Source organism: Stegostoma tigrinum, chromosome 8 (genome assembly GCF_030684315.1).
Source record: "Stegostoma tigrinum isolate sSteTig4 chromosome 8, sSteTig4.hap1, whole genome shotgun sequence".
NCBI classification, from domain to species: domain Eukaryota; kingdom Metazoa; phylum Chordata; class Chondrichthyes; order Orectolobiformes; family Stegostomatidae; genus Stegostoma; species Stegostoma tigrinum.
Genome location: NC_081361.1, coordinates 5,764,443 through 5,836,531, shown reverse-complemented (window position 1 = coordinate 5,836,531; position 72,089 = coordinate 5,764,443). Strand labels below are relative to the sequence as shown.

The 72,089-nt window shown below is 46.3% G+C and overlaps 2 gene segments (V, D, J or C); one reads left to right on the top strand and one right to left on the bottom strand.

Annotated features, from left to right (window-relative positions):
• Positions 1-15,855: 15,855 nt before the first annotated feature.
• On the bottom strand, positions 15,856-25,341 carry LOC125456581 (Ig kappa chain V region Mem5-like). The segment is given in 4 exon segments: positions 15,856-16,821; positions 24,105-24,136; positions 24,724-25,021; positions 25,208-25,341. Coding segments are annotated over 4 exon segments (708 nt in total).
• Positions 23,747-69,140, top strand: LOC125456582 (immunoglobulin kappa constant-like). The segment is given in 2 exon segments: positions 23,747-23,892; positions 68,234-69,140. Coding segments are annotated over 2 exon segments (351 nt in total).
• Positions 69,141-72,089: the final 2,949 nt, after the last annotated feature.

The following is a 72,089-nucleotide window of genomic DNA, read 5'->3' as shown; positions in this document are numbered from 1 at the left end:
ACAGAATGTGGGATACAGTGTTACAACTAAAGAAAAGGTGCAGAGAAAGATCAACTCTAATATATGAGACATCTGCTTATAAGTCAGATAACAGCAAGGAAGGAGTTGTTCTCAATCAGTTGGTACATATTTTCAAATTTTTGTGTCTTCTGTCAAAAGAAAGAGGGTGGAAGAGAGTATAACTGGGGTGGGGGATGGGTTTTGATAATGTTGGCCGCTTTTCTGAGGCAGTGGGAAAGGCAGACAGAGTCAATGGAAGGAAGACTGGTTTTCAAGATGGAGAGGGGTGTGTTCACACTTCTCCATAATTTCTTCCTGATATCTATGGTGAGATGGGCATCGGGGTGCGATGTAGATGTTGCATATACACCAAAGATGTAGCCTGGAGTGAGCATGAGAGTTATGATGTACTGTGCAACTGATGAACCATGTTCTTGCTAAAGAAGTCAAAACACTGACACTTACCATGGACATTAGTGTGGTTTTGGATCTATGTCAGGCAGAGACTTCATGAGGTATTGGTGGCCTTTTGCTCTGACTTAGCAGGCACTCACAGCTCATAGTATGATCTCAATGCCAGTGTCAATACCTGGGCAATACACTCAAATCTCCTTCAATACCTCTCATGTCATCTACGCCCATGCATGAGTGATGTGGATGTTGGAGAATATCAGGTTGTGAGGATTCTGATACAATGACCTGCTGTTCTTTGGAAATGTCTCTGTAGCAGATGCTGAGCTCACTCTGAAGAGGTCTATGTTGTCTCTCATGTCCATGTTCTTTGCTGAATTGAATCAGACCATTGCGATACACCCCCGTACTATGTTCCTACTGTGTGGAATCTTCTGTTACATTTCCCTGGAGCTGCCTGTATCCGTGTTATACAAAGTGTGCCAGGTCAATTCGGACACCATTTCAAGTTTAATATCAGTGAGCTCTACTTCCATCTCCAGCAGTGTATCTTCTGTTTTCACTGGGTCAGGTAGGCTGTGAAAATATCTGACGTGACCACCAGGCCACTCGGCTTGGATCTAAGCTCACACTCACAGCCTTGGGTCTATGTAAACTTGAGGGAGTACTGCTAAATGGTTTGTGCCAAACACCTCCAGTGGCTGCGGTTAACATGTGCCACAAATCTTCATTGAATAGATCAGTATGAATACACAAGGATCCAAACCAAAATCTAAAGATGGTTACTTCCTCAGAGCTGGACTGCATGACAGAAAGATTTTTGGAAGCAAATTCGGTGTGTTTGCCTTTGTAGATTGCATGCTGCCAGAGCCTTCTGGGAGGCATCAAACTCTAGCGTAGCCCTCTCTCTCTGGGGTCATAAAATTACATGTTTAATGTTTCCAGTTGTGACTGTTTCACTGCGACAAAAAGCTGACAGTAAACCTCAATTCAAAGGAGGGAGAACACATTTCTCAGGAATTCTCTCAATGATGAGACTCTTGAGCAAAATTGAAGTATGTGCCAATATGAAATTGATGAGACTGAGGCATTTTTGAAGATTGTCCTTGTGTTGAGGAGTTTGCATGGCTTTTATGTTCAATATTTTCTACAGATCATTGATACAACATTTCTGACTGTTGAATATCAATCCTTTATTTTGTATCACTCCTTTAGCATTTGGCTGTTCATCCCTACATGTCAAGAGTGCGTAGTCCTTTGTTCCCAATTGCGAGGCAAATCTTAATAGTTCACTTTCCTACACCAAATTGGAGAACTGTTAGATCAACAGAACGAACAGCCTCTGGTTATTTTAATAGTCATGATGTGCAAGAAGCAGAATAACTCTGGAGCAGAAGGAAACCTTCAGCCTATCATGTCTCAGCTGTATCTCTGCAAGACACAGCTCAATTCGGACAGCTCCAGATGAAATTTTCTGCAGAAGATGCTGAGAGTCAAAATGTTGAGCATGTGGAGAGGGCATTTCCCCCCTCTGGAAGATTCTAAAACTGGAAACCAGGAGAACCCCATTGTCAACATAAATTTCTTTCAAAGGATTGTGAGTGTGTGGAACTCTGCTTCCCGCATATTTTCAGCAAGAGAGTCGTTGGCCATTTTTACAACAGGTTGTTGTCAAACAAAGGGGTGGAAATTGGAGGGGTCTATGGGTTTGAGATTACAATCAGATCCGCCAGAAGCTTACTGAATAGCAGAACAGGATGGTGGACTGAATGGCCTTCTCCTGTTCCTAATTCTCATATGTACATGTACACCTGAGCAGGGAAAAAAAAACACAGGCATTGTGAGCGGTGGGGGTGGAAAGAGAGAGGGAGAGGGAGAGAGTGAGAGAGAGAGAGAGAGAGAGAGAGCAGTAAATATAGGCTGAGAGAGACAGTGAGAAAGAGAGGGAAAGAAAGAAAGGAATTAGAAGAAGAGTTAGACAGTGATAAATAGAGAACTTAAACTCAGAGAAGGATAGCGAGAGAGGCAGGGAGAGTCAGACAAAGAGAGAATGGGGCTCTGTCACTGATGCATATGGAAAGGTGGAAAGATTGACAGAGATGGTCAATGATAGGAGGAAGGCAGATGGCAGAGAAGTGTGGCTGGCTGACAGAGTTATGGAGATTAACATCACAGAACATTACCCTTCAGCCCATTGCATCTGCACCAGCCAACAACAACCATCTCACTTTTTGAATCCCATTGCCCAGCACTTGGCATATAGCCTTTTATATCTTGGCATTACAGGCGCACATCAAAACACCTCTTCAATGTTCTGTGGGTTTCTGTCTCTCCCACCCTTATAGGCCGTGAGTTCCAGATTCCCACCACTGCCTGAGTGAAAACGACTTTTTCTCACATCTCCTCTAAGCCTCCTTCCCCTTACTTTAAATCTATGCCCCCAGTCACAGATCTGGAATTAACTCCACAGAGGCTGGTATCCTGTCACATAGCCTCCCTTTATTTACATCTGAACCGTCCTTGACAGTAATGCCTCAAACAGGGTGAGTCACCAAAAAGTCAGAATCCCCGATACGCAACCTGTTTGTGTCAGTGAATGCTCTCTCAATTATATCCTTGTACAGTTGAACTTCTGTTTTGAAAGTCAGTTGGGATCTTTTTTAATTGCACTGTATAATCCATACAGTCTCACCTCTCTTGATCTTCATGCATGTCTCGTTACCTCTTCCCATTTCCTTCCCTTCTTTCAGTTCATTTCATTTCAGTAAAGTCTGTGATACTTCCGTGGAAGATGTGTACTTTGATTTGATTTATTGTGGTCTCTTGTACCGAGGAACAGTGAAAAGCGGTGTTTTGTGAGCAGTACAGGCAGATCAGAGCGAACAAAGTCAGATAAATCAGAGGGTGTTTAGACAGAGAGAGGAATATAAGATTACAGTTGCACAGGAGGTGCTCAAAGCAAGATCACCTTTAGCAAGATCAATATTATGTATAGTTAAAGAGGCCCATTCAGCAGTCTAATAAAACAGAGAAGAAGCTGTTCTTGAATCTGTTGGTGCATGTGTTCGAGCTTTGTATGTTCTGCCTGACAAAAGAGATTGAAAGAGAACATTACGGGTTGGGAGGAAAGCTTTTCCATGGCAACAATAAGTGCAAATGGAGTCTGTAAATGGAACTGTCTTCCATACAGCAATGATATCATCAGTGCAGCTTCCTTCTTTCATCTGGATTTGGAAAACTTCATCAATTTCACCTCCAATTTGTACACTGCCCTCACTTTAACTGGTCTATCTCTGATTTCTGTTTTCCCTTCCTCGACATTTCTGTTTCCATTTCTGGGGATAGACTGGCCACTAATATCCATTACAAACCCACTAACTCCCACAGCTACCTGGACTATACACCCTTACACCCCACTTCCTGTAAACACTCCATCCCATTCTCTCAGTTCCACTGTCTCTGTTTCATCTGTTCAGATGAGGCCAAATTTGACAAGGGAGCCTCTGAAGTATCCACCTTCTTCCCCAACTGTGGATTCCCCAGCTCGACTGTTGACAGGGCGCTCAACTAGGTCTGACCCATCTCCTGCACTTTTGCCCTCACCCCTTCTTTTCCCGCCCACAACAGTGATAGGGTTCCCCTTATCCTCAGCTACCATCCCACCAGCATCTTGATCCAGAAAATCCTCAGACTCCGTTTCCACCACCTCAAACAAGATACCACCACCACGCACATATTTCCCTCCCCTCCCTTGTCTGCCTTCTGCAGGGTCTGTTCCCACTGGGACAACATGGCCCACACTTCCTTCACCCCCAAAACCTCCCCACAGCCCTACGGCACCTTACCCTGTAACTGGTGAAGGTGCAACACCCGCCCATTTACCTTCTCCCTCCCCAGTATCCAAGGGGCCAAAAATACCTTCCAGGTGAAGCAACACTTCCCAGTATCTAGTATACTGCATTTGCTGCTCACAATTTGGCCACCTCTACATTGGTGAAACAAAGCATAGACTTGGCGACCACTTCGCAGAACACCTACATTCTGCTTGCAAAAAAGACCCTGGACTACCTCCCTGCCACTTCAATGCAACACCCTGCTCCCTGGACAACATCTCTGTCTCTGGCTTGCTGCAGTGTTCCAGTGAAACCCAACGCCTCATATTCCGCTTGGGAACCATACAGCGCTCCAGACTCAATATTGAGTTGAATAATTTTATGGCTCAAACTCTCCCATGTCCCAGACCCCACCCCACACACCAAGCCTTGTTACCACATACCCTGCCATTACACAGCCCCTGTTGTTAGTCACTAACAGTGCCAATCAGCAATTATCCATCCTCCCAGTCTGATCGTCAGCAATTCCTTTTCCTGCCCAACTGTTTTTCTCTCTCTTTTGGCTCTATCCTATTATTTACTCCCTATCCCACCCACCTCCCTGTTTTTTGCTTATAAACTGAAGTTTTCCCAGCCACTATCAGTTCTGAGGAAGGAACTGGTCCAGAAATGTTAACTCTGTTTTCTCCTTCATAGATGCTGCCAGATGTGCTGAGCTTTTCTAGCAACTTTGTTTTTCTTTGTGTAAATGGGTCATTGGCTTCTGTTATGGTCTGGGCTGTGTGCAAACCTTTCTGTTGCTCCTTACAGTGCTGTGCAGAGCCGTTGCCATTCCAAGCCATTGTGCACCAGATAGTATGCTTTCAATGGTATATCTGTAGATGTTGATGATGGTCCTTCTTGGCCTACTGAATTTCCTAAGCTACCTGATGAAATTGTTTTGCCTTCTTTGCCATTGCATATGCATGGGACATCCAGGACAGATTGTCATTTATCATCAGTCCCAGGAATTTGACATTCCAGACCCTGTCCACCATAGCTGCATTGATGTAGATGGGGGCGTGTTCTCCTTTCTTCCTGAAGTCAACGATCAGTTGTTTTGTTTTGTTGACCTTGAGAAAGAGCTGTTATTATTGCACCATGATAACAAGCTGTCCATCTCCTTCCTGAATTCTGGTTCATCCTGCTTGATATCTGACATACCATGGTGGTGTCGTCAGCAAACGTCTGGATGGCATTCATTACCCATACTCCTCAGTGGCTAGGCAAGCACTATATAGCTATTAGAGGGCAGCTCTTTCATTGTCCGTGAACCGATCAAACTGCAGGTCTGCAAGGATCTAACGGGCTCAATCAAAGAGAGAGAGAAGAGAGAGAGAGAGAGAGAACCGCTTTAGAAGCAGGATATTTATCGGACCACAATGAAAATGTCCCCCAGCTTTCCAACAAGCACCAGGATATTGCTCGGCTGGTGGTGAGAAGGGGTCTGCCTGTAAGATCCTTCATGCATGCCCAGTCTCTCTACACCATCACACACTGCCCTCGAGCTGCTGCAGGGCAGGCGATGAGACTGTCAGATACCTCCATAGGGTGTGTGGATGTGCAAAGGAAGTTTGGAAAGAAATGCACTGGTTTTTGATCAGGTTTGTTTCTGTGCTGTGAACTCTGTGCTCAAAGCTGTCTTCCCATGGACGCACACTGAGACAGACATCAACTGCACTCTCACTCATGATAACACAGTTTTCACTGTTTCTCAATGTTGATTTATTGCATCCATTCCACCTGATAAGGTCTCTTCTATGTTGGGGAGACCAAACGCAGACTTGGGGATTTGGCAGAGCATTTGTGGTCTGCATTCATCAACCAACCCGACCTTCCAGTTGCCATGCGTTTTAATTGCCCCTCCCACTGCCCAGTGACATGCCCATCCTTAGCTTCCCCCACTGTCGGAGTGAGGCCAAATGTTAACTGGAGGAACAACACCTCATATTTCACCTTGACAGCCCAAGGATGTCAACATTGACTTTGCCAACTTCAAACTCCCTACACCCACATCCTTATCCCATGTCCCACCCCTGTGACCTGAGTTAACCAGTGTCCACCTTCCTACTCACTCAGAGATGGTTGCAACTGCTGATGCTGGAGTCTGAGATAACAAGATGTGAACCTGGAGGAAGACAATAGACCATGCAAAATCAGAGGAGCAGGAAAGCTGACGTTTTGGTTCGGGACCCTTCTTCAGAAATGTGGGAGGGGAGGAAGCTACTAAGTAAGAAGTGGGGGTGGAGATTGGTCAGTGAGGCAGGAGGTACAGATCGGTGGGATAGAAGATGGACAGGTCAAGGAGGCAGGGTTGATAGGAGGTGCTGCTCTTGAAATGAGGTCAGGAGTGGAGAAATTTTGAAGCTAGTAAAGGGAGTGGGAGGGGAAGTTGAAGTGGCCACGACTGGTGTTGTCGTTTGTCACAAACAGAGCATAGGTGCTCCGCAAAGCAATCTCCAAGCCTCCACTTGGTCTCCCCGATGAAGTGGAGGCCACATTGGGAATCGGGAGACCACATTAATGGCTGTGCAGGTGAACATTTGTTTAATGTGGAAGGTTGTTTTGGGGCCTGGGATTGAGGTCGGGTGAGGTGTAGTATCTCCTAGGGTTGCAGGGAAAGATGCCAGGGTTGGTGGAGCTAGTGAGGACTGTGGAGTGGACGAGGGAGTTGCGTTGAGAGTGGTCCCTCCAGAAGCCAGATAAGAGTGGGGAGGGAAATATATCCTTGGGAGTGGGGTCAGGTTTCAGGTGGCAGAAGTGGCGGAGAATGATGCATTGAATCCGGAGTTTAATGGGATGATAAGTGAGGGCAAGGGAAATTCTGTCTTTGATTTTATTGCAGGAGGGGTATGAGGGCTGAGGTTTGGGAAACTCAAGGGATGCAGTTGAAGGTGTTTGTGACCACTGAGGGTGGCGGGGGAGGGGAGGGCGTAGTTGTGCTCCTTGAAAAACGAGGACATCTGGGACATGGTCTACTGTGTCCGCTGTTCCTGGTGTGGCCTCCTCTACATCAAGGAGGCCAGTGGAGGCTTGGATACCACTTTGTGGAGCACCTACACATAGTTTGCAACAAAATACAACACCTCCCAGTCACGAGCCACTTCAACTCCCCTCCCACCCCCTGGACAACATGCCCATCCTGGGGCTCTACCAGTGTCACAACAACACCACACGGATACTGGAGGCATAGCACCTCATATTCTGCCTTGGAAGACTGCAACCCAATGCTCTCAATGTGGCCTTTACAACCTTCAAAATCTCGTCACCCTTGACCTCATCCCAAGACCAGCCCAACCTCTCATCCCCACCTCCTTGACCTGTCTATCTTCTCTCCCACCTGCCTGCTCCTCCCACCTCACTGACAAATCCCCACCCCACCTCTTACCTACACTCACCCTCATTAGCTTCATCTCCACCTCCTTGACCTGTCCAGCTTCTCTCCTACCTATCTGCTCCATTATCTACCTGCTGTCACCACAACCCCCCGACACTCTACTTACTTCAGTGCCCTCTTCCCATCTCCTATTTCTGAAGAAGGTTCCTGACCCGAAACGTCAGCTTTCCTGCTCCTCTGATCCTGCCTGGCCTGCTGTGTTCCTCCAGGTCTAAACCTTGTTATCTCATCTTCCTACTCACCTATCTGCTCCACCTTTCCCACAGACCAGTCACAATAACCCCTTACCTTCATCAACCTATCACCATCCCACCTACCTTGCCCCAGCCCCCATTGCCATCTAATTATTTATTCCTGGGCTCCTCTCTCCATCCACAGTCCTGATGAAGCGTTTCACCCTGAAACATTGACTTTCCTGCTCCTCTGATGCTGTCTGACCTACTGCGTTATCCAGCTCCACATTTATTGACTTCGGTGTTTCTTTTGCCATGCATGTTATGAAGAGATTTGCAAATGTGTCTCATTGAAGGCAGTGTGTCTTCAATGCTGTGTGATGGAGTGGATGGGTGTTTGAATTCTCATCCCACTATCATGTCGCTTTCAAAGAAAATGCAGTAGCCTTTGCAGCTACATTTGAAATTAGGTGTAACCCAGGTTTTATAAAAATTATTATGATTTCCCGTCACAGATGCTGCCAGGCCAGGTGAGCTTTTCCAGCAATTTTTGTTATTTTTTTCAGATTTACAGCATCCACAGTATAGAATCAAAAAGATATACAGTACAATCAGATCTTTTGGTTCAACTCATCCATGTTGACTGGACATCACAAACCTAATCCCATTTGCCAGCATTTGGCCCATTTCGCTCTCAACCCTTCCTATTCATATGCACATCCAGATGCCCTTTAAATGTTGTAATTCTATGAGCCTCCACCATTTCCTCTGGCAGCTTTTTCTACACTTGCACCACACTCTGGGAGAAAAAGTTGCCTCTCAGGACCTTTTTAAACCTTTTGCTTCTCACCTTAAATCTATGCAATCTAGTTTTGGACTTCCGTACTCCTGTGAAAAGACCATGTCTATTTACTCTATCCATGCCCGTCATGATTTTATAAACCTGTATAAGGTCACTGCTCAGCATCTGAGGAGGGTCAATGTTCCTGTCTCTTCTCACTGAGTGGTTTTGATATCTTGTTCCCTCCATCTCTGTGTGTACCATTTTTACCATCCTTTTCTGTTTGAGGATGTTACTGTTCACCCACCCAGTTTGTCAATTCCATTTTCACTCTTGTGAAATGGGTAATCCCTGCCTCACTATACAGACCCATATGTTAAAGCCTGGCACAGCTCACCCTTCATCTCAATCAGATTTCAGTATCCAAGGTTGGCCAGTACTGTCTGTGCCCAGAACAATAACACTGACTGACTGGAGACAACCCAGATCAAGTCACAATGAGACTGTTATTGACCTTCACACTCAAAGCCCACCAAGGAGCTCGTCATTATTTGTATCACAGAGTCAATTCTCCAAGAGATTCAAGATTCATTCTGGATTTTCAACAAGGGAGTGGTGTTGTGAAGAGAAAAAGAGGGAAGGCGTGGAGAGGAAACAAAAAGGAGAGAGAATTGTATTTTTGTTACACCGTTCATGATCTCAGGATGTTTGAAGATGTTTTACAGCCAATGGAATATTCCAAAGTCTAGCAGTTGTTGTAATGTGGGAACTGGGACAGTCCATTTACTCTCAGCAGGCTCCCACAGGAACTGCGAACTATTCACCAGGACATTGAGGGTAGGACATCGGAGCGAAGAATGGGACAGGCTGGCAAATTAAACCCAAATAGCCAGTGAGGTCGGAGTATAGAGCTGGGTGGGAGGGAGATGCGAAAGGAATTCATTCACAGGATGTGGGGCACTAGCTGTACCAGCATTTATTACCCATCCCTCGTGGACCTGGTGAAGTTGGTGGTGAGCTGCCTTCTTGAACTGCTGCAGGTCATGTCCTATAGGCAAACCCACAATACCAAGAGGAAGGGAATTCCAGCATCTTGACCCACCGACAATGAAGGAAAGGTGATATATTTCCAAGTCAGGATGGTGAGTGGCCTAGAGAGGAACTTGCAGGGAGTGGTATTCCCATGTATCTGCTGCCCTTGTCCTTCTAGATGGAAGTGGTGGTGGGTTTGGAAGGTGCTATCTTAAGGAAGCTTGGTGAGTGGGTAGTGATGGTGCAGCAGGCTGAAAATGATCATCTCTCCACAGCCAGTGGTCACTCCCTTTCCTTTTATATCAGTGAGACCAGTCAATAAATAACTCCCGGTCAGTCATATCAACAACAACAACTTGTATTGATGGAGCATCTTTAATGCTGTAACCATCCAAAAGGAGGGCACATATGGTGTTTGGGTTGAGGACCAAAAGGGGTCAAAGAGCTATTTCTAAGCAGTGAGAGGGGTTTGTGGAGGAAATTCCCGTGTTGAGGGCCTGGGTGACTGAAGGCACAGCTGCCAGCCATGAGGTGGGAGGCCAGATTGGAGAGTTTGAGAGATGAGGTAGGTATTGAAGATAAAGCTGTGCTCCTGCTGCATCACGTCCACCTGCTGCAGCAGGAGACTGGGGAGAGGAATTGGGAAGCTGGCCAAGACAGATCATTTGGCAACATGACCCAGAGACTGGAGGCTGTTACTGCAGGCAGGCCCCAAATCAGTTCAGATGTGAGGAAATGACCCTGGAGCACACAAGGACAAGAGAAATAGAAGCTGGAGGAGGCTCCCCATGCCAGTCCATCCTTTCTTAAAAACAGAAACTCAAATTGTATACAGTACTCTCAGTGCAGGCTCGCTAACTCCCTGCACAGTTATAACAAGATTTCTCTATTTTTAAATCGCAACCAGCAATAAACGTTAAATTTCCGTTTGCTCCATGACTGAGAGGTGAAGGTGACGTCCAGGGAAGAAATTCAGGAAAAGTGGCCGAGTGTCCTATCGTATTGTCTGGAAGATTGGAAGGAGACCTGCTGTCTGACCCTCACACTGTGTCCACCTTCCCCACTTCGATAGGCTGAAGACAAGGCGGATGTCCTCAACAAGGAACTCCTCCAAACCAAACAGAGGCTGTTGGAGACTGGAGATGGGAAAAGGAGACGGGAGGAGGAGTCAGCACAGGGACTGAGAGGACGGGAGAGGTAGGGGGTGTAGGCAGTAGGGGGTGAGGGAGACACCTGACGCAAAAGGCGGGGTAGAAGTCTCATCCATGTGATTAATGTTTGATGCTGATTGAGACTCTCATTCAGGTCTTTGCTTTCCCGATGTTGCAGATTAAGGAGGTTTCTCGCAGCGAGTTAGAGAATGCTGAATGTGAGGTCTACAAGACAAATGGCATCATTTCAGAATGAACAGGTCCGGACACCGTGACCTGCCGCATATTTCCTGGGATATGAACACTGAACAGATTATCTTGAAACGAACGGTGCATCGGATGGCTTGGTGTTTCTGGGTCTGAGTGTAGGGTTTGTCTCTCATTCCTTTCCTAAAGTCAGTGTGGGGTGTCCATCCTTGAGCAACTTCCTACTGCTGGGGCATGACTTTCCGGTTTCTTTTGACTGATGACACACTCTGAGGTTTCATCATCAGTTTAATCTTGATGTGAAACTCTGTTGCAGCTTTAAGACATTCAGTTGAAAATTCCAGGTCTACCTTAGCTGTTGTGACCACACTACCTGCAGACTGCTCTTTTCTAAAAGTCGTTTCTGAGCAGAGGCATTTTACGGTCACTTCCTCTTGAGGTTGTACCTGTTCCTGAATTTGCAGAGCGCAAATCCTTCAGTTATCGCAACCACCTATTGACATGTGGCTCACTGGAAAGTGCCGGCTGCATTCTCTGAACCTTCTCTCCCAGCAAGTACTCCCTTTAGTAAGTGTTCTTTTATCAAGTCCAACCCCCTCACTAGCACGAAGATCCAGAGGAAGCATTCTATACTTCTCCCCTTTCTGCAGACAGGCACAGAGGGATCTGGGTGTCCTGGTACATGAATCACAAAGTTAGTAGACAGTGCGAGCAAATGATGAGGAAGGTAGATGGATTGTTGGTGTTTATTGCAAAGGGCTGTTGATGAGGTCTCATCTGGAGAGCTGTGTATAGTTCTGGTCTCATTGAAGAAAGGAGATCAAATGTTGTGGGGAAAAGGCAGGAAAATGGAGTTAAAGATTATCAGATCAAACGCAATGTCATTGAATCATGGAGCAGAATTGATGGGCTGTCCGGCTTACTTCAGCTTTGAGAAATTATGCTAATATTGTGTTGCAAACAATTCAGAGACAATTCACTCAATTCATTCCTGGGATGACGGTGTTATCCTCTGAGGAAAAGTTGGACATACTGTACACACTGGACTTTAGAGAACAAGCAGTGATCCATTTGAAACAGATAGGATCCAGAAAGATAAAAACTAGAGACTGTGGATGCTGGAAATCTGTACCAAAAAACAGAGAATGCTGGACAAACTCAAGACGTCTAGCAGAATCTGTGGAGAGGAGAATTGAGTTAAGATTTCTGAAGAAGTCGTACTGGTCCAGAAATGTGAACTGTGTGTCAATTTCCACAGATAAACAACAAGTGATAGACAGAGCTGGGAGTTCCCCTAACCAATAGATCAGATCTAAGCTCTGCAGTCCTGTCACTTCATGTCGTGAATGGTGGGCGACCATTAAACAACTCACTGAAGCAGGAGGCTCCACAAATAACCCAATCCTTAATGATGAAAAAAAAGCACATTTGCGCAAAAGTTAGATAAAGCTGAAGCTTTCTTGGCAATCTTCTGCCAGACATGCTTAGTGGATGACGCATCTAGGCCTCCCCCAGTGTGGGACATTACAGATACCTGTCTTCAGCCAATTAGATTCACTCGATATGATATCAGTAAATGGTTGGAGACACTGGTCACTGCCGAAGCTATGGGCCTTGACAACATTCTGGCAATTTTACTTCAGACTCATGCTGCAGAGCCAACCTACTGAAGTACGGTTACGCACACGCATGAATCCCACAATATGGAAAATTGTAAGTATGCACTGTACATGAAAAGCAGGGCAAATCCAACTCATCCAATTACCGCCCCACCAGTCTCCTCTCAATCTTCAAGAAAGTGATGGAAGGTGTTGTCAACAGTGCTATCAAACAGCATCTGCTCAGCAATAACCTGCTCGGTGATGCCTAGTTTGGGTTCCACCAGGGCCATTCAGCCCCGACCTTATTCCAGCCTTGGTCCAAACGTGGACGAAAGAGCTAAATTCCAGAGGCTGACCAGTGGCAAATAACATTCATGTCACACAGATGCCAGGTGATGACCATCACCAATAAGAGACAATCTAACCACCACCCCTTGACATTCAATGCTGTTACTGTCACTGAATCACCCACTATCAACATCCTGAGGGTTATCATTGACCAGAAACTCAATTGGACTCATTACATAAATGCGGTGGCTACAAGAGCAGGTCCGTGGCTTGGAATACTGTGATGAGTAACTCACAGTATGAGATTCTCAAAGCCTGCTCACCATCTCCAAGGCACAAGTCAGGAGTGTGAAGGATTCCTACACAATTTCCTGGATGAGTGCAGTTCTAATAACACTCAAGAAGCTTGACACTATCCAGGACAAAGGAGACCACTTGATTGGCTCTATATCCACAAGCATCCACTCTGTCCACCAACAATGCTCACCAGCAGCAGTGTACTATCTGCAAGATGCAGAAATTCACCAAAGATCCTCAGTCAACACCTTCCAAATTGATGGCCCCTTCCATCGAGAAAGACAAGGGCAGCAGATAGATGGGCACATCACCCTCAAGTTCCCCTCCCAGTCACTCACCATCCTGACTTGGAAATACATTGTTGTTCCTTTGCTGTCACTGGGCCAGATTCCTGGAATTCCCTCTCTAAGGGCATCATGTGTCAACCTACAGCAGGTGGACTGCTGCGGTGCAAGAAAGCAGCTCAACCCCACCTTCTCAATGTAACCAGGGACAGACAGTAAAGGCTGGCCCAGCGAATGGCACCCACTTCCCACAAATGAATAAACTTATTTCAAAAATTTGCTGGGCCAACCAAGGCCCTGAGAGATGGATACCAAGGGGATGAATCCTTATGGAGGGGTATCCAGACAGTTTAAGAGAGACAGTTCAGTTTGGAACAACAAAGTCCCATGAATCCCTAATAATTAAGGCCTTCCCACTAAACTTATGGACAGTGCAGTCTGATGACTTGAGCCTTAATAATTGTGCACATGCATCAGGGAGGTGACAGGAGCAGCAATGTATCTCCTCTTGTTCTGTTCAGGTTTGTTCACAGTGGAGTAAATGGTAGGAGAGACAGCAGGCGGTGAGTAAGGAGGAACTGGGGCTAGTGAATGTAGGATTCAGCTGATGATCAGCCTTTGAATACCCCACTCCTGCACTTGTTGTTGTGCAGCCTTCATATTGGGTCACCTGTTGTGCGTTGTGTGGTCACAGAGTCTTTACAGTATGGAAAGAGGTGCTAAGGCCCATTGTGTCCAAACTGACTGTCAAACATGCTCCAATCCCATTTCCAATGACTTGGCCCACAGCCTTGTATGCTGAGGGGTTTTACTAACTCAGCTAAATGCTTCTGAAATGTCTTTAGATTTCCTTCTCCTCCAGCCTCCTGATTGTGGAAAGTCTGTTCACAATGAGCTAAATACCCAACAATCAGCATCTTCTATCCATGCATGGGATGTGGGTATTGCTGCCTGGGCCAGCATTGTTTCGCCATCCCCAGTTGCAGCTCACCCTCTTTCTCCGGAACAACTGGGTGTGGGCAATAAATGCTGGGCCCGGACACTGATGTCCATATCCCATGAATGAATCCCAGAAACACAGCCTCATATCCCTCTCTCAGTGACATGAGTATACAGAGGGCAGGATCACTGCAGTCTAACTCATTAACCAGCACAGCACACACCCATATGGAGCTGAATGGGAACAGTCATAATCTGCAGAGAGAATGAGCGAAGAGGTCTCTCTCATGTTCTGCCCTAAAGTGTATTGTTTTAGAGTCATTGACAAACACTGGGTGACCCTCCTGTCCCCTCACTCTGATCTCAAACAGCATTTGTTGTTAATTGTGGCATTGAGGTCTCACAGGGTGATCACCAGCTCTGCATAAAGTACTTCCTCATAATGCAATCTCACCTTACCGATTGTTGGTCTGTACCTTGTCTAACAAGAAAGATTAGATTTTATAATCAGCACCTTCTTGTCATTTTCATTGGCAGCTGTTGTTGTTTGGGAATCTGATTGGTTTAAAATGGTGATTGGGTTTATCCTCCAGACACTGGGAAGGATGAGGGGCAGTCAGACAGACCAGTGTAAATATACAGGAAGACCCCAATTCATTCCCTTTCACTTCAAACTATTCGATTGGTGTTAAAGTGGCCACATTCTGGTCAGAAGTTGGATCAACAGTAAGTGACTGAACTCTGCCCTGTCAATCTCAGTGATAGGCATATCGATCATAACATCCCGTTATTCCAGGTTTTTTATGTAATATGGGAATGGGGGCCAGGAAATGATCACAACTTGTTCTGACACACCACACTCCCTCCATTCCCCTCCTCAAAACAAATCTGAAATCACCAACAGGGTTTTACACTGATATCAGACTCAAGGAGCGATGACGTGCTGTAAAGCTGAGATACACACCCACAGACAGCAGCACGTAACAGACACACTCACATGGTGTCGTGTTTACTGTGGGATCCTGACTGATCCTGTCTCTGAACTTAGACCTCACTCAGTTCAGTTTTGAGCTGTCACTGTGAGGAAAAGGCATATGTGGAAGAAAGTAATGTTACGATTTCAGCCTCCGGAGTCTGTGATTGGCCAAAGCTTATTTCAGGTGTTTGATAGCAGACACTGCACAGTGCAATCCCAGCTGGTGGGTCTTCACCAACACAGTGAAGAGTTAATATCTCAGATTGCAATGATTGAGTCCCAGCAGCTTTCAGATTGTGATCAGTTTGGAATCTTGTAAACTCAACAGATTCCAGATCAAAGGCTCTCAATCCAGACTACAGTGAAGTGTCATTGTTTGAAAGTTCACCCAGCCAATCAGCTAAGAGAGGGATAGCTCATTTCCAAACCCTACACCAGACAGAGACTGAATCTTCTTCATCTTTATTCCATTTTCCAGATTGACATTGACAAAAAAAGACTGCAATTAACAGCCCAGACAGAGGAAGTGCACAAATTCACAGCCATAATGGAGCTTGAGGAAAACACTTGAGGAGATTTTCTCAATAACATTAGAGTTGTGTCATTTTAAGCTGTGACAAAACTTTAAATTGGAACTGGCAGCTGAGCAGGAAGGAGTTCTGGCTTACTGAAGCACAGACTTCTGAGGTTCAAGATAACAAAGTGTGAAGCTAGATGAACACAGCAGTCCAAGCAGCATCTCAGGAGCACAAAAGCTGACGTTTCGGACCTAGACCCTTCATCAGAGATTTTTGTACAGCTGGCAGTCTTCAGCAACTTTGAGAGATTTTACTTGGCATCACACCTCAACACTGTCTCCATCAAACACTTCCAGGACAGGGACAGCATGGGGTGAGAAACAGAGTAAAGCACCCTCTACACTGCCCCAATGACCTGTCTTAACCCCTGAACCTCAGAAGGGTCTCCAAACCAGTCGCGAGAAGGAAGAGAGTTGAAATTCTGTACTGACAATGACCTTTGTCCTGCCAGCTCAGCCCTGTTCTATTTAAAGTTGTGTCCCCTCTGTGGACTGTCTCAAACACACTACACACATTCTGATCTCCTGATGGTCTTGCTGAGGGGAGAGGGGAGGGTGACGTGGGTCAGGGCACAGGAGAAGCGAGCGTTGGACTCCCAGTCAGAGCCAGAGAGGGTCAGCAGGCTGCTGACACTGTAGGTGCTGTCCGAAGCTAGCAAGTAGTTGCTGGTCTGAACCCCGTCTGAAATGATTGCACCATCCTTCTTCCACTGCACCACCAGCTCATCAGGATAGAAGTGATTGGCGAGGCACACCAGGGTGGCAGTGCCCTTGGTCTGAACCTGCTCCGGGGAGGGGGGCAGCAGGGTCAGCTTGGGCTGAGACCTGTCACGGCCTGAAAGACAACAGAAGCAATTTTAATCCCTACCATTCAAAAGATTTTAACTTTCCAAACATTCAGTTGCACAACAATCTGTTTGAACATTTGCAGCCAATACTGAACAAACCTAACAAAAGAATTAATGTTTATTAAAATTCCTTGTTGATGGAGGACATTGAAATTCCCCACCCAGAGTGCATTCTGTGCCCTCACCACTCTCAGTGCTTCCTCCAAGTGCTGTTCAACCTGGAGGAGATTCTGATTTTTCATCCAAGGGCGGGCAGTACGTGCTAATCAGTGGGAGTTTTCACAGAATCATACTGTACTGAAGAGGCCATTCGCCCTATCAAGTCTGCACCATGAATGCTGCACTAAGTCTGCTCTCTGCCCCCTTTCTTGAACTGGGCCCATAACATTGAATGTTGGGATATTTCAGGGGCTCATCCAAGTACATTCGAATGCCTGTGAAATTACCCACCTGCTCCCCTCCCAGGCAGTGTATTCCACTTCCCCAGCACTGGGTGAAACAGCCTCAACCTTCTCTGCTCCAAAGAAAACAACGTGAGCTTATCTAGTCCCCCTTCGTCACTGAAACGCTCCATCGTGGGCAACATCCTGGTGAATCTCCGCTGCACCCCCTCCAGTACATTCACATCCTTCCTATAGTGTGGTGACCAGAACTGCACACAGTGCCCAGCTGTGGCCTAACCAATGTCCTGTACAACTCCACCATATCCTTCCCATACCTTCAGATAATCTATATCTGAAATGATAAAGACAGGTGTCCAGTATGCCTTCATAACTGCCTGATTGACTTCCTCTGGCACTTTCAGGGATCTGTGGACAAACATCCCAAGATCCTGCTGTTCCTCTGAGATTCCCAGTTTCCTGCCATTCATTGAGTAGTAATAAAATGGGAGGCTGGATGAACACAGCAGGCCAAGCAGCATCTCAGGAGCACAAAAGCTGACGTTTCGGGCCTAGACCCTTCATGAAGGGTCTAGGCCCGAAACGTCAGCTTTTGTGCTCCTGAGATGCTGCTTGGCCTGCTGTGTTCATCCAGCCTCCCATTTTATTATCTTGGAATCTCCAGCATCTGCAGTTCCCATTATCTCTGATTCATTGAGTAGTCCCTTGTCTTGTTACTTCCTCCAAAGTGCATCACCTCACATTTATCAGGCTTACATTCCAGCTGCCTCTGACCTGCCCATCTGACAAATCTGGTTATATCCTGGAACATAAAACCTTCTTCCTCACAATCGACCTTCCAGCCAATCTTCATGTCATCCACAAACTCATTGATCCTCACCTCACCTGTTCTCATCAACATTGTTCCTGTATATCACAGTGAGGGAGTCAGCACTGATCACTGAGCTATCCCACTGCCCAGTCACACACGCAGCCTTCTCCCATCATTCTCTGTTACCTGACTCAAAGTCAGTTTTAGAACATAGAACATAGGACAATACAACGCAGAACACGCCCTTCGGCCCTCGATGTTGCACCGACCTGTGAACTAATCTAAGCCCCACCCCCGAAACTATCCAAATTGCCAAGTTACCCTGGATCCCATGGGCCATTCTCTCCTTCATCCACCTCCCATGTGGGAACTTGTCAAAGGTCTTCCTGAAATCCATTTAACTACACCAACTGCGCCACCCTCACCTGCACACCTATTCACCTCCTCAACAAAATCTCACCAGATTTGTTGGCCATGGCCTCCCTCTGACAAAGCCGTGCTGACTACCCCTGAAATGGAGATTCATTCTAACTTCAAAATTTTCTCCCATCAACTTCTGAACACTGATGTGAGACTCGCTGGTTTCCTTGCACATGTTTGACCTGATGCCATGAGGCTTCCTGAGGTCCAGAGCCAATGTCGATGACTCCAAGGTCACTTCTTCCTGACTGTATACCACTGTGCGCTGCCCTTTCTGGGTCTGTCCAACTGGTGTAAGAGGACATACCCAGGGGTGGTGATGGTGGTGTCTAGGACATTGCCTGCAAAGCCCACTACTGTGAGTATGACTGTGTCAGGCTGTAACTTGACTCATCTGTGAGACATCTCTCCCAAACTTGGGACCAGATCCCATATGTCTGTAAGAAGGATGGAGCAGGGTAAACAGGGCTCTGTTTGATGGTGTTCCTGATGCTAAGGATGACTTCTGTACCTCAATGCTGATTGTGCACAGCATGATCCCAGTGAACAGACTGATAATGAGCAGAGAATCAGATTTTTAGTGATGTTTATTTGGTGATAAATATTAACCAGGATACCAGGGGGAACTTATCTGCTCTTCTTCTAATAGTTCCACGGTATTTTTTACCGCTCCCTGTGAGAGCAGACATTAAGTTATCTGAAAGACCATTCCTCAGTACTGCACTGCACTCTCAGCCTGGATGATGTGGTCAAGTCATATAATTGCAGTATCGCAGGATCTGTAAAACGCCCAACCTGTGAATGCTGACACTCTGAAGACCATTCCATCCAGACACACCTGCCCCCACCCTATCTCTGTAACCCAACATTTCCCATGGCTAATCCACCGAGCCTGCATTTGCTGGAGTGCGACATGAGGACATAATATTGTGATTCTGATGTGACAGTGCTCCCTGCTGATGTCTTGCTGACACCTCCTGGTCCAATAGCCTGCCATGCACCCCCAACTCCTGGCTCACACTTGGAGGAATGAGGCCACTTGTGGAGGCTGGAGCTGTTTCCCAGCCGGAGACAGTGCCTTCAGGAGAGAGATGATAAGCAGATGATGGGGAGTCGACGGGGTGGGGACCCGGGGTTGGAGGGGAAGTTATCCAAAAGTAGGAAAGACTTGGATTACAACTAAGCATTTCACACCTCAGACTGTCCCAAAGACTTTTACAGACAGTCAGGGACTTGGTTGAAAACCAGTCTCCCTTGTAATGGCAGGAATTTGGCAGCTACTTTGTACAAAGTAAGATCCCACAAGCTGCAATGGGACCAAGACGCCTTCTTTGGGGATGTTGGATCAGGGATAAATATTGGCCCGAACTCGACCCAAAGAGAAAACAAATGGGAGTTTCCCAAAAAACCCTGGAACACTGAAAGCACTGGATTGTGAGCCCTGCTGTAGCTGTCTGTCAGCAAAACTTTGCCAAGAGATAACCAGGAGGTGGAGAGAGTCTGCATCCTGTTACATGTGGGAATTTCAGGATGTTTCCCAGCTCCTGGAATACGATGAATAAAGGAAGTGTGGTCAGTGACAGCAGTTGGAATCCTGTTGGGAATGATGGTTCATCTGGGGAGTGGAGCCAGAGCCAAGCCCCGGACACCACAGGTGGTTCAGCTGTATGGGAGTGGCGGGGACACAAGGAAGACTGGAAGAGCAATAGTGAGAGGAGATTCGAGAGCAAGAGCAATCGATAGGTATTTCTGTCGCTGCAGATGTGAATCCAGGATGGTGTGTTGTCTCCCTGGTGCCAGGGTCAAGGATGTCACTGAGCAGCTGCAGAGCACCCTGAGGGAGAGGTGGCACAGTCAGCAGTTGTGATCTACATCGGTGCCAGTGACAGAGGGAGAAAAGGGATGTGGTCCTTCAGTCAGAATTTGCAGAGCTTGGCAGGGAATTAGCAGCAGGAGCTCAAAAGGAAGAATCACTGGGTTGCACAGCTGAAGTCTTCAATTAATCCCAGTGCCGCGCACAAGTGAGGATAGGAAGAAGAGAGTAAGAGAGTTGAATGTGGGGCTGGAAAGAGGGCCCAGGATGGAGGGCTTTGGATTATTTGGGTATTGGGGCAGGCTCTGGGGGAGATAGGAGCTGGACAGACCAGACAAATTGCTCCTGAACAGAGCTGGGGTTGATTTCCTTCTGCGGTGGTTTACTAGTGCTATTTGAGAGGATTTAAACTTGGTAGAGCTGTGGGAACCAGGAGGGAATATTAGAGAGGAACGCCAAGGTCCACTGATTCCTGGGAGAGACAGATAGCACCAGAGTTAAAATTGTAACCAATTAGGAAATGTCAGAGCAATGGCAAGAGTAATAAAGTTTAAATCATGGTCACTGTGCATGTATATGACAGCATGGAGTCTGGAGAATTAGATTGGAGAGATACAGACTCAGATGTCCAAGTGCGGATCTGATGTTGTGGCTCTAAGAGATGGGTCTCAAAGAAGGGCAGGACAGGGTGTTAAATATTCTTGCATACAAAGGGTTCAGGAAAGATGGGAAAAAAGGAAAAGGGAGAGGGCAGTTTTGGGATTGGTTAAGGAAATCCATGTAAAGTGGAGAAAGAGGATGCCCCAGAGGGTTCAAGGATTAGAATTGATTTGGCTTGAGATAAGGAAGAAAAAATGTGCAATCAGATTGCTCAGTGCAGTCTATAAGTCACCGAACAATGAGAAGGAACAAATCTGCAAGGAATTTACAGAGAGGTGCAAACATTGTAGGAGCTTTTTAATATGCGGCTTTAATTCACTGAATATACTCAGGGATAGCAGCAGTTTGAGGGGCAGAGAGGGGCCAGAGTTGTGAGTGTGTGTTCAGGTGAATTTTCTCCGGTCGTGTATTTACTGTCCAATGTAAAAGGAGGCTCTGCGAGACCTGGATCTTAGGAATGAGGAGGCCCAATTAAATCAGGAGTCAGTGAGAGGACATTTAGGGAAGAGTGATCATTGTATCACGAGGCTTGGGAGACAATGGAAAAGGGCAAAGGAAAATCTAGAGTGAAGTCATGAACATGGATCAAATCCCTTGGATCATCTCCAAATATCTTACAGTTGGAAATTTTCACATTTTTTTAAACAGGAGATGGATTGGTGACTAAACACATATTTTACATCAGTATTCACTGTTGGGAGAGACATGAAAGCTTAGGAAATTCAGGACATAAATGATGATATCTTCAAACAGTCTACATTATCGAAAAGGTGCTATAATGTGGTCTTAGAAGGAACAAACAAAGATAAATCCCCAGGACCTGAACTGGTCTATTCCAGGACTTTTTGGGAAGCTGGGAAAGAGATTACAGGGCCCTTTGCAATGATCATCAACAGCCATCGGTGAGGTGTCAAAAGACTGGAAGGTGGCAAATGTTGTGCCATTATTGAAGAAAGGATGCAAAGAAAACCCAGTGAAATTTAGGCAGGTGAGAATGACATCAGTCGTGGGTGGAGGGGTTTTGTGAGATAGGAAAGGCAAGGATTGAGTAAGGATACTCCAGATGGCTTTGTGCATGGGAAATCGTGTCTCACGAATTTGATTGAGTATTTGAAAAGATGACCAAGAAGATAGATGAAAGCAGAGTGATAGATGTGGTCTATATGGACCTTATCAAGGCTTTCAACAACGTCCTGCCTGTTAAATCACACGGATCAAGGTGAGCTGGCCAATTGGATATAAAGTTGGCTTGACAGTAGGAGCCAGAGGGTGGTGGTAGAAGTGTGCTGTTCAGATTGGAAGCCTGTGCCCAGCAGAGGGCTGCAATGATCATTTCTGGGTCCACTGTTTTTCATCATTTGTATGAATGATTTGGATGAGAATATAGGAGGTATGGTTAGTAAGTTTGTGGATGGCAACAAACTTGGTGGCAGAGTAAACAGTGAAGAAGTTTTCTGAGAGTGCAATGGGATCTTGATCAGCAGGGCCAGTGGGCCGAGGGATGGCAGATCAAGTTTGGTTCAGATAAATGCAAGGTTTGCTTTGACAAACCAGGGTAGGACTTACACAATTAATGGTGTAGTCCCGGGGAGTGTTGTTGAACTGGGACACCTAGGGATGCAGGTACATAGTTGCCTTAAAGTGGCATCACAGGTGGATGTAGTGGTGAAGAAGGCTTTGGGCACATTGCCAACATCGGTCAGAGCATTGAGTACAGGAGTTGGTACTGTAACTGTACAAGACATAGGTGAGACCACATTTGGCGTACTGTCTACAATTCCGGGTGCCCTACAACAGTAATGTTATTTATCTGGGAATGGCACAACAAGGATTTACAAGGTTGTTTCCAAGACTGTGTAATTAGGAGAAACTGGACATTTAACACTGGAGCATAGGAGGCTGAGGAGAGACCTGAAAGAGGCCTATAAAATCATGAGGGGTATAGATAGGTGAATAGCCAAGGTCTTTTCTCATGAGACAGGGAGTTCAAACTGGAGATCATAGATTTAAAGTGAGAGGGGTCAGACTGAAAAATGACCTGTGGGGGAATATTTACACACAGTGGGTGGTTGGTAAATGGAACAAGAATTTGAAGGAAGTTTTGAGGTGCCTACAACGACAAAAGTCATTTGGATGGGGGAATATGAAAGGATTAGAGGATTATGGACCAAGTGGAAACAAATGGAACTCGGGGGCGTAGATAAGATGAATATTTCAGGAAGGATGTGATTATTTTCCAGAGATGGAAAAGGATAATCCCAATAAAGTTTTGAGGATGAATAATGTGAATTGTGAAGATAGACTGAAGATATTAGGAATGCCATCTTTGAAAAAGGCAAGGCTGAGGGGAGTTTGAGTGAAAAATTAACAATCAGGAGAGTTTTGGAAACACGAAGTTGGGAGAAAATGTTCCTAATCACGACAGGATTGACAACCAAATGCCACAGGTTGAAAGGATTTGGTAAAGTAAGCAGAAGCGAGATGAGGAAAAACATTTTCACCCAGCGAGTGGTTAAGGTGTGGGATGCACTGCCTGAGAGTGTGGTGGAGGCAGCTTCAATTCAAATGTTCCAAAGGGAATGAGACTGTTATTTGAAAAGGAACAATGTGCAGAGTGTCAGGGAGAAGGCAGGAGAATGACACTCAGTGAATTGTTCATTCAGAGAGCCGGTCCAGACAGGATGGGCAGAATGGCCTCCCTGTGCACTGTAACAATTCAGTGAGTGTGTGATTAAGCAGAGGTGAAGCTTGGGGAGGTGGGAGGTTGGTGCCTCACAGTGCTGCTGCAGCTGCTGGGGTCAGTGAGATCAGAAACTGGGACAGGGAGCCAGAGCTCACATCAAAATCTGTCCGTGTCCGTCACACTGAGCCTGGCAGGAGGCTACTCACTGATTTCACTCCACGCTGCAGGAATGTGACCACAGACTGAAAATGGACACAGCTCCTCCACAGGGTGAGTAAAACCTACTGACTTATATCTTGCTGATTAAAGGGGGCAATGGAACTAAAGAAATACAGCCTGGTCCCTTGTTAGACACAGTGCTCTGCAATCAACCATTTCCTTCACTGCAGCTCCCCACAAGCACGTTCAACAATTCAGCATTTTTGTTTTAGAAAGTTTCAGTATTCAAAAGGATTAATATTGGAGTATTGTGGTTTACTTACTCAGTCTGAGCTTGGTTCCTTTACCGAACGTAAGCCACAGTGAGAGCTCCCAGTACATATGCTGTACATAAACCTCTGCTCTCTTTTCCCTCTGTCACTCTCACCCTCTCCCTGTCTCTCACTCAATCTTCCTGTCTTTCTCTCTCTCATGCACACTCCTCCTCTCCCGCTCCCTGTCTCCTTCTCTCTCCCTTCCTCTCTCACTCTCTCTCTCTCTCTCTCATTCTGCCCATCTCCCTCATCCTGTCTCTCTCTCTCTCTCTTTCTCTGTCTCTGTCTCTCATTCACTTGTGTCTTTTTCACTCTTTGTTTTTCTCATTCTGTTTCTCTCTCTGTCTCTATCTTCACCCCCTCCCTCTCTGGCTTGTGCCCAGCTGGGATCGGGTGAGTTTTGAACATTATTTCCGATGTTAAATCTCACAGCTGCTCTTCACATGTGGCCAAGGAGTGTAAGAGGGAAATGTGAGGCCTTGAGTGAGCGGTGGACACTACAGTGGGCAGTGTCAATTCTGGAATGGGGTCATTTGTTCAGTTTCATTTTTATGCAAATGTGGGATATGTCAGTGCAGGGAGTGGTGCTGTGTAGATTGAGGTTTCTGTGCAGCTCTGTATCACTGTGTAGGCATAGCTCTGATACTGCTGACAGTAATAGTCAGTGACATCCTCATTCTGAACATTGCTGATTGTCAGGGTGAAACTAGTCCCTGATCCACTGCCACTGAATCGCTCGGAGATTCCTGTGAATCGATCTGTTGCTTCATAGATCAGGAGAGAGGGTTTCTGTCCTTCTCGCTGCTGGTACCAAGCAATGTTATTGCCAATGCTTTGGCTGGCCGTACAGGTGATGGTTGCGGTCTGACCCAGTCCCACTGACAGCACTGGGGGAGACTGGCTCATGGTGATGTCCCCACTGATACCTGAGGGGTCAGAGAGAAACACAGTGAAGTCAGTACTGTCACAGAAAGAGCCTGTCAAATGAGAGGTTGTTGGAGACACTGTGCATTCCTCTGGTTTCAGCATTTTCCCTTCAATCACAAGTCAGCGGAATTGGAGTGAAATGGAGAGCAACTAAAGATTCAAGGTGGGAGGAGAGAGATTTGTACCTGCGACGCAGAATGCCAGAGGCCAGATCAGTTGTATGTGTGAAATCATGGTGTATGCTCCTGTCCCAGTGCCTGGTTCCTGATAAACTCTTTCTTCACTTTGCCCTGCTTTATAAAGATGCAGCCTGTGAGAATCTCACTGGCTGTTCCTCAGTATGTAAATGGCATCAAGCAGAGAGAGAGCCACGTCAGCCCTTCACGCTTCCTCTTCTCTCTCTCTCTCTCTCTCGCTGTCTCTCTCTCTCTCACACACACAAACACACACACACACACACACACACACACACTCTCTCTCTCTCTCTCTCTCTCACTCACTGCCTCTCTTATTGATTTTTAAAACTTTTTCTTATCTTCAGCTTTTGGCATTACTAGCTGAACTAGGATTCATTGCCCAATCTTGGTTGCTCAAAGGCAGTAAAGAGCCAACCACATTACTGTGTGTGTGCAGACACATGTAGCCCAGACCAGATAAGAAAGGCATTTTCCCTCCCAAAACGGCATTTGTGAATTGATGATTTTTGTGATGATTTATGTTCAGCATGAGACTCTTAATTCCAGATTTGTTTTATGTGAATTTCAAATTCCACCATCTACTGTGACAGAATATGTTCCTGACAACGTTCCTGGTATACTCGATTAATGGTCTCACAATTAAGTGCCATCACCTCTCCAAATCCCTCATAATCACCGTTCTGACACAAATTCTGCTTTCATGCTCACTTCTACTCTCTGACTTTCTTCTCTCTCTGTCTCTTTCTCTCTCTCTCTTTCTCTGTCTCCATGGAAATTTGACAAATTGGATGCAGAATTTGCTGAGTTCAGGGAAGCAGTGGATGATTGTTGAGGTGTATTTTTCTCACTGGAAATCTGCATCCAGTGGGGGTACCACAGGAGTCAATATTTGGGCTCTTGTTGGCCAGTAGCTAACGTCAAAGATTTAGTTTTGAATGTATAAAGGGTGATCAGTAGGATCATAGATGGCACAAAATTGGTGAGTGGTAAATCATGAAGAGAGGGACTCGGATTACTGTAGTATAGAGATGGACTGGATTGATGGGCTGATCAGGGGCAAAAGGAATTCAATCTGGATAAATGTGAGGTCTTGCATTTGGGCAGGACCAATAAGGCAAGGGCATACATGGTGGACGGTAGGAATCTGGGAAGCACCGAGGGTCAGGTGTGCAGGTACACCAGCCCCTCAGAGTGTCAGGGTAGGCAAGTAAAATGGTTAAGAAGGTGTTTTGGATGCTTACCTTGATTAGCCGAGGTATGGAATTTGAGAACAGACAGGTTATGCTGGATCTGTTTAATCAGTCAATTAGGCCATAGCGAGAGTATTGTGTGCAGTTCAAGAATCCACATTACAGGAGAGGTGTGGTATCACTGCAGACGATGCAGAGGAGATTTACCAGGATGTTGCCTGGGCTGGAGAGTTTCAGTTCTAGAGTCATAGAGTCACACAGCACAGAAGCAGACCCTTCGGTCCAACCAATCCACACTGACCACATTCCCAAACTAAACTAATCCAACCTGACTGTGATTGGCCCATATCCATCCAAACATTTCTTTTTCATGAACTTACCCAAATGCCTATTAATCCTTATATCCACAACCACCACTTCCTCTGAAAAGTTCATCACACACACAAACCACTCTATGTGGAAATAAAACTTGCCCCTGGTGTCTTTTATAAGCCATTCTCCTCTCACCTTAAAAATATGCCCCCAGTTGAGAAATGTCCCACCCGAGGGAAAAGACATGTGCCATTCACCTTATCTATACCACCCTTTTGTAATCCTCTATAAGGTCACCTCTCAACCTCCTACACTTCAGTGAAAAATGTCCCAGCCTATCCAACATCTCCTTATAACTCAAACTCAGTTATGGAGAGTGGATGTTGTCAGAATTGGTTAAAGTGATGATGGCTGCTGCAGTTGAATGTCCTGCTGACAGTTGCATACACAGAACAGGGAAGTGAGAAATATAGGAACATCCTGTCAGAGTCCATGGAACTATCCCTCAGGAGGAGAGAGAGAATGTTCAGGGTCCTGAGCTCCATTTCCCAGCCCAGGTAGTTTGTCTCCCAATAAATGAATGAATGAGATGCCAGTTTGGAGCCCAGGTTAGGGGCAGTCTTGCTCTGTGGACTCAGGTCTACAAGAGGGAATTGGAGATTGAGCTGAAAAGGAAAGATTTGTTGTGTTGTGGTAAGGGAGAGGGCAGTGGGACTAATTGGGTCACGCACAAACACAATGGGCTGTATAGCCTCCTCCTGTGCTATACGATTGTGCAGACGGTTCACAGTTTTCTCGCATCTCAGTAACAAACATCAGCTGCTCTGAGCTCCTGCTTTCACTTCCTCTGTTGGTGAAGTTTCAACCGTGCGATCTGACAAGCTATGCAGTTATTTTTTACACTGGGACTTTCTGCTGTGGTCAGAATCTCTAAGAATAAGTGTCCAATCAGTGACAATCACAGCAGCTAAGAGCAGTCAGAACTGGGGGGCCAGGCTCACTGGGAAACTCATTGGTAAGACCAAAGCCTTCCTCTTCAGCTCTATCCCTCTCCTTGAGCATTGTCTGCTGCTTCCCTAGATTCTTGTGTTTAACCTGCCTTCTTCTGTTAGAATTTTACCAGTGTCAATGTGATTCTCCTCAATCTTCTAAACTCCAGCCAATATAGTCCTAACCGATACAGTTTACCATCAGATGTAAGTGCTGTCATCCCAGGAATCGGTCTGGTAAACCTTCGTTGCCCTCCCTCCACAGTCAGAACATCCTTCCTCAGGTAAGAAGACCGAAACTGTACACTATAGAATCATAAAATCACACAGCACAGAAGAGGCCCTTCGGCCCATTGCATCTGTGCTAGGCAAACTGCACTAAACCTACGCTCATCCCACTTTCTGTCACAAGGCTCATAGCTTTGAATATTATGACATTTTAAGTATTCATCCAAGTACTTTTTGATGGCTGAGATAACAAAGTGAAGAGCTGGAGGAACACAGCTGGCCAAGCAGCATCATAGGAGCAGGAAAAGCTGACGTTTCGGGTCTAGACCCTTCTTCAAAAATGGGGGAGGGGAATGAGGTTCTGAAATAAATAGCGAGAGGGGGGAGGCAGATAGAAGGTGGATAGAGGAGAAGATAAGTGGAAAGGATTTAGACAGGTCCAAGATGCAGGGATGGAGCCAGTAAAGGTGGGTGTAGGTAACTCCCCATCTTCTCCTCTATCCATCTTCTATCCCCCTCCCCCTCTCTCCCTATTTGTTTCAGAAATCCCCTTCCCCTCCCCCATTTCTGAAGAAGGGTCTGGGCCCGATACGTCAGCTTTCCAGCTCCTCTGATGCTGCTTGGCCTGCTGTGTTCATTCAGCTCTACACCTTGTTGTCTCAGATTCTCCAGCATCTGCAGTTCCTACTGTTGCTGAAACTTTTTTAGAGATGTGAGGTTTCTAACCTCAACTACTCTCCCAGGCAATGCATTCCAAACCCAACCTCCCTCTGGGTGAAACCCTGCTCCTCAACTCCCCTCTAAAGCTCCTGCCTTCCACATTGAATGTGTGCCAACTTGTTACTGACTCTCTGACGAAGGGGAACAGCTGCTTTCTATCCACCCTGTCCATTCCCCTCATAACCATATACCCCTTGATCAGCACCCCCCTCCATCTTCCCTGCTCCAAACGAATCAACTTGACCTTACCCAGCCTCACTTTACATCTGAAATGCTCCATGTCAGGCAACATTCTGGTGAATTTCCTCTGCACCTCCTCCACTACAGCCACATCCTTCATATAGTGTGGTGCACGCAGTGCTCCAGCTATGGCCTCACCAAAGTTCTGTACAGCTCCACCATAACCTCCCTGCTCTTGTAGTCCAAACCTGAAATGGTGAAGGTAAGTGTCCCATTTCCCCTTCATAATGATCCTAAAAACCTGTTATACCTTCAAAAGTGCATCACCTCACATTTATCAAGATTAAATTCCATCCGCATCTGATCTGCCCATCTGACCGATCCGGTTATACCCTCCTGGAACTGAAAACCTTCTTCCTCACTGTCAACCATCCACAAATCGTTGTGTAATCTATAAGCCTGGTTATCAGAACCTCACCCCTCACCTCTCACATTCTCATCTACATTGTTTGTATATATCACAAACAATTAGGGACCCAGCACTGATCCCTGGGGTATGCTGCGGCACACTGGATCCAGTCACTCAAACAGTTTTGTGCACCCACCCTGTGTCTCCTGTCCCTGAGCCAGTTTGGGATTGAATGCTCCAGGTGTGATCTCACGAAAGCCCTGTACATTTGCAGCAAGACATCCCTGCTCCTAAAATCCAGTCCTCTCAGAATGAAGACCAACATACCATTTACCTTCTTCACCACCTTCTGCACCTGCATGCTTACAGTGACTGCTGTATGTTGACACCCATGTCCGCATTGCACCTCCCCATTCCCAATCTATCACCATTCTGATAATAATCTGCCTTCCTGTTTTTGTAACTAAACTGGATAATCTCGCATGTATCCATATTGCACTTCTTCTGCCCCTCACTCACCTTGTCCAAGTCACACTGAAGCATCTCTGCATTGTCCTCACAGCTCACCCACCACCCAGCTTTGTGTTATCTGCAATCATGGGGCTATTATTCTTAAGTTCCCTCATCTGAATCATGAACATATATTGTGAATAGCTGCGGCACCCTTTCAGAAAAAGGCCCATTTATTTCTGCTCTTTGTTTCCTGTCTGCCAATCTGTTTTCAAGCCCTGTCAGTACATTGTCCCCAGTCCCTTGAATCCTAATTTCATGCACTAATCTGTTCTGTGGAGTTTGTCAAAAGCCTTCTGAAAGTACAAATAAACCACATCTACTGCCTTCCCCGGTCAAATTCACTTATTACATTGATATTGAGGGAAAGGAGAGTGAGAGGTAGACCAAGTGAGAGTCAAAGAAAGGGAGAGGCAGACAGAGAGTGATAGAGAAAGGGAGACAGTAGGGAGTGATGGATAAGAAGAGCTGTGAAGAGGGACACAGAGAGGCAGACAGAAGGATATGGAGAGGGAGAGGCAGTGAGAGGGAAAAGGTGTGAGAAAGTGAGAGAGAAACAAAGAGAAAAGGAGTGAAAAAAAAGGAGCGATGGAGAAAGAGGGAGAGGGAACGAGTGACTGACAGCTATCTGCTGGTCATGTCCAAGGGAAGGAGACTTATTCTAATTATATAGAACCTTAGTGAGGCTACACCAGGAGCACTTGTCCTGTTTCAGTTTATCTCCAGGATAGATTGACCTTTGAAGGAGTGCAAAGATTCACGAGGCTCATTCCTGGGATGAGGGGATTTGCGATGAGGAGAGTTTAAGTGGCCTCAGACATTATTCCCTGAAGTTTATTGGAGCAGGTTGAAAGGGCTGAATGGCCTCCTGCTGTCCCTGTTCCTTCTGTTCTGATGATGGTGTGAGTGTGTGTTGACGAGAAATGGAGTCCCTTTGTTGAAACTGCTCCTGATTTAATGATGGAGCTGGAAACATTGAGAAGCTGCAGAAGCTTCAGTTTCTAACCAGAAACTGCCCATTCGGCTTCTTGGGCAACATGAGCTGGTTTACTGTTCCCCCAGCACTGACACCCGTTGCCTCACTCCCTCCTGGACTAGTCTCCATCTGATTGGATTCTCATTGTTCCATTTTTCCGATTCTGGAAGAGATTCCCCTCTCAGACCCAACATTCTGGCTCATTCCGAAAACCAGACCTGAGATCCCCAAAGATCTGGAGTGAGCCTGTTCCTATCTGATATCGGGTCCAATGATGATGTTTACTGTAGGGAAAGGATCAGCCAGGGCACAGTGTTTGCTGTCGAGGGTTCACTCGTCCAGAGCAGTCTCCAGCCAGAGCACCATTCATCTCAGATACAAACCTCCTTGAACACCATCACTGTATCTCTAAGCTTCTTTCTCTCCCTCTCTCTCTGTCTCTCATGTCCATCCCTCCCTGCATTTGTTTTGCTGGGAGTCTGATCTGAGCCAGTTCCAGTGAATCCCATGAAGAATAATGTCAGGATATTTAGAGTGTAAGTTTGTCGAAGTAAGTAATAGACGAGAGACAATAGGTGCTGGAGTAGTCCATTCGGCCCTTCGAGCCAGCACCACTGTCATGTTCGTTTTCCGAGACCCTCATGGACTTGCTGCAATAACAAGACACTGACCTGTTTCGAAAAACACAAATTCTTTTATTACCAAGCAAGTACAAGCTGTGGAGAATCATTGTACTTAACCCGGCACAGAGTGCAGAGCCTCGCAAGTAATTCTTCCCGAGCAGCGGCCAATCTCCGCTTTTTATACTTTACAAAAGACATGATATATAAAACAATTTCACAATTTACAATGACATGATACATAAAACAATTACTACAACAGACAAAGACAGGATACCAAACAATTATTACATCAAGAACATAAAAGACCAGGATATAGTATACCACCCCCTTGATCATGATCCCATCCCCGAGCACCAAACCATCATCTCCAACACCATTCATGACCTCATCACCTCAGAGGACATCCTACCCACAGCCTCCATCCTCATTGTTCCCCAACCCCGCACGACCCGTTTCTATCTCCTTCCCAAAATCCACAAACCTGCCTGCCCTGGTCGACACATTGTCTCAGCCTGTTCCTGCCCCACTGAACTCATCTCCACCTATCTGGACTCCATTTTCTCTCCTTTGGTCCAGGAACTCCCTACCTATGTCCGTGACACCACCCACGCCCTCCACCTCCTCCAGAACTTCCAATTCCCTGGCCCCCAACACCTCATTTTCACCATGAACATCCAGTCCCTACACACCTGTATTCCGCATGCAGATGGCCTCAAGGCCCTCTGCTTCTTCCTGTCCCACAGGCCTGACCAGTCCCCCTCCACCGACACCTCATCCGCCTAGCTGAACTTGTCCTCACCCTCAACAACTTCTCTTTCGATTCCTCCCACTTCCTACAGAACAAACGGAGTGGCCATGGGCACCCGCATGGGCCCCAGCCATGCCTGCCTCTTTGTAGGTTACGTGGAACAGTCCCTCTTCTGCACCTACACAGGCCCCAAACCCCACCTCTTCCTCCGTTACATTGATGACTGTATCAGCGCCACCTCTTGCTCCCCAGAGGAGCTCGAATAGTTCGTCCACTTCACCAACAATTTCCACCCCAACCTTCAGTTCACCTGGGCCATCTCCAGCACATCCCCTATTCCCAATTCCTCCGCCTCTGCCACATCTGCTCCCAGGATGAGGCATTCCACTCCCACACATCCCAGATGTCCAAGTTCTTCAAGGACTGCAACTTTTCCCCCAGTGGTCGAGAATGCCCTTGACCGCGTCTCCCGCATTTCCCGCAACACATCCCTCACACCCCACCCCTGCCACAACCATATTAATTGCTAGTGGAGTGGCTGCTCATGGCAGGAGGCGATTTCAAGTTGTTATTGGGCCAGATTGTGATTTCAAGTTGCTAGTGTGTCTGGCTAGAACAAAGTCAGTGCCCTGGCCCCTTTGTCAACGACAGAAGTTACACGCTTTAGGGGTCTCACACCTTTACAAATGTTCCCCACCTAACCCTATTTGAAACAGTTTAATTCTAATTTTATTCAGTCAGGAAGCTTAAGACAGTGTCTGCTTACCAATGTGTGGGAGGATAAGGAGTTACAAAAGTTTCACACTGAATTCCTAGCTGGGTAGGAAGCTTCAGGGCAGTGCCTGCATACGTATGTGTAGGTAGATAAAAGACTTTAATTTATGGAAGTGTCGGAATCAAATGCAGATAAAAGACTTTAATTTATAGAAGTACAGGAATCAATGGGATGTTATCACATTAACATCTCACCACCATTCATTATGATCATGGCTGATCATCCACAGTCAGTACCTTGTTCCTGCCTTATTACCATAACCCTTGATTTCACTGTCTTTAAGAGCTCTATCTATCTCTTTCTTGAAAGTACCCAGAGACTTGGCCTCCACTGCCTTCTGGGGCAGAGCATTCCATATATCCACCACTCTCTGGGTGAAGAAGTTTTTCCTCAACTCTGTTCTAAATGGCCTACCCCTTATTTTTAAACTGTGTCCTCTGGTTCTGGACTCACCCATCAGCGGGAACATACTTCCTGCCTCCAGAGTGTCCAATCCCTTAATAATCTTATATATCTCAATCAGATCCCCTCTCACCCTTCTAAACTCAAGTGTATACAAGCTCAGTCGCTCCAATCTTTCAACATATGATAGTCCTGCCATTCCAGGAATTAACCTCGTGAACCTATGCTGCTGCACTCCCTCAATAGCAACAATGCCCTTCCTCAAATTTGGAGACCAAAACTGTACACAATACTCCAGGTGCAGTCTCACCAGGGCTCTGTACAGCTGCAGAAGGACCTCTTTGCTCCTATACACAATTCCTCTTTTTATGAAGGCCAGCATGCCATTAGCTTTCTTCACTGCCTGCTGTACCTGCTTGTTTGCTTTCATGGACTGATGAGCAAGAACACCTAGATCTCGTTGTACTTCCCCTTCACCTAACTTGACTCCACTGAGATAGAAATCTGCCTTCCTGTTCTTGCCACCAAAGTGGATAACCACACATTTATCCACATTAAACTGCATCTGCCATGCATCCATCCACTCACCTATGCTGTCCAAGTCACCCTGTATTCTCATAACATCCTCCTCACGTTACTCACTGCCACCCAGCTTTGTGTCTGCAGCAAATTTGTTAATATTACTTTTAATGCCTTCGTCTATTTCACTAATGTATATCGTAAACAGCTGCGCTCCCAGTACTGAACCTAGTGGTACCCCAGTGGTCACCGCCTGCCATTCCGAAAGAGACCCATTTATCACTACTCTTTGCTTCCTGTCAGCCAGGCAATTTTCAATCCAAGTCAGTATTTTTGCCCCCAATACCACGTGCCCTAATTTTGTTCACCAATCTCCTATGTGGGACTTTATCAAAGGATTCCGAAAGTCCAGGTACATTACATTCACTGGTTCTCCCTTGTCCATCTTCACAGATACATCCTCAGAAAATTCCAGAAGATTAGTCAAGCACGATTTCCCCTTTGTAAATCCATGCTGACTCTGACCTATCCTATTACTGCTATCCAAATGAGTCATAATTTCATCTTTTATAATTGACTGCAGCATCTTTCCCACCACTGACGTCAGGCTAACAGGTCTATCATTTCCTGTTTTCTCTCTCCCTCCTTTCTTGAAAAGTGGGACAACATTAGCCCCCCTCCAGTCCCCACGAACTGATCCTGAATCTATAGAACCTTGGAAAATGATTACCAATGCGTCCACAATTTCCAGAGCCTAATCCTTAAGTACCCTGGGATGCAGACGATCAGGTCCCGGGGACTTATCTGCCTTTAGACCTAACAGTCTATCCAACACCATTTCCTGCTTAATATAAATTCCCTTCAGTTCATCCATTACCCTAGGTCCTTCAACCACTATTGCATCTGGGAGATTGCTTGGGTCTTCCCTAGTGAAGACCGATACAAAGTACCTATTCAATTCTTCTGCCATTTCCTTGTTCCCCATAATAAATTCACCCGTTTCTGACTTCAAGGGCCCAATTTTAGTCATGACCTTTTTTTTTCTTTTTACATACCTAAAAAAGCTTTTACTATCCTCCTTTATATTTTTGGCCAGTTTCCCTTCATACCTCATTTTTTCTCTGTGTATTGCCTTTTTAGTTATCCACTGTTGCTCTTTAAAATCTTCCCAGTCCTCCAGCATCCCGCTCATCTTTGATATGTTATACTTCTCTTTTATCTTTATACAGTCCTTAATTTCCCTCGTCAGTCACGGCCGCCACTGCCTCCCCTGAGGGTCTTTCTTCCTCTTTGGAATGAACTGATCCTGCACCTTCTGGATTATATCCAGAAATACCTGTCATTGTTATTTGACTGTCATCCCTGCTAGGGTATTGTACTATTGAACTTTGGCCAGCTCCTCCCTCATAGCTCCATAGTTCCCTTTATTCAACTGCAATACTGATACTTCCAATTCTCCCTTCTCCCTCTCAAACTGCAGATTAAAACTTATCGTATTATGGTCACTATCTCCTAATGGCTCCTTTACTTTGAGGTCCCTGATCAAATCCGGTTCGTTGCACAACACCAGATCCAGAATTGCCTCCTCCCTGGTAGGCTCCAGTACAAGCTGTTCTAAGAATCCATCTCGGAGGCACTCCACAAACTTCCTTTCTTGGGGTCCAGTACCATCTTGATTCTCCCAGTCTACTCGCATGTTGAAATCTCCCATAACAACTGTAGTGACACCTTTGTGATAGGCCAATTTCAACTCTTGATTCAACTTGCATCCTATATCCTGACTACTATTTGGGGGCCTGTAGATAACTCCCATTAGGGTCTTTCTACCCTTAGAATTTCTCAGCTCTATCCATACTGACTCTACATCTCCTGATTCTTTGTCCCCCCTCGCAAGGGACTGAATATCATACATCAACAACAGGGCCAACCCACCCCCTCTGCCCATCAGTCTGTCCAATGTGAACCATTGCTGCAACGACATTGCAGGTGGTTTGTACAGACAGCAAAGCCCAAACCAGGGCATTGTGTCACTAAACACAGAGCTAATGAAAGATTCAATAAAAACCGTTATTGATGTGATCCTCAGAGTTGTGCCATTATTCCAGTTACAAGCGACTCTTTCCCAGTGAAGTTCCATTCTGCTGAATATGAGATACAGCGGGGCTTTGGAGAAATATCGTGCAGATGGAATGTAATGTGAGGGAGGGTGACCTTGTTCATTCTGGCAGTAACTCACTGACATGTGTCTGGAGCAATCTCAAGTCTAAATGGCATCACGTGATATTGATAGACTCCATTAGATGTGAAAAGTGCAGAAATTTCCACAGTTCTTCTTGTCATCAAGTACTTTTCAATATTGTCTAAACAAATCAATTTTATAAAAGTGGTACTGTACCAATCCTATCAATGTAATCATTTTGTCTGGGAATAGGGCGTAAATCCATCTTTGTGACTACATTCACTTCCTTACAGTCGACACAGTATCTAATTGAACTATCTGGTTTAGGAATCAATACAACAGGAGAACTCTGATTACTCTGATAGTTCAATCAATTGATTCTGCAACACATATGAATTTCCTTTTTTACTTTGCCCTGTTTCTCTGGGTTTAACTAAAATGGTTTTTTTTGGGGTTTGAATTACCTGCACGCATGTTATCATTGACTAAAGTGGTACATTCAAGTGTATCTTTAAAACACTGTGTATAGGAGCAGTATTAGGCCATTGAGCCTGTTCTGCCATTCAGTCCCGGCTGATTTGCTTCTAAAATTCTCCTGCCTTCACCGCGTTACCCTTATTCCCCTTACTGATCACAAACCGATGTATCACTGTCTTAAATACACAATGACTTGGCCTCGACAGCTGTTTGTGGTAATGAGTTCCACAGATTCATCACTCTGTCTGATGAAAATCCCCCATATCTCAGTTCCAATGTATTGTCCCTTCTCTCCAAAGCTGTGCCCTCGGGCCCTCATTTCTCATCCTTGTGGAAACATCTTCTCCACATCCACTCTATCCAGGCCTCTCAGGATTCGGCAAGTTCCAATGAGATTCCCCTTCGTCCTTCAAAATTCCATTGAGTACAGGCCCAAGGACCTTAACCACTCCTGATACAAACTTCTTTGTGTTTTCTGAGCAATCTCATTCTAACTCCCTGTTGATCCTTCAGCAGATACACAAATACAGTTTTTGAATTCTTTAATATCTCTGCATTTGTTCATCTAATAGTTGCAAGTTCACTTTGGGAATTGTTCAATTTTCTTTGGCTTTTATTCCTTTTCTCATCCCCTCCTCAACTACACTGATTACTTGACACACCTGTACATGACTGAAAGGTTCCTCAAAAACTGGGAGAGGAATTGAGGATGCTGATTTCATCACTTTTACCTGCAACTTGCCAAGTATGACATGTTTTACAAAATTGAACCACATCTTTCGACAATGTTGGCTGGGTAAAATATGTATTTCTGGACACCTGTGTTTTCCAAATCCCCACGTGCCCTGCCATGTGCCCCTCACAATATCTCCCTACGATAGCTGGTGGTACCACTAGCCGATGTCTAACTGACTATTCTTCATCTGGGGGTCTATGAGGGGGGTCTCCACTTCCTCAGCAGCACTCCATTCTGAAGATAATAGCACTCTGCAACTCCTTCAGCCTTGAACTCACTGTGAGCTCACTGTGTTCTTTTATTTCATTCATGATCTGCTTTTGAGATCTGCTGTAATTAGGGACGTCATATCAAACACTCCACCTGGGCTATCTTCACACTTTCGGAAAGTTTCAGCTCTGCTTTCACTTGCTTGTGGTGTCACGTCAACCCTTATTGATGGATTTGTTTAACCATTGCCCTGGTTACCACACACAAAGGAGAGAGACCAGGAACCTGTTCCTGTCATTGTTCTGTTTCTTGGGCCTCCTTTGGACATTCTGTATTTTATCGGTGAAGCTACTACCTTTAGTCCCGACAAAACATTGCCCAGAAGGAAAATGACTGCCTCAACAGGGAACGTTTTCCCACTTCAACAATTACTTCTCCTGATAACAAACCGCATTCCAGTTGTACTTTACAGAATCGATCCAGAATACATTTTACACCAATCCTTTTTTTGTTACCTCAGCTCCCAGTGAAATCTCTGGAGTGAAAATTGATTCTTTCTCCAGTAAAAGTGATTGTGTTCCCCCTGGATCTCTCAGTTTGGTTCTGGGTTTAGCTCATGCACCTGAAGAAAAAGGAGTCACCATTCCTTTTGATAAAAATCCTGACACGTCTCATCTACCTTACAGCTTCCTTTACTAATGACAGAATTCACCTCATGCCTTTTTGTTACAGTTACAGCCTGCTCTGTAGGATTATCTTTTTGTGTTCTCATGCCTGACTCATTTTTACCAACTCCTATAATTCCCATGGGTCTACCTCACAACTTCCAACATTCCGAAAGCACATGGCCCATCTTATTCCACGAGAAACATTTAAGCTTCCAAATGCCATCTCCAACCTCAGTAATTTCCTTCTTAATCTGAGAAGGAGTTCTCAGGTACTCCCTGCTGTCCGTTCTCTCCCCTGCATTCCTTACACTCACCCGCTTTTTATTTTCCACCCAGTTCTGTCCCATTTGGTCTTCTGCATGAATTGTGTTTCGCAAAGGGAAGGAAGTTTTAAATTCTTCTCAACGAATAATTTATCAGACAGCATCGTGAATATTGGTGATAATGGGAACTGCAGATGCTGGAGAATCCAAGATAACAAAGTGTGGAGCTGGATGAACACAGCAGGCCAAGCAGCATCTCAGGAGCACAAAAGCTGATGTTTCGGGCCGAGACCTTCATTAGAGAGGGGGATGGGGAGAGGGAACTGGAATAAATAGGGAGAGGGGGGAGGCAGACCGAAGATGGAAAGAAAACAAGATAGGTGGAGAGGAGAATATAGGTGGGGAGGTAGGGAGGGGATAGGTCAGTCCAGGGAAGATGGACAGGTCAAGGAGGCGGGATGAGATGGTAGGTAGGAGATGGAGGTGCGGCTTGAGGTGGGAGGAAGGGATGGGTGAGAGGAAGAACAGGTTAGGGAAGCAGAGACAGGCTGGGCTGGTTTTGGGATGCAGTGGGGGGAGGGGAAGAACTGGGCTGGTTTTGGGATGCAGTAGGGGAAGGGGAGATTTTGAAGCTTGTGAAGTCCACGTTGATACCATTGGGCTGCAGGGTTCCCAAGAAGAATATGAGTTGCTGTTCCTGCAACATTCGGGTGGCATCATTGTGGCACTGCACGAGGCCCATGATGGACAAGTCGTCTGAGGAATGGGAGGGGGAATGGAAATGGTTCGCGACTGGGAGGTGCAGTTGTTTGTTGTGAACTGAGCTCGAGGTGTTCTGCAAAGCGTTCCTTAAGCCTCCGTTTGGTTTCCCCAATGTAGAGGAAGCCACACCGGGTGCAATGGATACAATATACAACATTGGCAGATGTGCAGGTGAACAGCTGTTTGATTTGGAAGGTCATCCTGGGGGCTGGGATGGGGTTGAGGTTGGAGGTGTGGGGGCAAGTGTAGCACTTCCTGCGGTTGCAGGGGAGGTGCCAGGTGTGGTGGGGTTGGAAGGGAGTGTGGAGCGTACAAGGGAGTCATGGAGAGAGTGGTCTCTCCGGAAGGCAGACAAGGGTGGGGATGGAAAAATGGCTTGGGTGGTGGGGTCGGATTGTAGATGGCGGAAGTTTTGGAGGATGATACGTTATTTCCGGAGGTTGGTGGGGTGGTATGTGAGGACGAGGGCGATCCTCTGGGAGCGGTTGTGGCGGGGCGGGTTGTGAGGGATGTGTTGCGGGAATGCGGCGTTCTCGACCACTGCGGGGTGAAAGTTGCGGTCCTGGAAGAACATGGACATCTGGGATGTGCGGGAGTGGAATGCCTCATCCTGGGAGCAGATGCGGCGGAGGCGGAGGAATTGGGAATATGGGATGGAATTTTTGCAGGAGAGCGGGTAGGAGGAGGTGTATGCTAGGTAGCTGTGGGAGTCAGTGGGCTTGAATTGGACATCAGTATATAGCTGGTTATGAGATGGAGAATGAGAGGTTCAGGAAGGTGAGGGATGTGTTGGAGATGGCCCAGGTGAACTTGAGGTTGGGGTGGAAGGTGTTGGTAAAGTGGATGAACTGTTTGAGCTCCTCTGGGGAGCAAGAGCCGGAACCGATACAGTCATCAATGTAACGGAGGAAGAGGTGGGATTTGGGGCCTGCGTAGGAGCGGAAGAGGGACTGTTCCACATAACCTACAACCTATAACCTACACCTCATTTTCACCATAGACGTCCAGTCCCTATACACCTGTATTCCTCATGCAGATGGCCTCAAGGCCCACCGCTTCTTCCTGTCCCACAGGCCTGACCAATTCCCCTCCACCGACACCCTCATCCGCCGAGTCGAACTCGTCCTCACCCTCAACAACTCTTTCGATTCCTCCCACTTCCTACAGACAAACGGGGCGGCCATGGGTACCCGCATGGGCCCAAGCTATGCCTGCCTCTTTGTAGGTTACGTGGAACAGTCCCTCTTCCGCACCTACACAGGCCCCAAACCCCACCTCTTCCTCCGTTACATTGATGACTGTATCAGCGCAGCCTCTTGCTCCCCAGAGGAGCTCAAACAGTTCATCCACTTTACCAACACCTTCCACCCCAACCTCAAGTTCAACTGGGCCAGCTCCTACACATCCCTAACCTTCCTGGGCCTCTCCGTCTCCATCTCAGGTAACCAGCTAGAAACTGACGTCCATTTCAAGCCCACTGACTCCCACAGCTACCTAGAATACTCCTCCTCCCAACCACCCTCCTGCAAAAATTCCATCCCCTATTCCCAATTCCTCCGCCTCCGCCGCATCTGCTCCCAGGATGAGGCATTCCACTCCCGCACATCCCAGATGTCCATGTTCTTCCAGGACCGCAACTTTCACCCCGCAGTGGTCGAGAATGCCGCATTTCCCGCAATACATCCCTCACAACCCGCCCCGCCACAACCGCCCCCAGAGGATCCCCCTCGTCCTCACATACCACCCCACCAACCTCCGGAAATAACGTATCATCCTCCAAAACTTCCGCCATCTACAATCCGACCCCACCACCCAAGCCATTTTTCCATCCCCACCCTTGTCTGCCTTCCGGAGAGACCACTCTCTCCATGACTCCCTTGTATGCTCCTCACTCCCTTCCAATGCCACCACACCTGGCACCTTCCCCTGCAACCGCAGGAAGTGCTACACTTGCCCCCACACCTCCAACCTCAACCCCATCCCAGCCCCCAGGATGACCTTCCATATCAAACGGATGTTCACCTGCACATCTGCCAATGTTGTATATTGTATCCATTGCACCCGGTGTGGCTTCCTCTACATTGGGGAAACCAAACGGAGGCTTGGGGACCGCTTTGCAGAACACCTCCGTTCGATTCACAACAAACAACTGCACCTCCCAGTCGTGAACCATTTCAACTCCCCCTCCCATTCCTCAGACGACATGTCCATCATGGGCCTCCTGCAGTGCCACAATGATGCCATCCGAATGTTGCAGTAACAGCAACTCATATTCCGCTTGGGAACCCTGCAGCCCAATGGTATCAACGTGGACTTCACAAGCTTCAAAATCTCCCCTTCCCCTACTGCATCCCAAAACCAGCTCAGTTCTTATGCTCCCCCCACTGCATCACAAAGCCAGCCCAGCCTGTCTCTGCTTCCCTAACCTGTTCTTCCTCTCACCAATCCCTTCCTCCCACCTCAAGCCGCACCTCCATTTCCAAACCTACCACCTCATCCCGCCTCCTTGACCTGTCCATCTTCCCTGGACTGACCTATCCCTCCCTACATCCCCACCTATACTCTTCTCTCTACCTATCTTGTTTTCTCTCCATCTTCGGTCCACCTCCCCCTCTCCCTATTTATTCCAGTTCCATCTCCCCATCCCCCTCTCTGATGAAGGATCTAGGCCTGAAACATCAGCTTTTGTGCTCCTGAGATGCTGCTTGGCCTGCTGTGTTCATCCAGCTCCACACTTTGTTATCTAGCATCGTGAATATTCCCAGCCTTTAACTTGTGCCCCCTAGTCTAAGACACATCTGTCATGGGGTAAAGATTCTCATGACTTACTTTGTCTATGCCTCACATAATTCTGCATATTGTGATCTATTGGCCTGTACACTAAGATCCCTTTGTTATTCAGTAAGCCCAGGGACCTACCATTCATTGAGGATGTCCTTCCATTCTCAGATCTCCCAAAATGCATCACTTCACTCTAATCAGGATTAAGTTCCATCTGGGTTGCTCTGCCAAATTTACCAGCTGATCAATATCAAAAGATACCCTGAGACCATCCTTCTCACTATCACCAACACCACGAATGTTTGTGCCTGGCTTCATTCCCTGGGATTAGATCTGGCATTGCCTGCCTCCTGTGGAAATAGTAGCGTGTCGGCACAAAAGCTCTCCTAGATGGACCTTAAAAATTTCACCCCACCTCATCCCTTCACATAAAGGCAATCCTAGTTAATGATAGCAAAGTTGAAATTCCCTACTGATATAACCCTATTCCTCTCACATCTCTCTGTGATGTGCCTACGTATCTGCTCCTCTATCTCACACTGATTACTGGGGGACCTGTAGTATAATCCCAGTGAAGTAATTGCCCCTTTTGTATTTGCAAGTTCAAATGAGATGGCCGCATTTGAAGACCCATCGAAGACACTCTCCTTTACGACTGCAGAGATGGTCTCCTTTATCCGTAATGCATTGCCCCACCTCTATTATGTCTCCCCTATTCTGCCTGAAACTTTTACTGAATTTACTGAAACTGTGGAATGTTGAATTGCCAGTCCCATCCTTCCTTCATTCATGTCTCAGTGATTGCAGCAATAACATGTTCCCACATGCTGATTAATGCTCTAAGTTGATCTACTTTACCAGTCAGGCTCCTTGTATTGAAATAGATACAGTTTAATTTCCTGGTCTTCCCAAAGTCATTATCCTACTTATATCTTCCTGATATTTTTCTGCCTGTGTAGTCCTCACTGTCCCATGAGAAGAAACATCCTCTCAGCATTCACCCTATCAAGCCTCTTAATAATTCTATAATTTAATGAGATTGCCTCTCGTTCTTCTAAGCTTAGGAGAAGATTTCAAAGCTGTTTGAACTTTCTTCCTAAGATGGCCCCTCCACATTAAGGATCATCCTGTGTACCTTCTCTGATCTGCCTCCAGTGAAATGATACATTTTTCATCAGTAAGGGGACGAAGCCTGCTCTCAGTGCTCCAGATGTGGCCTCACCAGCATCTTGTCCAGCGGCAGTAAGATGTCTCTTCTCACTACTCCACCTGCCCTGAAATAAGGGCCACTATTCCATGTGCCTTCCTGACTCACTGCTGCTCCTGTGTGCGAGCTTTCTGTGTTTTGTGCACTTTCACAATGCAACTTCCTGCAGTTTTCTTCCATTTAAAAAATATTCTAATCTTTTGTTCTGCCTTCCAAAATGCACAATTTCACATTTTCTCACATGAAACTTCCTCCGTCAACTTCTTGCTCACTTATTTTCCTATCAATATCTCCCTGTTAACTGTATCACTTTTGCAACTTGCCTTTCCACCAATTTTTGTGTCACCTGTAAATTTGGCTACAGTACATTCACTTGCTTCCTCCATGTCATTAATGTGTATTGTAAACAGTTGCTGTCCCAGCACTGATCCCTGTGGAACACCCCTAGTCACAGGTCACCAACTTGAACAGGAACCTTCTATCCCCACTCGCTAATTCCTGCCCATTCGCAAGTACTGTATCCGTGTCAATATATTATCTCCAAAACTATTGCCTCTTATGACTTAACCTTCTGAGAGGTACCTTGTCAAACACCTTCTGGAAGCCCAATTACTTTTATTTTTATTATTTTAGGTGTTATTTCAGGAGTTATTTTAATATTTTTATTGTTATTTTTCCTTCACCATTGATTCTAATATTTTTCAAACAATATTTGTTAATGTAGTAGGCCACATTACTCACATTTTAATCAATGTAAGGAATATATTTCTATCCATATTATCTCTGCCCCTCAAAATCTTATAGCCCTCTATCAGGTCCCCTCTCAACTGTCACTGTTCCAAGGAAAACAATCCCAGCCTTTCCAATCTTTCCTCATAGCTCAGGCCCTCCTGGTCAGGCAGCATCCTGGGAAATCTCCTCTGCACCCTCCCAAGTACAATCACATCCTTCATACAATGTGGTGACCAGAACTGCACACAATACTCCAGTTGTTGTCTAACCAGGGTTTTATACGGTTTCAGCATAAGCCCCTGCTCTTGTATTCTAATAAAGGCCAGTATCTCATTAGTCTTCTGAGTCACCTTATCTCCCTGTCCGATTACCTTCCGGGATCTGTGGATATACACACCAAACTCCCTCAGATCTTCAATACAGTTTTGAGCCCTCTCTAACTGTGGTAAACTTCCCCTTTTTACCTTCTCCAATCCTGTCCAGCCTTTGTGTGTGAATCCTCTGGTCATGTTGGTCCCACCCTTCCCCTTTTCAGGAATATGTTGGCTCTGCACTCTTAGTGTTTCCTTTCCGAAAGATTTCCACTGCTCCGATGTGGATTTTCCTACAAGGAACTATTCCCAGTCCACTTTGGCCAGATCCTGCCTCATCAATGGCTCTGGAACCACACATATGTCAGACCAGGTAAGGGCAGCAAATTTCCTTCCTTGGTGGACATTCGTGAACCTGATGAGTTTTTCAGACAATCATCAATGGTTTCATAGTCATCCCTGGATTCATCACATTTTACAGCTTGAAAAGGGACCCTTCAGCCCAACATCAGCCAGCTGCTTCCACTCATCCCGCTGTACGTGTGTGAGTTAATATGCGTGTGTATGTGTGTGTGTGTGTGTGTGTGTGTGTGTGTGTGTGTGTGTGTGTGTGTGAATGTGCCTACGTGTGTGTGTGTGTGTGTGTGTGTGTGTGTGTTTGTCTAAGCGTTTGTGTGAGTGTGTTAATGTGAGTGTGCATAAATAACTGTTTTTGTTGAAGCTTTCATTAGCTCTGTGCTTAGTGACAATGCTCTGGTTTGGGCTTTGCTGTCTGTACAAACCATCTGTAATATCTTTACTGTGATGGTTCACATTTGCATGTGGAACAAACTTACACTCTAAATATCCTGTCATTATCTTTTTTCCTTTATACACTCATGGGATGAGGGCATCATTTATTGCTCAGAGGGCAGTTAAAAGTCAACCACACTGCTGTGGATCTGGAGTCAAATGTAGGCCAGACCAGGTAAGGATGGCAGTTTCCTTCCTTAAAGGGCATTACTGAACCAGATGGATTCTTCCTGACAATCTGCAAAGGATTCATGGTCATTATTGGATCCTTAATTCCAGATATTTATTGAATTCAAATTCTACCATATGCCATGGTGGGATTCAAACCAGGGTCCCCAGACTGCTATCTGGGTCTCTGGAATATCAGTCCAGCAATAATACCACGAGGCCATTGTCACCCTATGGGATTCTCCATGGGATTCATTAGAATTGGCTCAGATCAGACTCTCAGCAGTTCAAATTGAAGGAAGGATAGAGTTCAATGAGAGAGAGAGAGAGAGAGAGAGAGTGTGTGTATGCGTGTATGTGTGTGTGTATGTGTGTGTCTGTGTGTGTCTGTGTTTGTGTATGTGTGCGTGAGAGAGAGAAAGGGAGAGAGAGAGAGAGAGAAGAATAGAGAAAATTAATGGTCCAGCTAGAAATTGCTATGGATGAATGAACCCTCGACAGCAAACCCTGGCTGATCCTTTCCCTGCAGCAAGGGATCCAGTGGAATGTCATCATTGTACTCGATATTAGACAGGAACACTCCACTCTGGGTAACAGGGGATCTCAGGTTGGGTTTTGGCAGTGAGCAGGAGTGCTGTTTCTGAAAGTGGAATCTCCTCCAGTAGCGGGAAATGTAATAATGAGAATTCAATCAGACAGAGACTAGCCCAGGAGGGAGGAAGGGAGGGAGGGAGAGAAGAGGTGTTGGTGCTGGGATCAGGAAACCAGATCATGTTGTCCAATAGTCCGAGTTGGCAGTTTCTAGTTAGAAACTGAAGCATCTGCAGCTTCTCCTGGTTTCCAGCTCCATCATTAAATCAGGAGCAGTTTCAACAAAGGGACCCCATTTCTCATCAACACACATTCACACCATCATCAGAACTGAAGGAACATGGACAACAGGAGGCCATTCAGCTCCTCCAACCTCTTGTCTCTCTCCCTCTCTCTCTCCCTCTTTCTCTCTTTCTCTTTCTCTCTCTCTCTCTGTCTATTAATCTTCATACTGATTTGTACCTGTGAAGGGGTTTTCTGGGGGTCAGTGTTTAATGGAAGGGGTGGGTGTCAGTATATTTTCAATGCTGGAGAGTTTACGAGCTTCGGGGGAAAGGTGTACAGGCTCTGTTCTTTGCCATCAGGGTAGTGATGCCTGTCCCAGTGTCTCAGACTGTGATGCTGTTGTTTTCTGGCACTGACACGATGATATCAATTGCAATGGCACTCGTTTGACAGGAGGTTACGTGGCTTGATCAGTGGTGAGGGAGGAACAGAATGAAAGAGGAGCTGCAATCATCAGTCACTGTCGTAAACTTTCACACAGCCCACACTGTCCAGAAACTTCTTCACCAAAGATTCTTTTAGCTCCTCCATGACAGGCCTGGAGCTGAAAAGGACAAAAGAGAAAGACATCTTTTCGAGAGGCTCCTGAACACATTGGACACTGTGCATTCCCCACTAACAACTCTCCATACATCCACATTGAACTCATTGTTGGAGCTGCAGCCCAGCTCCTGTTCTCGTCTCTTACAGTCTCCATTAACAACTAATCACCCTCCCTGCCAGATTATTATCTACTGCTTTGTCTATCCAATTGATCTTCTCTCTCTTTTGGCTCTATCCTATCACTTAGTCCCTATGTCATCCCCCTCCCAATTTTCTGCATATAAGCCAAAGTTTTCCCAGCTACTATCAGTTTTGAGGAAGGGTCACTAGACCCGAAATGTTAACTTTAATTTTCTACTTCACAGTTGCTGCAATTCCTGCTGAGCTTTTCCAGCAACTTCTGTTTTTGTTCCTGTTCCTATCCATATGTTTCAGTGAAGGAGACAGAAAGCTCTAGCACAGGAGGAGGCTGTTCAGCCCATCATGTCAGATCACCTCACTCACAATGAACATCCCTGGTGAACGTCTGTTGTTGGGAAGTGATTGAATCTGTTTTTACAAACAGGATAACTGACAAATATGAACTGCTCAGAGAGAGCCAGCATGGATTTAGAAAGCATCAGGCATCTTTAACTAACCTGGATAGTGAGGAAGGTTGGTGGAAGTTGGTGGAGTGGGAAGCGAAAACCAGGGAGCCCTATCTATATTGTGTAAGTTAAGAGAAGAGGTGAGGGTGGAAGCGCAGGTTGGACACTTTTGAGGACCCTGTCAACTGTGGTGGTGGTGAATTCTTGGTTGAGAAAATGGTGTATATTCCTGAGGACCCCCACAGAGTGTAGAATCATCAGAACAGATGTGACAGAACTGGGAGAATGGGATGGAGTCTTGACAGGATGTGAGGATGTGTAGTCCAGGCAACTGTGAGGTTGGTGGGTTTGTCATGCATATCAGTGGCCAACCCTTTCCCCAAAATAGAAACAGATGTCGAGGGATCAAGGGAAGGGTGGAATCAGAGATGGGCCCAGTGCAGGTGATAGCAGGATGGAAATTGGAAGTGAAATTGATAAACTTTTCCAATTCTAGACAAGGCAGGGAAGCAGCACTGATGATGCCAGTGTTTCTCCAGCAATTTCTGCTCTTACTTTAAACTGAGCTCAAGATGTATTCTTCAGACAAAGGGATTGAGGCTTATGGAACAAGTTGGGGAGATGGAGGTCTTCAGGTGCAGAGCGGTCAGGATCAAGCTGAAAGGTGGAACAGACTCGAGGGGCAGAATGGCCTCCTGCTGTTCCTATATTTCTAATCCCACCAGCTTTGGTCTCTCCCCACAGTCCTGTATTCTCTACAGATTCACATCTTTATTGACTGCAATTTGAATAAAATCCTGAATCTTCCATTGCCCTGAGGCTGCTGAATGTTAGGCGAATTCTCCGTATTCATCTCTCTCTAGTTTTTAGTTCCCTAATGCTGTTGATCCTTTCCATTCAAGGCTTTATCAACCTGCACTTCCACTGTCAAGGAATGATGGCATTGGAGATGAGCTCTCTCTGCTTCTCTGCATCCGAACATATCTTTTCACCCCTTTTCCTGTAAAAGCCCATCAGCTCCACCTGCTCCCCATTGAATTATATCAGTCTGCTCACTGCCACTTCCCTCATCCCCAATTCCTCTTCCCAATTCTTTGTCTCTTTTCCTCACTGTCTGTGAAGCCTCTCCTCCTGAGTAGTCAGCACTTTCAAATTCTCAGGGGCAGTGGCTGATCTTTGTGATGTGGAGGATGTGGGGCTCAGATCAACCTCAGAGATGAGGCCAAGTTTGTAAAGAGTCTCTTTCAGCAGCAGACAGTGCTCAGGGAGAGGGATGGAGTTTGTAACGGGAACTGAGAGGAAGGCTTTGATCTTTCCAATGTGTTTCCCAGTGAGCTTGGCTCCTCAGCCCTGACTGCTCTTAGCTGTTGTGATTGGACAGTTATTATGAGAGATTCTGACCACAGCAGAAATTCCCAGTGCAAAAAATAACTGCAAAGCCTGTCAGATCGCAAGGTTGAAACTTCACCAAAAGAGGAAGTGAAAGAAGGAGCTCAGAGCACCTGGATGTTTGTAACTGAGACACGAGAAAACTGTGAACCGTCTGCACAATCTGACAGCACAGATGGAAGCCATTCAGCCCATTGTGCCAGTGAATGACCCAATTAGTCCCACTGTCCCTCTCTCTCATAACCCAGCAAATCTTTCCTTTTCAGCTCGATCTCTAATTCCCTTTTGTTGACGAGTTTCCACAGCATGAGGCTGCCCCTAACCTGGACATCTCCATCATTCATTGGGAGTCAAACTGCCTGGGCTGGGAAATGGAGCACAGGTACCTCAACATTCCCTCTCCCCTTCTGAGGGACACTTCATTTGTTTTTTTTTTGGTTTACTCATGGGATGTGGGTATCGCTGGCTGGCCCAAGATGTTTAAACTGTCCCCAGCTCCTGGTGGGACAGGACATACACAGGGATGGTGATGGTGGTGTCTTGGACATTGTCTGGAAGTTCTGATACTGTGAGTATGACTGTTTCAGGCTGTTCCTTGCCTATTCTGTGAGACAGCTCTCCCGAATTTGGCACTATCCCCTAGATGTCAGTAAGGAGGATGGAGCAGGGTAGACAGAGCTGTTTGTGCCACTGTCTTTCTGGTGCCTGGATCATTGCTGGGTACTCCATCCGCGTTCATTTCTTTGGTGAGATGTCACCACAATTGAAACAACTGAGTTCCTTGCTCAGCCATTTCAGAGAGCAGTTAATAGTTAACCACATTTTTGGGGGCAGTTCCATGGACGCTGACAGCACATTCCTACTTCCCCCATTTCCCATTGTGTGTGGAAGGCTGCAACCTGTGTACAGGAAGGGCTAAAATTGATGATGATGTTTGACAGCTGCATGATCTTGAATAGGTCCTGTGAGCTTCCTCTCTGTGCCGAAATCTGCACAATCAATGTGTCTTACTGTACTTGTTTTTCTGTACTTGCTGTTTGTTACACTGCAAAAGATAGAGAGAGTTTCATTCCGAGTGGTTGGACTTCACCTCTGACCAGGATCACGAATGGTGCCAGGAACAAATCTAAGCCTCAAGGCCAGCCGTTGATCAAGGGGACCCTGACGGGCAGAAGAACCTGGGGCATATTGTTCTCTTTCCTTACTTTTTCAGTCTTTTTATTGACTGAACTGAACAAATATTCATTTTCAGTAAATTTGTGTAGACGACTCTTTTCTTAATTACACTTAACTGAATCTGAAGAACTGCTATACTGGCACTATCCCCCACCTCTTCCTCTGCCACATTGATGACTGTATCATCGCTGCCTTATGCTCCCCTGCGGGGCCTGAACAGTTCATCAACTTTACTAACATATTTCACCCCAACCTCAAAATCACCTGGGCCATCTCTGATGTCTCTCTCTTCTTCCTGGACCTCTCTGTCTTCATCTGTGGTGACCGCCTCGAAACCAACATTTATTTCTGCTCCCAAGATGGGGTGTTCCACTCCAGCACATCTCAGATGTCCTTTCATTTCAAGGAATGAAACTTTCCCCATTCAGTGGTGGAAAGTGCTCTCGACCGCATCTCTTGCATTTCTTATGCCCCTGCCCTTACATCCCCTCCCCCCAACAAAAATAAAGACGGGATCCCCCTTGTCCTCATACACCATCGCACCAACCTCTGTATCTGATGTATCAATCTCCACCACCTGCAATGGGAACACACCCCCGTTTGCCTTTCATAGGGACCGCTCTCTCTGAGATTCCCTCACATGCTCCATTCTCCCCACTCGCCCCACCAACCCCGGCACCTTTCCCTGCAACTGCAGGAAGTGCTACACCTGCCCCTACACAATCCCCAACACCTCCATCCAAGGCTCAAAACAAACCTTCCGCATTTGACAGGGGTTCACCTGCACATCCGTCAATGTGGTCTACTGCATCGACTGTTCCCAATGTGGCCTCCTCTCCATCGGTGAGACCAAGCAGGGACTCTGTGACCACCTTGTAGAGCACCTGTACTCTATTTGCGACAAACCACAACAACCTCCGGTCGCAAACCATTTGAACTACTCCCCTACAACTCCACTCCTTCCTGGGCCTCCTTCACTGTCACAATGACCCCACCCTCAAACTGGAGAAAGAGCACCTCATATTCCACATCGGGAGCCTACCACCCGATGGCCTCAACATGGAATTAACCAGTTTTAAAATCTCCCCACCCTCAGCCTCATCACGTGACCACCCCTCACTGTAATTGCCCTTGACCTGACGCAACCCGTCCATCTTCTCTACAAGCTATCCACTGACCACACTGGCCAATCCCCACCACTGCCTACCTGCACTCACCTATCACTATCCTATGTACCTTCTCTAGCCCCACCCTCATCTGTCTACTTATTTTAGAGTTCCCTACCCCTCATTCTTTCTGACGAAGGGTCCTGACCTGAAATGTCAACTTTCTTGCTCCTCTGATGCTTCCTGGCCAGCTGTGTTTATCCCGCTCCACACTTTTATATCTTATTACTGCTTGGATGCGTATTGTGATCCAAGACAGCTTGTGAGCAGGACATTCAACTGCATGAACTATCACCCTTGTGCACAATTCTGTTCCCACATGAAATCCACACAAAACTTGAATTCACATAGCGCCTTCAATGTCCAAATCATTCCCAGATGTTTCACAAAGTTGCAGTAAGAGCGATGGGGGAATGGTTGGAGGAATATAAGGACTTGGTGCAGGAGCAGGATATTTAGCCCCTCAAGCCTGCTCCACCATTGAATACGATCATGGCTGATCCCATCTCATCCTCAACTCCACTTTCCTGCCCCCTCGCCATCAGCCTTTAACCCAGTACTCATTCAAAATCTGTCCATCTCCCCCTTGGTGTGAGACAGGGGAGGAACCATTCCATTTCAGACAAGTTGGTGTTTGTGGAGTACGGATGGAGGAAGCTGGGAGAGGACATTGGTGTCATAGAGTTAGGAGATGGGATGAGCAGGAATAAAGGTTTCTGTGGTGAAATATAATGCAGAGACAGATAATGTTGTGGAGATGGAAATAAGAGACTGAATTCCACGTTTGTCCGTCACTATTTGACGGTCCAGTGAGGGACATGGATTCCATGGTGGGTGAAGTGCTCAATTCCTTTCTGTTGTAACTGTGTGATGTCCCAGCCCTCATCTGAACAAATCACCCTGATCCAGAGCTTGACCATGGAAAGGGCAGGAGATGGGAAGGGATTGGAACATGTTGTCAATGGACAGGATTGTTCAGTGGGTCAGAGCCTGTTCTGCCCCTCCAGCTCACACTGATGGCCTGAGGATCTCCTCTTTCTGCTGGATCTTCATGGGGGAGGCAATGGCATAGTGGTATTATCACTGGACTGTTCATCCAGAGAAGTCAGTAATGTTCTGCGGATCGAGTTTCAAATGTGGCCGCAGCGGATGGCCAAATTTGGATTCAATAAATATCATGATGATCATGAACCTATTGTCAATTATTGGAAAAGCTGATCTGGTTCACAAATGTCCTTCAGGAAGGAAACTTCCATACTTTGCTAGGCTGGCTAACATGGGACTCCAGACCCACAGCAATGTGGTTACCTCTTAAATGCCCTCTGGGCAATGAGGGATGGGCAATAAATGCTGCTGAACCAGTGATGCCCACATGCCATGAACAACGACTGGTGTCTAAACCAGTCCCCAGTGAGAATAGACCAACAGCAGAGAACTGCCCTTCCTTTGACAACAATCTGCCCATCTTCCTGAGAGAGACCAGTGCCTGGTCAATGTGGGAAATGGGGCCATACTTCAGGAGAAGACATGCTTCAGGGGCCAAGAGGTAATATCCATTAGTGGGGCAGAGCAGAGCGAGATGTACCTTGCACTTCACTGTCACCACCTGGGATTTTGTGGGAAGAAGACAGAAGCAAGACAGGGAGAGAGATGGAGGCAGAGAGAATGTGTGTGTGTGTGTGTGTGTGTGTGTGTGTGTGTGTGTCTGTGTGTCTGTGTGTTAGAGAAATGGACGTAGGGAGGAACATCTGAGACAGTGTGAGATATGCGACGGAACCGAGAGGGAGTTAGAGGGAAGTTGATCTTGTGAGGTCGAGGGGTAGAGAGGGAGAGAGGGAGAGATAGAGAAATAGACAGGGAGAGAGAAAGAGACAGGGCGAGAGAGAAAGAAACCAGGGTGGGTGTGAGACGAAGGGTGAAAGGAATCAAGAGCCTGACAAAGAGACAGAGAGAGACATGATTAGTGCTGACACAGAATGACAGAGAGGGAGAGAGACTGTAGTTTGGGAGGCAGAGAGGGAGGAAAAGAGACGGACAGATGTATAAAGATGGACAGATCACAATTTAAGGCATTTAACTGAAGTGAGAGAGGGAGCAAGTGAGGGAAACAATGAGAGATAGAGGAATTGATATTGTGAGATGGAGTGAGGAAGTGTGAATAAGTTGGAGACAGCGGCTAAGAGCCAGAGAGAGATAGAGAATATAAGAGAGATTAAGTGGGAGAGAGAATGAGAGAGTTAGACATAGAAGATGTGAGACAGAGAGGGACACAAACACAGGGAGAGAGAGAGAGTGGGGATTGGTGGGGCCGGGGGGAGGTTTCCTGGTCACCACATTATGGGAGGGATGTGATTGTATTTGAGACAGTACAGAGGAGATTTCCCAGGAAAGGCTGGGGTAGTTTTCCTTGGAGCAGTGAAGATTGAGAGGGGACCTGATAGGGTGCTATAAGATTGTGGAGGAGGGATGGGGAGGATAGGAAGGCATTTTTTCCATGCAGTGAGGGGTTAATATCCAGAGACCGAGAGTGAAAGTAACACAGACTTAGAAACATAGAAACTAGGAGCAGAGCCAGGCCAGTCAGTCCTTTGAATCTGCTTTGTCATTCAATATGAACATGGCTGATGCTCTCACGCAATCCAGTTCCCTTCTGTGGGAGGAGAATTCCACAGGTTGACAACCTTCTGAGTGAAGAAATGTTTCCTCATCTCAGCCATAAATGGTCTACCCCGTATCTCCCTGGGACTGTGTACCCTGGTTCTAAACTCCCCCACCAGGGGATCTCTCCCCCCTGCATTGGGTCTATCCAGCTCTTTTAGAGTTTTATACATTTCAATCAGATCCCCTCTCATCCTTCTCAACCCGAGTGAACCCAGGCCCAGTCGAGAGAGAGGCTGACAGAAGAGTTGAGGAGAAATGTTTTCACCCAGAGGTTGGTGGGAGTCTGGGACTCCCTGCCCGAAAGGCTGGATATGTCAAACACTCTTGGAACATTGGAGCAGGGTTTAGATCGTCACTTGTGTTGCTGTAGCCTCCGGGACTATGGGCCAAGAGCGGGAAAATGCGATTAGAATCATCAGATCTTTGTTGACCAACACAGACCCTACAGGCCAAGAGGCCTCATTCAAGTTGTTCATGTCAATGACTGTCAGAGACAGTGAGAGAGAGAGAGAAAGAGAGAGTGAGTGGGAGAAGAGGAAGTGTGAGGGGTTAACGTGGCTCTCTCTCTGCTTGATGCCATTTACATATTGAGGAACAGCCAGTAAGACTCTCGCAGGCTGCAGCTTTATAGAGCAGGGCCAAGTGAAGGGAGAATTTATCAGGAACCAGGCACTGGGACAGGAGCACACACCATGATTTCACACATACAGCTGATCTGGCCTCTGGCATTCTGCATTGCAGGTACAAATCTTTCTCCTCCCACCTTGAATCTTTAGTTGCTCTCTCCATTTCACTCCAATTCCACTGACTTGTGATTGAAGGGAAAATGCTGAAACCTGAGAAATGCTCAGTGTCTCCAACAATCTGTCATTTGACAGGCTCTTTCTGTGACAGTTCTGACTTCACTCTGTTTCTCTCTGGCCCCTCAGGTATCAGTGGGGACATCACCATGAGCCAGTCTCCCCCGGTGCTGTCAGTGGGACTGGGTCAGACTGCAACCATCACCTGTACAGCCAGCCAATCTATTAGCAACTACCTTGCTTGGTACCAGCAGCGAGAAAGACAGAAACCCTCTCTCCTGATCTATGAAGCAACAGATCAATTCACAGGAGTCTCTGAGCGATTCAACGGCAGTGGATCAGGGACAAGTTTCACCCTGACAATCTGCAACGTTCATAATGAGGATGTTGCTGACTATTACTGTCAGCAGTATCAGAGCTACCCCTACACAGTGATACAGAACTGCACAGAAGCCTCAATACACACAGCACCACTCCCCTGCACTGACACATCCCACAGTTATATATGAATGAAACTGAACGAATGACCCCATTCCAGAATTGACACTGCCCACTACACACTCCAGTCCCTGTGGTGTCCACCGCTCACTGAAGGCCTCAAGTTTCCCTCTTACACTCGTTGGCAACATGTGAAGAGCAGCTGTAAGATTTAACATCGGAAATAATGTTGAAAACTCACTCGATCCCAGCTGGACACAAATCAGAGAGAGAGGTGGGGAGATAGAGACAGAGAGAGAAACAGAAAGAGAAAAACAAAGAGTGAAAAAGACACAAGTGAGTGAGAAACAGAGACAGAGAGAGAGAGAGAGAGAGACAGGATGAGGGAGAGGGGTAGAATGAGAGAGAGAGAGTGAGAGAGGAAGAGAGACAGAGGGAGACAGGCAGATGGAGAGGAGTGTGCGTGAAAGAGAAAGACAGGAGAGTGAGGAAGAGACAGGGAGAGGGTGAGAGTGACAGAGGGAAGCAGAGAGCAGAGGTTTATGTACAGCCTCTGCACTGGGAGCTCTCACTGAGGTTTACATTCGGCAAAGGAACCAAACTCAGACTGAGTAAGTAAACCACAATACTCCAATATTAACCCTTTCGATACTGAAACTTTTGAAAACACAAATGCTAAATTGTTGAAGGTCTTAGTGGGGAGCTGCAGTGAATGAAATGTTTGATTGAGGAGCACTGTGTCTAACAAGGGACCTGCTGTATTTCTTTGTTCCATTGCCCCCTTTAAGCAGTAAGATACAAGTCAGTACGTTTTACTCACCGTGTGGAGGAACTGTGTCTGTTTGCAGCCTGCGGTCATATTCCGGCAGCGTGGAGTGAAATCAATGAGTGACCTCCCGCCAGTCTCAGTTGGACAGACGCAGACAGAGTTTGATGAAAGCTCTGGCTCCCAGTCCCAGCCTCTGATCTCACTGACCCCAGCAGCAGCACAGTGAGACACTGAGCTCCCACTTCCCCAAGCTTCACCTCTGCTCAATCACACACTCACTGAATTGTTACAGTGCACACAGAGGCCATTCCACCATCGTGTTTGGACCGGCTCTCCGAATGAGCTACTCACTGAGTGTCATTCTCCTGCCTTTTCCCTGTCACCCTGCATGTTGTTCCTTTTCAAATAACAGCCTCATTCCCTTTGGGATGTTTCAATTGAAGCTGCCTCCACCACCCTCTCAGGCAGTGCATCCCATGCCTTAACCAATCACTGGCTGAAAATGTTTTTCTCCATGTCACTTCTGCTTCTCTTACCAATTACTTTTAATCTGTGGCCTCGCACTTTCAAGTTTTTCACAAGTGGCAACATTTTCTCCCCATTTACTCTGTCCCGCTCCCTCCTGACGTTGAATACCTCATACAAACCTCCTCTCGGCCCTCTCTTCTCTATCAAGGTCCAAACTTCTCTAATCTATCTTCATAATGGACAGCCCTCATCCCTGGATGCATCTTTGGGAATATATTTTGCTACCTCGACAAAACATTTGCGCCCTTCCTGAATTATTCACATTTCAATGGCCAGCATGATTTTATGAAACTCATCAGGCCACTCCCCAGCCTCCTAAGCTTCAGGCTAAAAAGTCATAGCCTTACCAGCCTCTCACAGTCATGCAGTCATACAGCATGAATACAGGCCGTTCAGCCCAACACGTTCACACCGAGCTGATATCCTAAACTGTTTCTCTCATCCCATTTGCCAGCATTTAGCCCATATCCCTCTAAAACCTTCCTATTCATGTATCCATTCAGATGTCTTTCAGGAATGCTGCACTTGTAACATCCTTCACCACTTCCTCTGGCAGCTCGATCCATATGCGCACCACCCTCTGTGGGTAAAAAGCTACCCCACAGGTCCCTTTTGAATCTCTCTCCTTTCACCTTAAGCCTAGGCCCTCTAGTTTTTGACTCCCCTTCCCAAGGAAAAGACCTTGGACATTTACCATATCCATGGCCCTCATGATATTATAAACCTCTAAAAGGTCATGCCTTTGTCTCTGATGCTCCAGGGAAAACAGCTCCAACCAATCAGCCGCTTCCTATAGTTCAAAACCTCCAACCCTGACAACATCTTTGTAAACCTTTTCAGTACCCATTTATGAACATAGAACATAGAACAAAGAATAGAGAAAAGTACAGCACAGTACAGGCCGTTTGGCTCAGGATGTTGTGCCGTGGATTAATCCTAATCCAAAAATAAAATAACCTAACCTACATTCCCCTCAATTCACTGCTGTCCATGTGCATGTCCAGCAGTCGCTTAAATGTCACTAATGACTCTGCTTCCACGACTACCACTGGCAAAGTATTCCATGCGCTCACAACTCTCTGGGTGAAGGACCTCCCTCTGACGTCTCCTCGATACCTTCCTCCTAACACCTGAAAACTATGACCCCTCGTGGCAGCCAGTCCTGCCCTGGGGAAAAGTCTCTGGCGATCAACTCTAGCCATGCCTCTCATTACCTTGTACACCTCGATCAAGTCACCTCTCTTCCTCCTTCTTTCCAGAGAGAAAAGTCCGAGCTCAGTCAACATCTCCTCCTAAGGCAAGCCCTCCAGTCCAGGCAGCATCCTGGTAAACCTCCTTTGCCCTCTCCAAAGCCTCCACATCTTTCCCATAATAAGGTAACCAGAACTGGACACAATATTCCAAGTGTGGTCTCACCAGGGTTTTGTAGAGCTGCAGCAAAACCTCGCGGCTCTTAAACTCGATCCCCCTGTTAATGAAAGCCAAAACACCATATGCTTTCTTAACAACCTTATCCACTTGGGTCGCAACTTTGAGGGAGCTATGCACTTGAACACCGAGATCCTGCTGTTCCTCCACACTGCCGAGAATCCTGCCTTAAATCCTATATTCAACATTTAGGCTCGACCTTCCAAAATGCATCACTTTGCATTTATCCAGGTTGAACTCCATCTGCCATTTCTCAGCCCAGCTCTGCATACTGTCAATGTCTCGCTGAAACCTGCAATAGCCCTCGATACTATCAACGGCACCTCCAACCTTTGTGTCATCAGCAAACATACTAACCCACCCCTCAACCTCCTCATCCAAGTCATTTATAACAACGACAAAGAGCAGAGGCCCAAGAACAGAGCCCTGCGGGACACCACTCAGCACTGACCTCCAGGCAGAATACTTACCATCTACAACAACTCTCTGCCTCCTGTCAGCCAACCAATTCTGAATCCAGACAGCCAAATCACCCTGTATCGCATACCTCCTGACTCTATGAATGAGCCTGCGTGGGGAACCTTAGCAAATGCCTTGCTGAAGTCCATGTACACCACATCCACTGCTTGACCCTCGTCAACCTGTCGCGTGACCTCCTCAAAGAACTCAATAAGATTTGTGAGGCATGACCTGGCCCTCACAAACCTATGCTGACTCCCTTTAATCACGCTATGCTTTTCCCAAATAGTCATAAATCCTATCCCTCGGAATTCTTTCCAAAACCTTACTGGCCACAGACATTAGACTGACTGGTCTGTAATTTCCAGGAATTTCCCTATTCCCTTTCTTGAAAAGAGGAACAACATTTGCCTCCCTCCAATGTTTCGGTACGAATCCCGTGGAGATTGAGGAAGCAAAGATCTTTGCCAGGGGCTTAGCAGCCTCCTTTCTCAGTTCCCGGAGCAGCCTAGGATAAACCTGGTCTGGCCCTGAGGACGTATCAATCTTAATGCATGCCAAAATTTCCAGCACATCAACTTCCTCAATTTTGATCTGTTCAAGCCTGTTTCTCTACTCCTCAAAGTTCTCATTCACAACAAGGTCCCTTTACATCGTGAAAACCGAAGCAAAAAACTTATTTAGGGCTTCCCCTATCTGCTCAGACTCCACGCACAAGTCCCCTTGCTATCCCTCGTCAGCCCTACCTTCTACCTGATCATTCTCATATTCCTCACGTATGAGTAAAATGCCTTCGGGTTCTCCCTAATCTTTCCTGCCAATCCTTTTTTGTGCCCCCTCCTGGCCCTCCTCGGTCCACTTTTGAGCTCCTTCCGAGCAAGCCTATAATTGTCTATAGCTGTGCTCGACCCTTGCTTCCTCCACCTTACGTAAGCTGCCTTTTTCTTTTTGACGAGAAGCACCTCTGTTCCCATCATTCAAGGCTCCTTAATCTTACCCCTTCTTACCTATCTCAGAGGAACAATTTATGCATCACTTGCAACAACTGCTCCTTAAACAGTCTCCACATTTCTGTTGTGCCCTTTCGGTGGAACAATTGCTCCCAATCTGTACTTCCCAAATCCTGCCTGATAGCGTCATAGTTTCCTTTTCCCCTGTTAAATATCTTCCCCGGTAACTGCTCCTTTCTCTTTCCATGGCAATGGTAAATATGAGGCTGTTGTGGTCACTGTCACCGAAGTGTTCTCCCATCGCGAGATCTGACAGATGTCCTGGCTCATTGCCGAGCACCAAATCCAAAATGGCCTCTCCCCTCATTGGCCTGTCCGCATTCTGAGTAAGGAAACCCTCCTGAACACAGCTGACAAAAATGGCTCCATCCAAACCATCTGCACTGAGGAGGTTCCAATCAATATTGGGAAAGTTGAAGTCACCCATAACAACAACCCTGCGACGTTTGCACTTTTCAACCATCTGCCGGCCTATGAGTTCTTCGATCTCCCTACTGCTATTTGGGGGTCTGTAGAAAACCCCCAAGGAGGTGACTGCTCCCTCGCTGTTCCTAACACTCAGTCGACAAACCTTCCTCGGCAACCTTCATTTCTCTTGCTGTGATGCACTCTCTGATTGGCAACGCTACACCCCCTCCTCTTTTACCCCCTCCCTGTTCTTTTTAAATGTTCTAAACCCTGGAACATCGAGCAACCATTCCTGCCCCTGTGAAACCCACGTCTCCATTATGGCCACAACATCATAGTCCCAAGTACTGATCCATGCTCTAAGTTCGTCACTATTTTTGACACTCCCTGCTTTAAAGCAGACACATTTTAATTGATCCCTTCGTTCCATCACATGATAAACCTTCCCGGTATATTCACTGCATCCTGCCACTGCCTCATCTACTGCTATGCGCCCCCCTTCCCCCCCTCAGATGTGTTGCTCTGGTTCCCACCCCCCTGCCAAACTAGTTTAAACCCTCCCGAACCACTCGAGAGAATCGCCCACCCACGACATTTGTGCCTCCCCAGTTCAGGTGCAACCCGTCCTTCATGTACAGGTCCCACCTTCCCCAGAAGGCATCACAATGGTCCAAGTATCTGAAGCCCTCTCTCCTGCACCAGCTGCGCAGCCACGTGTTAAGCTGCACTCGCTGGCTGTTCCTCGCCTCGCTGTCTCGTGGCACAGGTAGTGAACCTGAAAACACTACTCTACTTGTCCTGCTCTAGAGCTTCCAACCCAGCTCTCTGTAGTCCCTTTTCACATCCTTAATCCCTTTCCTGGTTCATTGGTTTAACAACATCCTTGTTATAGCAGATCAGAATTGTTCACATTATTCTAAAAGGGCCTACATCAATCTCCTCTATAGCCGCAATATGATGTCCCAACTCATATATTCAATGTAGTGACCTATAAAGACAAGCATGCTAAATGTATTCTTCATCACCCTATCTCCCTGTCACTCCAGTTTCAAGGAAAACTGCACTTGCATCCATAGGTGTCTGCTCAGCAACACTCCACATTGCCCTCCCATTAACTGTCCTGCCCTAGTTTGCCTTTCCAAAACACAACATTTCACATTTAACTAAATTGAACTCCGGCTTCCACTCCTCCACATGTTGCCCTGTCTGATCAAGGTCCCATTACTCTGAAATAATCTTCTTCACGATCCACTGTTCCACCAATTTTATTGTCATTTACAAACTTATTAACAATACCTCCTAAATTCACATCCAAATCATTTATTTAAATGATGAAAATGGCTAGCACGAGGGGTCATAGTTTTAAGCTGTTTGGAGGAAAGTATAGAGGGGATGTCAGAGGCAGGTTCTTTACGCAGAGAGTTGTGGGAGCATGGAATGCGTTGCCAGCAGCTGTTGTGGAAGCAAGGTCATTGGGGTCATTTAAGAGACTGCTGGACATGTATATGGTCACAGAAATTTGAGGGTGCATACATGAGGATCAATGGTCGGCACAACATTGTGGGCTGAAGGGCCTGTTCTGTGCTGTACTGTTCTATGTTCTATGTTCTAAAAGCATTTGAACCCGCACCAAGCCTTGCAGCACACAATGAGTCACGGACCTCCAGTGTGAAAAGCAACCGTCTGCCGCAACTCTCTGTCTCCTATCTTCAAACCAATTTTGTATAAAAATGGCCAGCTCTGTCTGGATCCCATGTGATCTAACCTTACTAACCAGTCTACCATGCTGAACCATGTGAAACACTTTGCTGAATTCCATGTAGACAATGTTTACTTTTCGGCCTGCATCAATCCTCTTTCACACACTTTCAAAAAATCCTCAGTCAAGTTGCTGAGACGTCATTTCCTGTGCACAAAATAACATTGACTATCCCTAACCAGACCTTGCCTTTCCAAATGCATGTAAAACATATCTGTCAGAATCCTCTCCAACAATTTACTCACCATTGACATTGACTCTCCAGTCTAATGCTCACTGGGCTTACTTTTCAGCCTTTCTCAAGTAGTTGTACAACATTAGCCACCCTTGAGTCTGTCATTAGCTCACCTGTGGTTGCCAATGATACAAATATCTTAACAAGGGGCCCAGTAATCACCTTCCTAGCTTCCCACACAGTCTGGGATGTACTTGATCAAGTGCCAGAGATTTATCTACCTTTATGCATTTTAAAAACTCCTCTTCTGTCATGAGGACATTTGTCAGGACCTGTCTATTTATTTCCTCAAGTTACTGAGCTTTCGTTCTTTCTCTATGATAAATATTGAGACAAAATATCCATTTAAGATCTCACCCATCTCCTATGGCCCCACACATAGGTGGCGAAACTCACGTTTGAGGGACCCTATTCTCTCCCCACTTACTCTTTTGCCCTTTCCTTATTCAACATTATTCTATCACTTTTTCCCTCAAAAGAGATCAGGAATTTTTTACCCTCCCTCAAATGTACATTGACTGTCCCAGTTCTATATCCCCTAGTATTCACCTCAGGACTTTCCTGCCAACCTTTGACCCTAGTTGGTTCAGACCTGATGTGTCCTTACCACATGGAATAGGCACTTTCCCCAGTGAGCTATTTTGACCCTGAAATGGTCTTTGGTCTTTTCCACTGCCATCCTAGACCTTGTGATACAAGATCACGCTCCCTAAATGTCCTCTCACTGTCACTTGACCTACCTGGGCCTCCATCATTTCCAAGATTCTGGTCCAGCAGATCCTCCTTTCTCATTGTTCTGGAAACACACAGCTGAGGAAAATTTGCCTGAACACACTCTCATAACTCTGGCCACTCTCTGACTTTCACACTGCTCCTATCTGAGCCTATATTCAGATAAGTAATGTCCTCCATTATAACCGAGAACATCGAGCATTGAACAGTACAACAGAATACAGGTCAACAGGAATACATTGGCCTACAATGTTGAGCTGACCTATTCTCCTGCGAAGATTGATCTATCCTGCATACCCTACATTTTACTATCCTCCATGTGCCTTTCCAAGAGTCGCTTAAAAGTCTCTAAAGTATCTGACTCCACTACCACTGCCGGCAGCACATTCCACGTGCCCACCACTCTCTGTGTGAAGAACCTATGTGTGATATCTCCCCTACACCTTACTGCAGTCATCTTGAAATTATGCCCCCTCGTAATCATCATTTCCTCCCTGGGAAAAAAGTCTCTGACTATTCACCCTATCTATGCCTCTCATCATCTTGTACACCTCTATCAAGTCACCTCTCATCCTTCTTCACTCAAATGAAAGAAGCCCGAGCTCCCTCTACCTTTCCTCATTAGACCTGCCCTCAAGTCCAGGCAGCATCCTTGTAAATGTTGTCCTCTGCACCGTCTCCACAGCTTCCACATCCTTCCTATAATGAGGTTACCAGAACTGAACACAATATTCCAAGTGTGGTCTAACCAGAGTTTTGTAGAACTGCAGCATTACCTCACTGCTCTTAAACTCAATTCCCCTGCCAATGAAAACCAACACATAATACTCCTTCTTTACAATCCTGTCAACTTGGGCAGCAACTTTGAGGGATCTATGGACAAAGACCCCAAGATCCCTCTGTTCCTTCACACTGCCAAAAATCCTGCTATTAATCCTGTATTCTGCATTCAAATTTGACCTTCCAAAATGAATCACTTCACACTTTTCTGGGTTGAATTCCAACTGCCACATCTTTGCCCAGCTCTGCATCCTGTCAATGTCAATAACAACTCTGCAATGTTTGCAGCTTTCTGTAAATTCCTCACAATTTGTTCCTCTACTTCCTTCTCACTGGTGACCGATAGACTGAGGTTACCTGAGGATACTGTAGACCTTGGCGTCCCTCTCTGATATTTCCTCCTGGTTCCCACAGCCCAGCCAAGTTAGTTTAAACCCTTTCCAATAGCACGAGCAAATCACCCCACAAGGAACTCAGTCCCAGCTCTGCTCAGGAGTAAGCTGTCTGTCTATTTCGCACCCCCACCACAGCCAGTCCCAATGTCCAAAGAATCTAAAGGCCTCTCTCCTGGAACCTCTTTCCAGCCACACATTCACCTCTCTCACTCTCCTGTTCTGATTCTCACTGGTGTGGGGCACTGGGAGTAACCCAGAGATTCATAGTTTTTAGCTCCTGCTGCTAATTCCCTGCCGATCTCCCTAAATTCTGACCGCAGGACCACATCCCTTTTCTCCCTCTGTCACTGGGACCGATGTGGATCACAGCAGTTGACCGTTCCCGTTCTCTCCTCAGGGTGCTCTGCAGCTGCAGTGACATCCTTGACACTGGCACCAGGGAGACAACATGCTGTTCAGGATTCCCGTCTGCAGCTGCTCTCGATTGCTTCTGCTCTCAAATCCCCTAGCGCTCTTCCGGTCTTCCTTATGCCCTCTCAAGCCCACCCCTGGACAGCTGGGCCACCCATGGTGCCCTGGTCTTGGGTCTGGCTCCAATCGCCAGATGAACCATCATTCCCATCGGGATTCTGAACTGAATCCTGGTTGGAGAGTGGGTTACACTCAGGGGACTCCTGCACTAGCTGCCTGGTCCTTTTGGACTGCCTGCTGCTCCCCCGCTGCTTCTCTCCCTGTGTGCTCTGAAGCTGTGGAGTGACCGCATCTTGAAACGTGCTTTCCACGGAGCACTCAGCCTCATGGACTCTCCGCACTGACACCAACTGCTGCTCAAGCTCCAAAACCCAGAGCTCCAACTGCTGTCACTGACCACACTTCCTGCACTCATGGTATTCCAGGATCCGGGAAGCATCCTGAAATTACCACAAAGAACAGGATGCAGACACTCTCCACTCCCTGGTTATCTATTGACAAATTTCGGATGACAAACAGTTACAGCAGGGCTCACAATCCAGTGGTTTCAGTGTTTTGCACAAACTCTCCAGAAGACTTTAAGGAATAGGAGCAGAAATCAGCCATTCAGCCCCATTGAGTCTGCATTGCATTTTGATCTTGGTAGATATGCTTTGCAACTCCATTCTCCTGCCTTTTCCATGGAATGTTTGATACTTTTATCAATTGAGAACCTACCTATCTCTGTCTTAAACTCAGTCACTGACTTGGCCTCCACACCCTTCTGTGTCAATGCATTCCACAGATTAACCTCTTTCTGGCTGAAGAAATGCCTTCTCCTCTCACCCTGAGGCTCTTTCCTTGGGTCCCAGCCTCTCCTACTTGTGTAAATATCTTCTCCTCATCCAATCTGTCCAGGCCTTGCAGGATTCTGTAAGTTTCAGTCAGAACCCCTCATCCTTCTAAACTACATAGAGTACAGACCCAGGTTCCTCAACCTTTCCTCATATAACAAACTCTTCATTCCTCGCATCATTCTTGTAAACCTCATCTGAATCCCTCCAATGCCAATACATTGTTCCTTTAGACATGCATCCCAAAACTGCTTGCAATATTCTAAATATGGTCTGACCAGAGTCTTATACTGCCCCAGCAGAACATCTCTGCTCTTACATTCTAACTCTATTGAAATGAATGCATTTGTCTTCCTAACATCCAACTGAACCTACATGTTAACCTATCGAGAAAGCTGAACAAGGACTCCTGGGTCTCTAAGTGCTTCAGATTTTTGAGCCTTTCCCCATCTGGAAAATAGTCTTTGCATCTCTTCTTCCTACCAAAGTGCAAAACCTCACATTTTGTATTGTATTCCATCTGCCATTTCTTTGCCAACTCTCTGAGCCTGTCTAGGATCTTTTGCAGCCTACCCAGTTCCTCTACACTACTTGTCCCTCCTACCTATCTTTGTGTCATCTGCAAACTTTGCATCAAGGCCTCCTGTTCGTTCAACCAGATCGTTTATGTATAACGTGAACAGTTGTGGCCCAAACACTGACCCCTGCAAAACTTCGCTCGTCACCAGCTGCTACTTATCCCCAATATCTGCCTTCTGCCAGTCTGCCAATCCTTTGTCCATGCCTGGACCTTGCCCCGAACATATTGGATTCTTTTCTTATGTCAAAGGCCTTCTGGAAATACAAGCAGGTCACATCCACTGACTCTCTTTGTCTAACTGGTTCATTGCCTCCTGAAAGAAATCTAACAGATTTATCAAGCATGATCTCCCATTGATGAACCGATGCTGACTCAGTCTTCTTTTTACCATTGTATTTCCAAGTCCTCTGCAATCTCATCTTTAAATCGAAGTGTAAAATCTGACCAACAACCAAGCCCAGGCTAAATGGCCTGTAATTTCCCATCTTCTGTTCCCCTCCCTTCTCAAACAGGGGTATCATGTGAGCCATTTTCCTGTCCTCTGACCTCAATTCCCTGCCCCAATTCCATTAATTGCAGATGCCTACACATCACCAATGCCTCCACAATCTCCTCAGTGATCTCCTTCAGAATTATCTGGTGTAATCCATCCAGCCTGAGTGATTTATCCACCTTCAGCCCTTTCAGCTTCACACATGCAACTCTTTCCCTATGGCTGGAATCTCCTGATTCTGACCCTCACACCTTTCAGGGTCCATGGGGTCATTGGGAACAGTGGCCCTGTCTGACACCAGGACACTGAGAACCCATTGCAGACTCACCCTTGCCCTCAGCCCAGTGTTGGGCAGCAACATTTCAAGTGAATCTAGAATCTTCTACACAGACACCCAACATGATTCCTTCCTGAAGTATGTTGATCCCAGTCTCCAATGCTCTCGGATATGTTCTGCCAATCCGTGAGTGATCAGAGATTTATTAAAGAGATATCAAGCGCCGCTCTACTTTCCAACACTTGCTCCATAGCTTTGGAGGTTTTAGTGTTTCAAGTGAATATCTAAGTGTTTTTAACAAAGTGATGAGGATTTCTGACTTTCCCACACTTTCAGACAGTGAGTCCGAGATCCCATCAGCCTCTGGGTAAAAATATTATTTGTTAATTTCCGTCGAACCCTATCCCCATTCCTGACAAATTCTTCACTCCATCAAGGAATAAAGAAAAAAAAGTTACCCCACTTGTCTTCTTAACCACCTTCCTTACCTATACTCATGAAACACATGGCCACGTCTTCCACCTCTACACAGGGGTTACTTCCAGTTTCAAATTGACGAGTGACTTTCCTTAATTATCAGAGAAACAGATAGAAACAATGTACAGAGGAGCAGGGAGTAGCCATTCAGCCCTTCAAACCTGCTTCACCATTCAGTACCATCACGGTTAATCATCCAACTCTGTACCCTGTTCCTGCTTTCTCCCCGCGTCCCTTAAATCCTTAAACCGAAATCTAATTCCTTCTTGAAAACATTCCCTGTTTATTTCTCTCATGCTGTAAAAATGGATCAGAATAGTTGGATTGTTGTTTTTGACCAGCACAGACATGATGGGCCTAAGGGACTTTTTGAGTGCTGCGGGTCACTATGACTCTATTATTCTATATTGTGAATAACTGTGGAAGAGGCCCTGATGTCTGTGGTGTACCGCAACTAGTAACTACTTGAAAATCAGACAAGAACGCATTTATTGCGAATTTTTGTGTCCTCCCTGCCAACCAGTTCTCTCTCCTTGTCAGTACCCAACTCTCAATCCTCTTGTTATTTCTGTGCTGACAAAACATCTTTGGGACTTCCCTTGCTCATTTGGACATATTACATCCTATCAGCTCTTTGCTTTTAATTTCACTCGGTAACTTTCTAACCCCCTCGGTTTTGTGCATGATTGAACTCTGGGTCCAATATCACCTTCCCTGTTTGGCCTTCCTTACTCTGGCTGCTTTCTCACATTCTGGATTGAGAATGTGGATTTGGGAATCCCACCCTTACTCTTTGTGGGAAGAGATTCTGAAAGATCTCTGCTTCATCCTTGTAGGCCTCCCACTGCCCCGACATTGATTTCCCATTAAGTCGCTGGTCCCAGCCTCCTTTTACCAAATCACCGCACAGTTTTGTAAAATGGTTCTTTCTCAAATGAAAACTTTTACACATGCTCCACGGTTCCCCATTTCCATCTCTACTGTCGATCACACTGAGTTCTGATCGCTGTCATGAAAATGTTGTGACGTTAACTGACGACCTGCCCTCGACTTCTCATACAGATGCAATTGAGAAGAAGGCACAACAGCACGTCTTCTTCCTCAGGTGGCTCAGGAGATTTGGCATGTCCATAAGGCTCCTCACTATCTTCTACATATGCACCATTGAAAGCAAACTGTCTTGGCACATATTGACAGCTTCTCTGCACAGGCCAATAACATACTAGAGAAGGTTGTGTGCACAACCCAGTCCATCACAGAAGCCATCTATGGGCTCAATTTACACAACTTGCTGCCGCAGAAAAGCAGCCAACACCGTCAAAGATCCATCCCACCAGAAACCTGAATACGTGCCGGGGCAGGTTAGGAACAGCTTACTCTCAGCCATTAGCAGATGGATGAATGGACTCTCTAGATTTAAAAACAGCTGATCTTGCTAACATGCCCTCTGCAATGTAACCTTTATGCTTGTGTCTAAGTTTTCCTGATATGTACATTCTTTGCTTCCTATGATCTGCCTGTACCACTTGTAAACAAAGCTTTTCATTGTATTTCAGTACATTGGATAATCAATCAATCGCCATTGATAGCCTTTCCAGCTGCCTACATTCATTCTCTAACCGATGGTCCAAAACTGTCCCTTCTCTTTCTGCTCCTTCCCAACCACCTTGTCAGTGGCAATTAGGGATAGACAATAATTGCTGTCCCTGCCAGTGACACTCACATCCCAAGCAGCAATTTAAACAATGCCTGTTCTTTTGTCGGGTTTGTTAGTTTTTGTCTACAAACATTCAAATGAATCGTTTTGCCAATCAATGTTTGATAAGTTCAAATCTCTTCAAATAACAAGGATTAAAATTGCTTCTCTTGTCTTTCAGGCCGTGACAAGTCTCAGCCCAAGCTAACCCTGCTGCCCCCTTCCCCAGAGCAGGTCCAGACCAAGGGCACTGCCACCCTGGTCTGCCTTGCCAATCACTTCTATCTCGATGAGCTGGTAGTGCAGTGGAAGAAGGATGGTGCAGTCATTTCAGACGGGGTTCAGACCAGGCACTACTTGCGAGCTTCGGACAGCACCTACAGTGTCAGCACCCTGCTGACCTTTTCTGGCTCTGACTGGGAGTCCAACGCTCTCTTTTCCTGTGCTCTCACCCATGTCACTCTCTCCTCTCCCCTCAGCAAGAGCATCAGGAGATCAGAATGTGTGTAGTTTGTTTAAGACCATCTACAGTGAAGACACAACTTTAAATAGAACAGGGCTGAGCTGGCAGGACAAAGGTCATCGGCAGCAAGGAAATTCAACTCTCTTCCTTCTCGGGACTGGCTTGGAGGCAGTTCTGAGGTTCAGAGGTTAAGGCAGGTCATTGGGACAGTGTGGAGGGAGACTTCCTCTGTATCTAACTCCATGCTGTGCTGTCCTGGAAGTGTGGGGACAGCGTTGACTTGTGAAGCCAAGTCAAACCTCTCAAAGACGCTGAAGACTGTCAGCTGCACCAAAACATCCTGCTCCTCTAATGCTTCTTGGCCTGCTTTGTTCATCCAGCTCTACACCTTGTTACCTCTGAACCTCAGACGTTTCTGCTTCAGCAAACCAAACTCCTTCCTGCTCAGCAGCTAGTTCCAATTTAAGGTTTTGTCACTGTTTGAAGGCATGGGATTCTCATGTTATTGAGAAAATCTCCACAAGTATTTTCCATTGTGGCTGTGAATTTTGCAGCTTCCTCTGTCTGAGCTGTTAATTGCAGTGTTTATTCTATCAATGTCAATGTGGAAAAGAGAATAAAAATGTAGAAGTTTCAGTGTTTATCTCTGAGTGTTTTGGAAATGGGCCACCACCCTCAGCTGATTGGCTGCAATTCAATTAGTCACTGTCACGATTGGCTACGTAGCATGTCAATCAATGCCACATATTGTTGATTGACTTGGAAGCCAATCAATCAGTTTCAAATAATCCCTTTGACTGGAACTTGTTGAGGTTACAACATTCCAAACAGAACAGAAACTGAAACCTGCTGGGATTCAATCATTACAATCTGAGGCATTCAGTCTTCACTCTGCTGGTCCAGACCCGGCTGGTGGGATCACACTGTGCAATGAGATAAGAAGGTGTAGAGCTGGATGAACACAGCAGACGAAGCAGCAGTAGAGGATCAGGAAGGCAGTAGTAGTGGGCCTAGACCCTTCTTCAGACCCTTCTTCTTCGGTCTAGGCCTGAAAAGTCAGCATTCCTGCTCCTCTGATGCTGCTTGGACTGCTGTGTTCATCCAGCTCCACACCTGGTTATCTCAGATTCTCCAGCATCTGCAGTTCCTGGTACCTCTCACACTGTGCATTCTCTGCTGGTAACACCCGAAATGATTTTCGGCCAAATACAGATGCTGGTGGTGGTGTCTCTCTGAGCATTGGTGAGCAAGGTCAGAAGTCACACAATGTCAGGTTACAGTCCAACAGGCTGAAGTGAGACATCAAAATGATATGTTGCCTCCCTGGAAGGAGGATCAAAAATATCTCAGGCAGTGCAGGATATTCTCTAAGGGGAGAGGGACGAGCAGGAAATCTTTGTACCTATTAGAACTAACAGTATAGGAAGTTTAAAGGACAAAATCCTGAGGAGAGAATATAGGATGTAAAGCAGGAATTTAAAAACGAGGTCCCAAAGATGAGTAATATGTGAATTACTTCCGGGGACACAAGCTAGTGAGGGTAGGAATAGAAAGGCATAGACGATGAATGTGTGGCTGAGGTGCTGGTGCAGTGTTATTGGAATCTCTTCTGGGGTAGAAGTGACCTGTATAAGAAGGATGTATAAGAAGATGTTCCTGAATTGGAAGGGGACTAATGCACTGGTGGGGAAATTTGCTCGAGCTGCTTGGGAGGAATTAAACTCGCAAGGGGTGTGGGGTGGGGACGATATGTGACACCCAGGGTGATAGTGAGGAAAATAATCAGTCTAAGACTGGTACAATTAAGAAACAGAGTAAATCAAGCAGTCAGGAACAAAGGAGAGAGCGAGGTAGGATTGGAAAATTAAACTGCATTTATTTCCCTGCAAGAGGCCTCACAGGTAAGGCAGATGAACTCAGGGCATTGTTGAAGACATGGGACTAGGCTATCACAACGATTTCAGAGACATGGCTCAGGGATGGGCAGGGCTGGCAGCTTAACGTTCCAGGGTATAGATGCAATAGCAAAAATCAAAAGGGGGTGAAGTGACTTGGGGAAGTGGCATTTTTGATGAGGGTTAAAATTATGGATGTGTTTTGGGAAGATATTTCTGGGACCATATCCAGGGAAGTTATTTGGGTAGATCCGAGAAAAAGACAGGAATGGTCATCTTTCTGTAGTACAATAGAACCCCGAATAGTCAACAGGAAATTTTGAAATAAATTTATAAGGAGATCTCAGTTATCCTTATGAATTATAGGGTGGTAACGGTAGGGGATTTTAACTCTCCATACATAGACTGAGACTACTATTCAAAGGTTGGGTGCAGAGGAAATTGTTAAGTATATACAAGAAAATTTTCTGATTCATGATGTGGATGTACCTACTAGAGAAGGTCCAAAACTTGACCTGTTCTTGGGGAATAAGCCAGGGCAGGTGCCTGAGATGGTGGTGGGAGAGCATTTTCGGGCCAGTGGCCATAAATCTATTTTTTAAAAATAGGAATGGAGAAGGATAGATGAGATCAAAAAGTAGAAGTTCAAAATAGAAGGATGGCCAATTTTGACATTATTAGGCAAGAACTTTCAAAGGTTGATCCAGGGCAGATATTCGCAGGTTAAGGGATGGCTGGAAAATGAGAAGCCTTCAACAATGAGGGAAAGAGAGCCCACAGACAGCATGTTCCTTTTAGTTTGAAGGGCAAGGCTGATGGGTGTAGGGAATGCTATATGACTGGACAAATTGATGTTTTGGTCAAGAATACGAAGCCAGTGAACTATAGGCCATTGAGCCTGACCTCGGTGGTGAGCAAGTTGCTGCATTGGTTCCTGAGGAGCAGGATTCACATGTATTTGAAAAGGCAAGGACCGATTAGGGATAGTCAGCATGGTTTTGTGCATGGGAAATCATGAATCACTAACTTGCTTGAGTTTTTTGAAGAAGTGGCAAAGAGGACTGATGAAGGTAGAGTGGTGGACGTGATCTCTCTGGAGTTCAGTGAGGCATTCGAGAAGGTTCCTCATGGTGAGACTGGTTAGCGAAGTTATATCACACGGAATACAGAGAGAACTAGCCATTTGGATCCAGAACAGGCTGAAAGGTGGAAGAGAGGGTGGTGGCAGAGGTTTGATTTATGGACTGGAGGCCTATGACCAGCAGTGTGCAGCCAGAACTGGTGGTGGGTCCACTGCTTTTCATCATTTATGTAACTGATTTGGATATGAATATAGGAGGTGTGGTTTGTAAGTTTGCGGTTCGCACCAAAATTAGAGGTACAGTAGAGAGAGAAGGATGTTACCTCAGAGTACAACGGGCTCTGGAATAGAATGGCCAATGCACTGAAGAGTCACAGATGGAGTTTAGTGGGGAATTCTAGATCGATTAGCCTGATGTCAGTTGTGGGAAAGATGCTGGAGTCAATTATAAAAGATGAAATTACAACTAATTTGGATAGCAGTAACAGGATAGGTCAGAGTCAGCATGGATTTACGAAGGGGAAATCATGCTTGACTAAGCTTCTGGAATTTTTTGAGGTTGTAAGTATGAAAATGGACAAGGGAGAGCCAGTGGATG